This window comes from Podarcis cretensis (assembly GCF_951804945.1).
Source record: "Podarcis cretensis genome assembly, chromosome: 8".
NCBI classification, from domain to species: Eukaryota; Metazoa; Chordata; class Lepidosauria; order Squamata; family Lacertidae; genus Podarcis; species Podarcis cretensis.
Window position 1 is genome coordinate 19,394,338 of NC_137177.1, and position 70,420 is coordinate 19,464,757.

The 70,420-nt window shown below is 45.9% G+C and overlaps 3 protein-coding genes across 4 annotated transcripts; 1 reads left to right on the forward strand and 2 right to left on the reverse strand.

Moving 5' to 3' along the window:
- Positions 1–2,994: 2,994 nt before the first annotated feature.
- Positions 2,995–34,591, forward strand: ATP4A (ATPase H+/K+ transporting subunit alpha). The gene is made up of 23 exons (XM_079985956.1): positions 2,995–3,134; positions 10,001–10,132; positions 10,905–10,964; positions 12,958–13,161; positions 13,525–13,638; positions 15,001–15,135; positions 16,287–16,404; positions 16,887–17,155; positions 17,673–17,871; positions 19,585–19,694; positions 20,526–20,660; positions 21,553–21,745; positions 22,760–22,935; positions 25,343–25,479; positions 26,778–26,928; positions 27,609–27,777; positions 28,417–28,571; positions 28,677–28,800; positions 29,924–30,069; positions 31,346–31,479; positions 31,689–31,790; positions 32,605–32,696; positions 33,473–34,591. The coding sequence occupies exons 1-23, from the start codon at positions 3,123–3,125 to the stop codon at positions 33,499–33,501; spliced, it is 3,096 nt and encodes a 1,031-aa protein (XP_079842082.1). The 5' UTR covers positions 2,995–3,122; the 3' UTR covers positions 33,502–34,591.
- Positions 34,592–36,699: 2,108 nt separating this feature from the next.
- Positions 36,700–44,188, reverse strand: TMEM147 (transmembrane protein 147). Its single transcript, XM_079986398.1, has 7 exons — positions 44,063–44,188; positions 42,658–42,727; positions 41,332–41,397; positions 40,986–41,122; positions 39,330–39,414; positions 37,964–38,085; positions 36,700–37,016 (listed from the first exon to the last, which is right to left on the reverse strand). Exons 1-7 carry the CDS (start codon positions 44,137–44,139, stop codon positions 36,896–36,898), a joined length of 678 nt encoding a protein of 225 aa, XP_079842524.1. The 5' UTR covers positions 44,140–44,188; the 3' UTR covers positions 36,700–36,895.
- An 8,776-nt stretch (positions 44,189–52,964) lies between these two features.
- On the reverse strand, positions 52,965–68,948 carry GAPDHS (glyceraldehyde-3-phosphate dehydrogenase, spermatogenic). Of its 2 annotated transcripts, XM_079989072.1 has the most exons (12): positions 68,809–68,948; positions 63,383–63,488; positions 60,587–60,775; positions 58,677–58,773; positions 58,090–58,196; positions 57,126–57,216; positions 56,773–56,891; positions 56,162–56,243; positions 55,380–55,531; positions 54,611–54,773; positions 54,054–54,151; positions 52,965–53,390 (listed from the first exon to the last, which is right to left on the reverse strand). In XM_079989072.1, exons 2-12 carry the CDS (start codon positions 63,445–63,447, stop codon positions 53,315–53,317), a joined length of 1,239 nt encoding a protein of 412 aa, XP_079845198.1. In that variant the 5' UTR covers positions 63,448–63,488; positions 68,809–68,948; the 3' UTR covers positions 52,965–53,314. The 2 variants fall into 2 exon arrangements, with proteins under 2 accessions (XP_079845198.1, XP_079845199.1); XM_079989073.1 differs by lacking the exon at positions 63,383–63,488.
- Positions 68,949–70,420: the final 1,472 nt, after the last annotated feature.

The following is a 70,420-nucleotide window of genomic DNA, read 5'->3' on the forward strand; positions in this document are numbered from 1 at the left end:
AATAAAAGCCACAATCACACCACCCTTCCAACTCTGCAATTCTATGAGCGCAAATCCTAAAAAGAGGATGTGGTGTGGGCCTTCTGCTTATGTTTTTAAATATGCTGTAAATTGCTTGGAGATTTCTTTTTTTGCGTAAAAAGCAACTGTAAAAGGAAAATTCCTGGGTCCCTTGGATTCCCAAACAAACACACCAGCCAAGAAAATAGGAGCAAAACAGCAGCCTGTAGGCCTGATCTTTATTTAAAAGACTGTTGCAACAGAACTTCTAGCCACCTCATAGAAGAAGCAGGGAGAAGCCCCGAACAAAGGGATGCATCCTCTTTTATCAGTTTCCCCTTTTCCCATAAACACCTCACGTGAAGCATCATACATACATCCCAGATACATCATGCATACATTACAAACAGGGACGGGTTTTCTGGTAGAAACCAGTTCCTCAGGTTTGCCCCCAATCTCCCTTGCCCACCACTGTAAACCCATCAAGTGATACAATAGGGATATTTACATGTTCCTGGTTCCCCATCAGGTAATCACACTCCTTTGTCCTGACCCAGGACCTAATCCATTCCTGGCTGGTTTGCCATTGTCCATGAGACGACTGCCCGTCTGGCACCCATTTGCCAGGGTGCCAGTGATTATCTCTTGTGCAAGAGGCTGCTATATATGTGATTCCATGTTTCAGGGATTGTGGCTGCCCACATCCCAGACTCCCTCCTTGGTAGCCATTCCTTTCCTGAACAGAACAAAGTTGGAATGGCGCAAATCCATACTGGAGCAATTTTATATGACTTTCTAAAGTTTTCCCAGTGAGCCAGTACATAGATACAGAGGTACCTCGGGTTACATACAATTCAGGTTACACACTCCGCTAACCCAGAAATAGTGCTTCAGGTTAAGAACTTTGCTTCAGGATGAGAACAGAAATTGTGCTCCGGTGGCGCGGCAGCAGCAGGAGGCCCCATTAGCTAAAGTGGTGCTTCAGGTTAAGAACAGTTTCAGGTTAAGAATGGACCTCCGGAACTAATTAAGTACTTAACCTGAGGTACCACTGTACATTTATCAGTGAATTGTTGTATTTGTTGAATAGAGATAGGGAAAAACTGTGATGAAGTGTTTTGTGGGGACATATGCAGGAGTGATTGTGTTGAGTTTGGTAGTCAGGGGGGTCTATATTGTCTGCTGGAGGGGCAACTCCCCACCCCAACCTTTACATAAATTCCTGTAACACAACTAACATGTTTTAATTATATTATTGTTATATTTCTATCAACATTGGTAGCTTATTAGTAGCTGCAAGACAAACTATCCCTGGAAGGATGAGGAGAGTTGTACAATGCAAGAATGGTCTAAGTGAGGGCCAGCCCAACCTTGAGGCAAATTGGGGCAACGGCCTTCGGGCAGCAGGATCAATAGGGGCAGCAGATCTGGCCTCCAAGGAATTTCCTCTCTTTCAAATAGGGAAGTATAACCTGATGCACTGTGGGAGTATTTTGGGGTTTTTGTGCTTTTTGTTTGTCGGTTAAATAAAGTGTTTAACAAAGGGAGGGGAATGAGAAATCTCTTCAGATGCTAGCAGAAGTCGCTTGCCCTCAAACCTCTCCTGTTCTCCTACTCAAGAACCACAAACTGAAAGCTCAAAGTTGAGAGGCATGAACAACGCCAAATCCCACAGAAAGGCTGACCACGTAGGATGCTTGCTGCGAGGCTATAGCAGTTTCCACTTGATGTGGCTACCACAGCTGTGGTTCTTTCGCAAAGCTTCGTGCCAGAGGAAGGGGGACGAAATTTGATTCATTTCCCATTTAGGTCACATTCACACCATGCCGCAAAACCACTATTAAAAGCACTTTAAACAACCGCAGCTCCCCTCCCCGCCCCCCAAGAATTCTGGGAGCTGATGTTTGTTAAGGGTGCTGAGAGTTACCTTGTATTTTTATCTTGTAAACCACCTTGAGATCTTGTGATGAAGGATGCTATGTGAATCTGATAAATAAAATAAATAAGGCAACCGCTAGTCCCCTCATAGAACTACAGTTTCCAAAGTCATTTCTCAACCATTGTCTCTTCCTGAGGAACTCTGGGAACCGCAGCTCTGTGAGGGGAATCAGAGTCTCCCAACAACTCTCAGCACTCTTAACAAATATTGTAATTGCCATACTTCCATCGCCTTCTTTTTATGTGTCATTGCCACGGTGGCATCACCAAGGGATTTTTTTTTGCGGGGGGTCGCTGTTGACGGTCCTTCATGGGCCAGTTACACAGCTCATAACTAGTGGCCTACCAACCAGACCTTACTATTCCTGTCTCCCCTCTTGGGGTATCTGTTGCAGTGATCAAGGGTGCTTACATGTAGAAATAATAATAAACTGCACCCCACAGCTTGAAATCAAATCCATTAATCATAACACATTGAGGGGCCTGCAATAAAATGTCACAGTGTGATGTGCTCATGTTGCGGCCAAAATGGCACAAGGGGGAGGAAATATAAACAAGGTTTGCAGAAATATAATCTAATCTTGGGGAGGGGGAGACCCAAAAACAGCCTGGTGAGAACTGAGTATGCTCAGTGGCCACTAATACTGGGGGGAAATCAAGAGGTCTCTTCCAGCCACACAGGGAGATGGCAGGGATCGAACCTGGAACCGTTCAGCATGCAAAGTAGATTTTTTACCACTGAGCCACAGCCGTGCCACCGCTTTCCCCCAGAGCCTTGTATTTAATGGCACCAGCTCCATCCTTTTATATGGCCTGTTCCTTCATCCCCCTCACCTTCAAGGTCTTTGCCTTCGACGCCTGGATGTGTTTGCTCCAGAGGGAGTTGCCATGGGTGGAAAGGGGAGTCCAAGGTGAAACCTGCTCCCCTGGGTGTTTGTTTTCTCCCTTCCGAGGCTGTCACCTCCTGGTGCGTGACTTCAAAAAAGCACGCAAGAGGGCTTGGCATCCCCTCTCCTTCCTGGGACAAGGTGGCACCCAGAGGAATTGATAAAAGGGGGACACCCAAGAGGGGTCACCGTTTACCCTCCCTGAGCCACAGAGCACCTGCAGCAGCCTCAGACACTCGAGACCCACCCAGGTCTGTCTTGTTGGCCTTAGAGAAGACCAGACCCAAAGGAATCAAAATGGGGAAGGCGGTAAGGAGCTTCTGCTTTCATCTAGACACCACCGTTTTACAGAGGTTTCAGGTTTCCATCTCTGGCCTCCTTTTTCTTGTGAATTCTTGATGATCTGTGACCGTGGTGGGACCAGGGACGCTATACGTGATCCCACTTCCAATACTAATTGTGGCTGCAGATGTTTCAGGGCAGATATACAACTTGGTTTCCAAACTCTGAATCCCTGTAGTTTCCAGTTGAAGTCTGGTAATTTTTCATACCACAAATGTTCTGTTGTGTAGGGGGGTGTTGTTCCACTTTTGTTGCACTGTTACAGCGCAAGAACTGCCCTCCTGGTGGCAGTGACATTGGAGAGGTGTTGCAGAACAGCTAATAAAGCAGAATGGTTTGTGGATGGCCCAGCCTGAACCCACCACTAATTCACTATTATTGCATAAATATCACAGGGCAGGCAAAATAGACCAGCAAAGATGGTGCAGAATCTGGAAAATCAAGTTCTATGAAGAACAGTTGAGTTGACTGCTTTTAATTCGGAGAAGATGAAAAGGAGACAGGATAACTGCCTTCAAATATCTGAAATTCTGCCATGCAAAAGGGGGGGGGTGACTTGTTTATTGCTACTTCAAGGGACAGGAATAGACTGAATGTATGGGGAAGGCAAGAGAGCAGGTTTCTGCTATACTTTAAGAGAAACTTCCTAATGGAATGAGTTGTGTGCCAGTAGAACAGACTGCCTTGCAAGATGGCAGGGTCTCCTTCACTGGAAGTATTGAAGCACTGGAAGTATCATCAGTCAGGGATGCTGCAATTGCAAGATCCCTGCATTGATCAGGAGTTGGACTAAATGTCCTATGTGGTCCTTCCAGTTCTGCATTTCTTGGTGTCACAGTCTTCTGGAGAACTCTACCCACTCGATTCATGCACAAATCTGCAGAAAAGCAACAGTGCCAGAGTTAAACCTGCACTCTGCTATGATGGTTTCCAAAGGTCCCCCTTGACAAGAGATGAGGGAGAAATTCTACCCAGTTCATATTTAAAGGGAAATCCGCCTAACATTCAACACCATGAAAACAAAAATACAGCAATTACTTTGAAATTCTTGTTGCTCTGATTTTTTCAATGCAGTTCTCCAGCCAAGTGATGTGTACAGAATTGCATTTACAGTCAAACCTCGGATCCCGAACACCTCCATTTTGGAATGTTTCGGCTCCCAAATGCCGGAAGTAAATACTCCGGTTTTCTAATGTTTTTCAGAAGCCAAACATCCAACGCGGCTTCCGCTTGAGTGCAAGAAGCTTCTGCAGCCAATCGGAAGCCACACCTCAGTTCTCGAACATTTCAGAAGCCGAAAGGGCTTCCGGAATGGTTTACGTTCAACAACCGAGGTTTGACTGTACTAGGGTATAGTTTGTATTAAAATGCATACAGGCAAAGTGATGTGGGAATGTGGAGAGCTGAAAAGAAGAGTGGAAAATGAGAAGGTGAAATTGGCAGGTTTACTTCTTCCTGCCCTTGGCATCTTATAAATCACCATGTCATGTGCGACATCTAGCTAGTGAAAGAGAGCCAACAGGGCAAGGTGTTGCCACCTTTCAATGCATGTTTTTAGGCAAAGTGAGGGTTCTAGTGCTTCTTGTTAATTGTGAATGCACCACCCATATAGAAGATTAGATGTTGCATAAATTGAATTAAGTGGCAGCCGACAGACATAGCAAGGCTGAGAACAATCATGACAATTTGTAATACAGTTTCCGTCATTCTGGGTTTAGGAAGTTGAGCCAGTTGTTGAGTCTTGCACAGATGTAAGATTTCATAAGTTGGCTTCATTTCACATATCCTGGGGTTATCCAGGCAGTGAACTCACAGCAGAACATAGAACAGGGTAGAAATAGGAATCCAACCATCTGAGCAGAATCTCAGCTTCTGGCAGGGGTGTTTAAAAAATTTCTAAACCTCATAACTATTAATTAATTAATCTTTTTATTTGTATGCCACCTTTCCATAGTTAAAACCATGCTCAAGGTGGCTTACAACATGAAAAAATGTGCATAATTTTTTTTAAAAAAAAAACATAACAAAAGTAGTCATAAACAATAAATAAAACTCACCAAAAAGGAAACAACCAAATGGAACATTTCCCACATAACTCTAAAAAGATATACAGTGGTACCTCAGGTTACATACGCTTCAGGTTACAGACTCCGCTAAACCAGAAATAGTGCTTCAGGTTAAGAACTTTGCTTCAGGATGAGAACAGAAATTGTGCTCCAGCGGTGCGGCAGCAGCAGGAGGCCCCATTAGCTAAAGTGGTGCTTCAGGTTAAGAACAGTTTCTTTTTTTTTTTTTAATAATTTTTATTCATTTTTCAGATAGATAACAAAAACAATACAAAACAGTATAATTTCAATCTCATCATTTCATACCCTTCTTTCTTTTGACTTCCCCATACCTCCCCATCCCTGCATCCTTGTTTAATAGTTCTTTAGCAACCCTTAGGTCCATTATCTTAATTCCCTTTCATAAAGATTCCTTTAGTTTTTTTGATTACTGCTGCAATTCTTTACCTCTTACCCCCTGACATCTTAACATTCCTCAATTTTACAATTATTTTTAAGATATATTTTAAATTTCTTCCAGTCCTCTTCCACTGTCTCTTTCCCCTGGTCACGGATTCTGCCCGTCATCTCGGCCAGTCCCATAAAGTCAATCACCTTTGTTTGCCATTCTTCCAGAGTAGGTAGTTCTTGCGTCTTCCAATACTTTGCCAGTAGAATTCTTGCTGCTGTAGTGGCATACATAAAAAAATTCCTGTCCTTCCTTAACACCACTTGGCCAACCATGCCCAAGAGGAAAGCCTCTGGTTTCTTAGGAAAAGTCCACTTAAGGACCTTCTTAATTTCATTATAGATCATTTCCCAGAAAGCTTTAACCTTTGGGCAGGTCCACCAAAGGTGGTAGAAAGTGCCTTCAGTCTCATTACATTTCCAACACTTATTATTAGGCAAGTGGTAAATTTTTGCAAGCTTGACTGGGGTCATGTACCACCGATAGATCATTTTCATAATATTTTCTTTTAAAGCATTACATGCAGTAAATTTAATACCGGTGGTCCATAACTGTTCCCAGTCAGCAAACATAATATCATGACCAATATCTTGTGCCCATTTAATCATTGCTGATTTCACCGTTTCATCCTGTGTATTCCATTTCAACAGCAAGTTATACATTTTTGATAAGTTCTTAGTATTGGTTTCCAACAGTTCTGTTTCTAGTTTTGACTTCTCTTTCTGAAATCCTATTTTTCTGTCCTGTTTAAATGTCTCATTTATCTGATGGTAATGCAACCAATCTCGAACCTTAGGCTTTAGTTTCTCATAACTCTGAAGTTTCACCCTTTCACCATCATATTCTAAAATTTCATGATATTTTGGCCATTTAGAGTCCATATTAAGCTTTTTTACTTCCCTAGCTTCCATTGGTGACACCCACCTAGGGGTTTTACTTTCCAGCAGATCTTTATATCTAATCCAAACATTATACAATGCTTTCCTCACAATATGGTTTTTAAAACTTTTGTATACCTTTACCTTGTCATACCATAAGTATGCATGCCAACCAAAGCTATTGTCGTACCCTTCCAGGTCCAAAATGTCAGTGTTCTCAAGAAGTAGCCAGTGTTTCAACCAGCAGAAAGCTGCCGATTCATAATAAAGTCTTAAGTCCGGCAGGGCAAACCCCCCTCTATCCTTTGCATCAGTTAAAATCTTAAATTTAATTCTGGGCTTTTTGCCCTGCCAGACAAATTTTGATATGTCTTTCTGCCACTTCTTGAAACAATCCATCTTGTCCAAAATCTGCAACGTCTGGAATAAAAACAGCATTCTAGGCAATACATTCATCTTAATAGTAGCAATTCGGCCTAACAAGGAAAGTTTCAACCTTGACCATATTTCCAGATCCTTCTTTACCTCTGCCCAACTTTTTTCATAATTATCCTTAAATAAATTCACATTCTTGGATGTTAAGTTTAACCCCAGGTATTTTACCCTTTTTGTTATTTCCAGGCCTGTTTCATTCTGAAAACTCTCTCTTTCTTCCATTGTTAAGTTTTTTTCCAACACTTTCGTTTTTTGTTTGTTCAATTTAAAACCTGCTACTCGACCAAATATTTCAATCAGTTCTAATACTCTTTTAGTACTAGTGTCTGGCTGTTGCAAGGTCAATACTAGGTCATCTGCAAATGCTCTTAACTTGTAATGTCTAACTCCGACCTGAACTCCTTTAACCAACTGGTCCTTTCTAATCATGTTTAACAAAATCTTCCGCCCATTCCTCTTGCCAAAAAGCTATAAAGTTCTCTGTAAGGAATTCCACAAGGTTGTCCCCTTCCCCTTCAGGAACCAGTCTAAGTTTTAAATTCTTCTCTTTCCTCTGAAGTTCCAATAAAGAGAGGGCTGCATCATGCTCATTCACTTTTTTAATAATAGGCCCAACCTTTTCCCTTGTCTCCTCAGCCGTATTTTTTGCACTTTCTGCAATCTTTCGTGTTTCAGAGCTCTCCTGGATTAATCTATTTATAGAATCTGTGTTAGACTTTACACTGGCTGTATTAACATCTAGTCTTGTTGTCAACTCTGTTAATTTTTTGGAGTTCTCTGTCGATAGCTTTGTCAGTGCTTCCAGAGATTGATTTATTTTAAGGAGTGCCTGTGTCATAGGATCCATAGAAGCTACTGTTTTTTCCTGTGCAGCTGGTGCAGTTCCTGATATGGAGCCCCTTTTCTTCTGGGATTGTTTTGCTTTAAGCCTTGTTACTATCTCTTCTGTAGGGCCACTCATATCCTCAAGGTCGTTTTCACAGAGTTAGTTTCCAAGTGGAAAATCCCACTGTTACTTTTCCAAATGCAACACTTTCACTTAAGACCCTCTAGAGGGAGCATTCAATTGTATCCAAATGGCAAGGAGAAAAGACAAAGAAGCAAGAAAGTATAACAGTAGCCAGTAATTTCCAGAGTCCAAACCAAAAAGTCTCTGTCTTCTATGTAACCAAAATGCAACAGGGTAAATCTAAGGTCCAGTAACTTTGTTACAAGCAAGCCCCCACTTTAAAAAGTTTGACAGTTCATGTCCCGGTGTCTTGTTTGGGCAGCCCGTCCTGGGGGGGGGGGGTTTGACAGTGGAAGGTCTTATTTTCCCAATCGTTTTCCAGCAGATTAACAATGTCCCAATCCCTTCCCCCCTTCTCCTGCCTTTCGGGGGGGAAATTTAGTCCGATGTCAGTTTGACAGCTTAAAAAAAAAAAGAAAGGTTCCCTTCAAATGCAGCTTGATTTTTCGTTGCTTTGTTTCTCCTGCAGCTCCGGGGAGGCAGACTTCCTTAATTTATGCCTTTCCCGTTTTCAGCCAAATTTCTTATTTTGGAGTCCCGTCAATTTCCAGTCTTACTCACGGGTGTTGTAGTCAATTTCCAGTTACAGGAAGGAATCGGCGCTCTCCGTTCATGGCGACGCGGCTTCACTCCGCTAGCTGGGTGACGACTCTCAGCACCGCGCTTACCCCGATGCCGCTCAGAAGCCTTTAAAAAGGCTCCTTCACAGTGCCGGGGGGCGCAAAAGGTGCCCACCGAATCTCCTTTGTTCACAGGCTCCGCGCCTGTGATTTTAGGGGTCCCCCGCTCGCCGTAGCGGGTAAGACCCGAACTAGCGAAGCAGTCCTGCCTCGGAGCTCGAGGCTCGGACCGCCATTAAACGCTGGCGTCGACCGGAAGTCCAGGTTAAGAACAGTTTCAGGTTAAGAATGGTACCTCCGGAACGAATTAAGTGCTTAACCTGAGGTACCACTGTAAAAATAAAGATACAGTACAAAAAATTAATATCAATGAACAACCCCTCTCCCAACTAGAGAGAAGAATATGAGGAGAAATCTTGAGAGAATTGCTATGTGTAGGGAGAGAGGAGAGAGAGAAAGAGAGATGTCCCACATGTTAAATGGGCGGGGGGGTCAAGTACATTATCCCACTGAAATCAGCAGGGTTTAAAAATCCTCGATCCTGAACCAATCAAACTGATTTGGGCTGACCTGTGGTTTGGCCATGGTTCAATTAATTTTGGTTGCAATCTTAAATCCACTTATCCCTGGAGTAAACTGGATCCAACCCACAGAAAGGATGCCCCCCTCCCCCGCTTAGAACTACTGATTTTGTTCTCCTACACAAATGCAGGCAGATTAATCCACTCGAGTTGTGGTTGTTTTTTCTTATGCTGAGGAACAGATCCAGCCAAGCTCGTGACCACCACCACCCAGTTCCTCAGGCACAAAGAAAGGGTGCCCTAACAAGAACCCTCACTTTGAGAAAATCTCCTATCTTGTCGAATTTGAATTCAGTCTCTACTGCAAGGGAGATTGTTGGGTTTGAGCTCCGAAATACGATAAAGGACAGGGCCTCCGAACATGTGTGAAGTGCCTTTCCTTCCCATTAATAGTGCCTTTCAGCCTGTGCCACCTGCATTCCCCCATTCATGAAAGGCAGTGCCTCTGAACATGTGTGAAGTGCCTTTCCTTCTCATTAATAGTGCCTCTCAGCCTGTGCCACCTGCATTCTCCCATTCATGAAAGGCAATGCCTCTGCACATGTGCAAAGTACCCTTCCCCCAGCAATTAATGAAAGACAGCACCTCTGAGCATGTATGAAGTGCCTTTCCCAGCAGTTAATAGATGATAATGCCTCTATTCATAAGTCCCTTCCCCTTGCGGTTAATAAAAGGATGTGCTTCTGAGCATGTGCAGAGTGCCTTTCCCCAAAACTAAAGTTTCAGCTGATTACATTGCCATGGCGCATCAGTTCAAGTTCACAAATCTCTATTTTCCCCTCACTCTTGGCTTCAGGACAAGTACGAGATGTACTCGGTGGAAATGGAGAAACATCCTGGTGGGGAAATGGATGTCAAGATCAAGAAGAAGAAGAAAGGGGAAAAGAAGAAAGAGAAATTGGAGAGTATGAAGAAAGAGATGGATGTGGTAAGTCAGCTGAATGCTGATTTGGACGTTCTCAAAGGGACTCTTATTCCGTGAGACAGAGAGGCAACTGAGGAAAGGCCCTTGCTTGCAGTCACACTTCCATAATATTTATTTATCATATTTACCATCCTAGCTATTGCTGCCGGTGTTACTTGTTATCTGGAAAGGCAACATGGTGACTTGGCAAAGGGCGCAGGTTTAAATCTCTGCTCAGCCACCAAGCTCATTGGGTGACCTTGGCAGGGATGGCGGCTGCTTTAAGATGGGGTCCCTTCTGCTCTGAGGGGCCCCTGTAGGCTTACCACTGAGCCTCTTGGGCCTGCCGATCGGAAGGTCGGCGGTTCGAATCCCCATGACAGGGTGAGCTGCCATTGCTCTGTCCCAGCTCCTGCCAACCTAGCAATTTGAAATCACACCAGTGCAAGTAAATAAATAGGGAAGGTAAACGGCGTTTCCATGCGCTCTGGTTTCCATCATGGTGTTCTGTTGCACCAGAAGCTGTTTAGTCATGCTGGCCACATGACCCGGAAAGCTGCCTGTGGACAAACGCCGTCTCCTTCAGCCTGAAAGCAAGATGAGCGCTGCAACCCCATAGTCACCTTTGACTGGACTTAACCATCCAGGGGCCCTTTACCTTTTCTCTCTTTTTTTACCTTTTATGTGGTAGTTGTGAGGCAGCGGCAGCTGCGGGCAGTCCCTGCCACCCAATATCCCTTTCCCTCCCCCCTCTGAAGCCACTCTCTCTTCATCTTGGGTCTGCTTTCCCTTTTAGGACGATCACCAGTTGTCCATAGAAGACCTGGAGCTCAAGCATCGGACCAGCGTCACCAAGGTGATGCCCACAGGTTTAAAGAGGGGATATGCAACAATCTGAGTGTGGTGTATTCTTGTCTGGGGTCCTCCCGATCTGAATGTTTGTGCGCCATCTAGTGTTGAAACAAAATATTACAGGGATTTTAAAAATGTGTCCAAAATGTCAAAATTCATACTCAAAGCACATATTACCTCACAACGTCAGTGGCATATTATGCTTTTTCTTTTTTTTTTCTTTTGACAAAGTAATAATAATAAATAAATAAGAATAAAAATGTGCACCCCCTACCCCCAACCATTCCAACCTCGCAAAATTTCAATAGCCCTTGTGATGGTTTGACCCCTTTCTGTTTAACAGTACAGATTCTACAAACACCTTCCATATTTCCTCGAAATCATTTCTCCTGTGTATTCCCCATCTTACCTTAATGCAGTGGTATAGTGTGGGTTGTCAGCACCCGGGGCAAGGCAAGTAATTTGCGCCCCCTAACCCGGTAGGGGCAGAGAGCTGCGAGTGCGAGCGCGCCCCCTCAGATGTTGCGCCCGGTGCGGCCGGCCCCCCCTGCACCCCCCACGCTATGCCACTGCCTTAATGGCACATGTTTATTGATCATTAATAGCTATATCCCCACACCTCTTTATAACATTCTCCTATTTTATATTCTGCTTGCCCCTTCCACTTCCTAGCTATCATAATTCATGTAGCAGTCAATAAATTAGTGAGCGAGTCCTTTATAGCCTGTGAACCTTCCACCCCACCTTAAATTGATAATAATGCTACCTCTGGACCTTATATTATGCTTCTTAGGTAAGAAGGAGTACTTAAACTATCCAACTAACTTTATTTCCAAGAGAATTCAATTGTTGTGGTTTTTTGTTTTGTTTTTTTAGCTAAAAGCCCCAGCTCTTCTGGCAAATATTGAGCTACTGTGTCAGAACTTTTAGAATCACAATCCGTTTGAAATCGGTTCTTTTGCCATATCAAGATTTGATCTCAAGGTGCATTTTTTTTCCAACCATGCATTTTTGTAAAAGAAAAGTTGAAGAAGCTTTCCCCCCACCACAACCCACATTTGCTTTCATGATCTCTTTGGAACGCGCTTCATAGTCTTGGGAGTAAACGAACATAAGAACAGCCTACTGGATCAGGCCAATGTAATCTTGCATCCTGTTCTCACAGCAGCCACTCAGATAGCTGTGGAAAAACCCTCCAGCAGGACCTGAGAACATGAGTCTTCTCCCCTCCTGTAGCTTCCAGAAACTGTTGATTGAGAAGCATTACTGCCTCCAGCTATAGCACAGCCACCAAATGGGCTTTGGGGAGTGTTGTGTTTTCAGTGGTCCGTGTCTGCCTGAGCTTGAGTCTGGACTAAGGATTCTGAGCGCCTGTGTTCTGATTCGATACATGTTGTCCAATCACAGAACATTTCAGGATTTGGGCCTCTGCCATTGGCCCTTGAACTCTGAGTCGTGATTCGCAGTCTGGAAGTTTAGACAGCCAATCAAGTTGGGAGTGGGAGTGGCCCAGGCTTACAGAAATATATACAGTGGTACCTCTGGTTACATACTTAATTCGTTCCGGAGGTCCATTCTTAACCTGAAACTGTTCTTAACCTGAAGCACCACTTTAGCTAATGGGGCCACCAGAGCACAATTTCTGTTCTCATCCTGAAGCAAAGTTCTTAACCCAAGGTACTATTTCTGGGTTAGCAGAGTCTGTAACCTGAAGCGAATGTAACCTGAAGCGTATGTAACCCAAGTTACCACTGTATAAGCAGTTGTTTTGACTCTGTTTCCCAGTGATGTAGTTCAATAAAAGTTCTTCCTGTTATCACTCTGTCTTGCCTCATGGGAACCCACCTACACTTCAAGGAGGTAGCCTTCTTGGACCCAAATATTTGGGACTGTCAAAGCAGAGGACAAGCTAGGGACTCAGAATTGTCTCTTCCCCAACTCCAGTCCTGGGGGGAAGTATTTCTAATGGTCCTGCCTCCCCTTCTCTCTACTTCCAGGGCCTGAGCAGCACTGTGGCAGGAGAGATCCTTCTTCGTGATGGCCCCAATGAGCTGAAGCCCCCCAAGGGCACTCCTGAGTATGTGAAGTTTGCCCGCCAGCTGGCCGGGGGGCTGCAGTGTCTCATGTGGGTGGCAGCAGCCATCTGCCTCATTGCCTTTGGCATCCAGCTCGGGCAAGGTGACCTCACCAGTGCAGACAACGTAAGTGCCGAAAGCAGGGCTGGGAGAAGCTGTAGTCCCTCCAGGTGTGACTGGACTACAACTCCCATCATCCCTGAGCTTTGGCCATCCTGGCTGGGGCTGATGGGAGCTGGAGTCCTATGACACCTGGAGGGTCCTGTTGTCCATTCCCCTCTGCATCCCTGACTTAAAAGATGCTATGAGGAGGACACAGTGGTGAGAAATAAAACTGGTGAGCGAAAGGTGGTGAGGTTCAGGTCACCCAGCAGTGATGCTCCAACAAATGCAGAATTTTAAAGTGGAAACTGAAGGCGTAACAGCTGCTGGAGTGACAAAATACTACACAAAGATCATAGGCTCTTTTTTGCTTTCTTCCCCATATAGCTATACTTGGCTATTGCTCTCATTGCTGTCGTGGTCGTGACCGGCTGCTTCGGCTACTACCAGGAATTCAAAAGCACCAACATCATTGCGAGCTTCAAGAATCTAGTGCCGCAGGTAAGGGGAAATTTCCTGGGTGACTGCTGTTGCAAATGTGGCTGAAGGCAGTGAAGGATCAGGCCAGGTTTACACGCAGGTGTGCACACACAACCACAGATCAGGCTCCTGTAATTTGTAGAAGTGAAACTGGCAATTCCAAGTTCTTTCTTTCTTTCTTTCTTTCTTTCTTTCTTTTAATGAAAAATAGCCCTAGGAGACTAAAGGAATATAAGAGGGAGAATTTGATCTTTTCTACTCCTGCTGCACCCAAATAGTTGAAGGAAAGAAATCATAGCTCAGCAGCAGACTTCATGCTTTGAGTGCTTTCTTCTGTGGTCAGTAACTTATTTTGTTAAGATCAATTAAATGAGGGAATTCAGAGTTCCCCTGACTTCTCTTTATCTTCTGGGGAAGAGTTTCTGTTAGCATATGGAAGGAAGAATTCATTGCACCAAGCAGGAACCTTAAACTTGTTTTTACCCTATATTTTATTCTGCGAACCACTCTGAAATCTTATGATGAAGGGCTGTATATAAATCTAATTAATAATAATTATTATTAATAAGGAGTAATAATAATAATAAGGAGTGCCTGGTGTGCTCTGGTCCATGGGGTCACAAAGAGTCGGACACGACTAAACGACTAAACAACAACAACAATAATAATAAGTTTGATCCCAAGCATCTTCAGTTAAAGGGATGAGGCAGAAGATGTTAATGGATAAACTGTGAGATAGCTACAAGACACCTATGGACTGTGGCTAATGTCATGACTATTCAGCTTCAAAAACACCAGCAGTGGGAGAACACTGGAACCAGAATAAGCAGTAATGTGTAGACAGCCATGGCTAGGCAGCAAATTACCAGCCAGTGCTGCTATTTCAGCAGAGGTGCTGCATGATCGTGGCAGCAGGCTCAAATACAGTGCATTGCAATAGGTAAAGGTAAAGGACCCCTGGATGCTTAAGTCCAGTGGGGTTGTGGCGCTCATCTCACTTTCAGGCCGAGGGAGCCGACGTTTGTCCACAGACAGCTTTCTAGGGCATGTGGCCAGCATGACCAAACTGCTTCTGGCGCAACGGAACACTGCGACAGAAACCAGAGTGCACGGAAATGCCATTTACCTTTCCGCCACAGCAGTACCTAATTATCTACTTGCACTGGCGTGCTTTCAAATTGCTAGGTTGGGACAGAGCAACGGGAGCTCGCCCCGTGGTGGGGATTCGAACAGCCAACCTTCTGATCGGCAAGCCCAAGAGGCACAGTGGTTTAGACCACAGCGCCACCCGCGCCCCGCATTACAATAGTCCCATCTGGAGGTGTGGTTTGATTTATAGGTTTCCAAGTTTTAACGTCTGACTCTTGTTCCTCCCGACCTCAGCAAGCCACAGTGATTCGAGATGGCGACAAGTTCCAGATCAACGCCAATCAGCTGGTGGTGGGTGACCTGGTGGAGATCAAAGGGGGAGACCGAGTCCCAGCAGACATCAGGATTATCACCTCGCAAGGCTGCAAGGTACACAAGACCTTTGTGGGAAGGGGAAAATTCTAAGCAAAACCTACCTTCTCGTAGCTTGTGCCTCTGCTGCCCTCTCCTGGATGAAGCAAACCATAAAGTCTGATTATTATTTTTTTGCCTGGGGAGAAGTAGATAAATTCATGGAAGACAAGGCTACCAATAGCTACAACGTATGATGGCTATGTACCACTTCCACTACCTGAGGCAGTATGCCTGTTGTTGGAGAAAGACAATGCAAGAAGGCTACAACCTTGCTTGGGCACTTCCCAGAAGCATCTGCTTGGCCACTGTGAGAAGAAAGTGCTGGACAAGATGGGACTGGGAAGGGAGCTGACGCATTACTTGGTCACTTGGAGCATGTGAATCCTGATAGCCACTTCTACGCAGTTGCAGCAGGGAAGCACAGGGCATCACCCTTCTCCTTCTCCTATGCAACTGCAGCACAGTGCTTCACCCTTCCCCCACCAGCCGCTTTTACCTAAACAAATCCCTCCCTGCCAACCTATCCAGGCGTCCATACTCACCTGTTCATTACATGCAAAGAGTTTGTATCCAACTCAATTTTGCTCAGAATACACCCACTGAAATTGATGGGCCTAAGGTGATGGTGTCCTTTAATTTCCAAGGGTCTACTCTGAGGCTAACAAACATTGGATAAAACCCACCTTTCTAGAATGCCGTCTTGGTGCAGGTGGGTAAATTTCAGGGAGGAAAGCGAGGGGTAGGCAAGGGCTTTTGATATTAATATCAATTTTCGTTAGTCCCTTTTCTCACAGAGTGGCACAAAACAAATTACATTTATAAAACCAAGGGGGAAAGCTAAAAACACAGTTATGCAGATATGCCCCTCTAATAGAGGCCACCATGCCACCCTTGAAATTAAGGAACAAAGCCCAGATAAAGAGAAAAATATTTGCCTGTAACATAAAAGTACATAAAGATGGTGTCAGGTATGCCTCCATGGGGAGAGCGTTCCACAAGCAGGGGGCCACCACTGAAAAGGCTCCTTCTTGTGTCCCATGGAGAGGGCACACAAAGAAGGGCCTCAGATGATTATCTCAGTGAGGACCATGTCAGTTCATGTGGGGAGAGGCAGTCCATGGCAAATAGCCACATGCATGAATCACGCTTCTCTCTCTCCCTTTCAGGTGGATAATTCCTCTCTGACTGGGGAATCAGAGCCTCAGACAAGAGCCCCCGAATGCACCCACGAGAGCCCCCTGGAAACTAGAAACATTGCCTTCTTCTCTACCATGTGCTTAGAAGGTAGGAAGGTGTCCAAGTGTGTGTGAATGGGTGGGCAGTGTGTGTGTGTGTGTGTGTGTGTGTGTGTGTGTGTGAGAGAGAGAGAGAGAGAGAGAGAGAGAGAGAGAGAGAGAGAGAATAGTGTGTGTGTGTGTGTGTGTGTGTGTGTGTGGAGTGCATATATCTATATTATGGTCCTGCTTTGGGATTTGGCCCTGCCCACTGCCAGTATGCAGTCCTTGACCACTTTTCTTGAGGGTCTTCATCCTGAGTGAGGCAGTGGGAGGACCATTAAAAGCTGCTCAACCATCACTGCTTCCCGTGATCTACAAAGCTGGCAGGGCCTGGCCCAAATCCACACAGAGTCCTTACGAATGGTTTCCCATCGTGAAGAATGCACCCTGGGGGGCCTGGCCATCTGGACATGCCCCTACCTAAAGAAGTTTGGGGGGTCACGTTTATGAACCCATACCAGCTCTGTTTATCTGCCTGTGTCCTCTCAGGCACAGCCACGGGTATCATCATTAACACTGGGGACCGTACCATCATTGGGCGCATTGCCAGCCTGGCTTCGGGCGTGGAGAATGAGAAGACACCCATCGCCATCGAGATAGAGCACTTTGTCGACATCATTGCCGGCTTGGCCATCTTCTTTGGGGCCACCTTCTTTGTGGTCGCCATGGTGATTGGATACCCCTTTCTTAAGGCCATGGTCTTCTTCATGGCCATTGTGGTGGCATACGTCCCCGAGGGCCTTCTGGCAACTGTCACTGTAAGTATCGCTCTCCCTCGGTTTTAGGGCAGGGGTGGGGATCATGTAGCCCTCGACATGTTTCTTTTGTCTGTCCCAAATCTTCCAACATTCAGCTTCAGTGGATGCCTCAGAGTTACAGATTTATGAGAAAGAGAGAAAACTAAATTCCCCTGTCAATTTCTTCATATTATGCATAATCTTCATAGATTTATCATGCCCCTCTTGCTCACTTTTAACAAACGTTGCGTACACGCTATTCCTCTGAAGCACATTCAAAACAAATTTTGCCCCTCAAGGATTTCTGGGCATTGTAGTTTGTACAGGGTTGCTGGGAATTGCAACTCTATGAGGGATAAACTACAATTCCCAGAATTCTTTGAGGGGAGAAATGTGTTTCAAATGTGATTTAGTGTTATAGTGTGTATGCAGCCCCAAATTCTAAAACATGGTAACCTTTCCTTCATTACATGTATTTTCAGCTGAAGTTTTCTACATTTCCATCTCTCTGTCTTTGTCTCTTTCTCTTTATTCATAGGTTTGTCTTTCCCTCACAGCCAAACGCCTGGCCCGGAAGAACTGTGTGGTGAAGAACTTGGAGGCCGTCGAGACGCTGGGCTCAACTTCTGTCATCTGCTCTGATAAAACAGGGACTCTCACTCAGAACCGCATGACCGTCTCCCACCTTTGGTTTGACAACCAGATCCATACAGCGGACACCACAGAAGATCAATCAGGTGCAGAAACTGGGCTTCACAAATGCTGGGCCAGAGGCACTTGTGTCCGAGAGACTAATGGATAGGGTTGGCCAGGAAAGGCAGGGTCAATTGATTTAAATCAGGGGTACGGAATATGTGTGTTGTTGGACTACAGTTCCCATCATCCATGGCTATTGGTGGAGGCTGGTCCATTAGAGCGAATAGGGCACTGTTCCACCATCTTCAGTCTTCTCCCAGTCAGCCCCCACCTGCCTGCCATCCTACTTAGAAGCAGTCCAGCAGGTGGCCATGGCTGTCAGCAACCTCCTCCTGCCACCCGGCATGACCAATCATATCCAAACACAGCCAGAAACTTGCTCCTTGATGTCAGAAACCACCATGCAGTGTCACCATGTCAATTGTTATTTTAATTTCAGGTAGGTAGCCATGTTGGTCTGACACAGTAGCACCTTAGAGACCAACTAAATTTGTTCTGGGTATAAGCTTTCATGTGCATGCACACTTCTTCAAATACTCTGAAACAGAAACCACCAGACCCTTATATAGAGAGGGAGGGTGGGGTGGGGTATTTCTCAGAAGGGTAGTAGGAGATGGGTGATTGACTCAATGGGTATGGTAAACCTGTTGACGACTGTTCATTACTGCTATTAGTCCTACAGGAAAAAGCAAGAGATAGTATGCAGATGACCAAAAATAGCTTTAGCATGTATAATGAGACAAGAATCCACTATCTCTATTCGGACCAGGTCTCTCCATTGTTTTCAGTTTAGTAATAAGTTGTAATTCAGCAACTTCTCTTTCAAGTCTGTTTCTGAAATTCTTTTGTAATAAGACAGCTGCTTTTATATCTTGTATTGAATGTCCTGTGAGATTGAAGTGTTCTCCTACTGGTTTCTCTGTCTTGTGATTCCTGATGTCAGATTTATGTCCTCCCTCTATATATAAGGGTCTGGTGACTTCTGTTGCAGAGTATCTGAAGAAGTGTGCATGCACACGAAAGCTTATACCTAGAAAAAAACTTGGTCTCTAAGGTGCTACTGGACAATTTTTTGTTATTTTAATGTAATGGTTGGCCTCCCTGGGGCTCCTGGGTAAAGGGTAGGGACCACAGGCACCTCAAATAAATCAATAATATCTGAACTATAATGGACACCAATATACCAGTTCATTAGAATCATTAAATGATGAGCAGTGAGCAAGGCCTCTGAGGCTAATGTCATAGAATCATAGAATCATAGAGTTGGAAGAGACCACAAGGGCCATTGAGTCCAACCCCCTGCCAAGCAGGAAACACCATCAGAGCACTCCTGACATATGGTTGTCAAGCCTCTGCTTAAAGACCTCCAAAGAAGGAGACTCCACCACACTCCTTGGCAGCAAATTCCACTGTTGAACAGCTCTTACTGTCAGGAAGTTCTTCCTAATGTTTAGGTGGAATCTTCTTTCTTGTAGTTTGGAACCATTGCTCCGTGTCCGCTTCTCTGGAGCAGCAGAAAACAACCTTTCTCCCTCCTCTATGTGACATCCTTTTATATATTTGAACATGGCTATCATATCACCCCTTAACCTCCTCTTCTCCAGGCTAAACATGCCCAGCTCCCTTAGTCATGGCCCAGGCTGGTTCATATGGGTGAAAGCAATCCTTTGGATAACTCGGTCCTAAGCCATCTGATACAGAAAAAAACTATTAGTGCCACCTCCCCTCACTCTGTCTCATTTTGTGCCTTCCAGGGCAAAGTTTTGATCAGTCCTCTGAGACGTGGAGAGCTCTCTGCAAAGTGGTGAGCCTCTGCAACCGAGCCTTTTTCAAATCAGGCCAGGATAGCGTCCCTGTCCCAAAGGTAAGGAAGAGCAACGGGATATGGCTGGAATACATTTCTGCTAGTAAATGTGCAGTCCAAAAGTACACAATGCAGCAATTTAGCTGAAGCTAATGTTTCAAATAGTAATTTAAAAAATATTTGCTTAAAATAATAATATACTTTTTAATTAAAGCAAGAAAAGCGAGTTAAAAAAAACACATTCTTGGGTTAACAGCAGCAACAACAACACCACAACTACACATCAGGCTGGTACAATAAAATAGAAGCCTTTAAACACAGAATAACATAAAAGCCATTACTCTCATGGGTGAAATGAATCTTAAGGAGTAATAATACCATATATTATTGAATCAACCAAATCCATCGATAAGCAGACAGAGGTACTGTTGAACTATTGTTCTTTGTTCTATTTGTGAATTGCTTCCCATAAAGCATCCTGAAGCGATTCACAATGTAATAACATATAGGGAAAACACTACAAAGCCCATCGTGCACAACCTGCTTGGCAAATGCTCAGGGATGATGGGAGGTGGTCCAACAGCATCTGAGGACCCAGGGTTGGGGGAAGACTGTATCTCTGGTGCTTGTTTGTGTCAAATCAAGCCTGGAGGAGCCTGCACCCTGCCCACCAATCCTACATGTGTGGCAATAGCCTTCTTCTTATGCTCAGAGACTCTTCCATCTCCAGCCAATCTGTAAGTAAACTTGTCAGTCCCTTTTGTGGAGACGGTGTCTCCAGATCATCAGGGCTGGTCCTAAAATGTGCCTTTTCTCTCCTCGCCCCCGAAATGGCGCTGCATTTCAGCTGTACTGACCTATGTCCATTTTCTCTCTGGCATCCGACCCCAGCGGATCGTCATCGGAGACGCCTCAGAGACAGCCTTGCTGAAGTTCTCAGAGATCACCCTGGGCAACGTGATGGAGTACCGGGACCGCTACAAGAAAGCCTGCGAGATCCCCTTCAACTCTACCAACAAGTTCCAGGTCAGCTGCTGACTCTGCTCCGAAGGGCTGAGTAGGCCTTTGCCAGCCTCAGCCACCCTTGTTCAGTTATCTCAGAATGAACTGCAGAAAACTCTGAGGCAGCCCATTGGCCCATAAAAGCCCAGTTCTCTTCTGTGCTCACCAACCCTGCCTGCAAAGCAAGCTGATAACGCCCCTTGCTGGCGTAGATGAAGGATACAGGAAACATTTACATGGGTTGCTGCTCCTGATTTTGCCCCCCCCCCCCAGCCACTGGCATGCGGCCTGCAGAAGGTTGCTTTGAAGGGAATGTGGCCCTCGGTCTAAAAATAAAAAGGTTCCCCACCCCTGTGCTAGAGTGCGAAGGTGGTGGAGTGGACTACATCGCTTCAGAATGCAAGGTCGCATTTTTGAATGCTGCTCTATGGGGGATGTTTGTCTTTTTTAAAAAGAAAAACTTCAGGCAAGTAGAAGTTTAGCACTGCAAGGAGTAGGTCGGGGATGAATCTTTCTCTCTAATTTGCTCGTTATTGTATTGAACTTGTGGGGAGATGTTGTTGTTGTTGTTTGTTTGTTTTTCACATGCTGCCCACATCCTAAAGCGGTGCAGTCTACCAGTTCTACTGTCAGTGTGTACCATTAGATCATTTTGGACTCTGGATTTTGAATAGCAGTGCCTATGACACCACTTACTTCAACATGTCGTAAGCCCACCCCTCTTTTGGGGGTGATGTTCTGCAGAATGCCCCCCCCCCAAAGTTCTGCCCTGATGGCACCATTGTCTGCCGTGTGCCTAGACTAGGCCTCAGTCCCGCTCTCCCCAACAAGAGGGCAAAAGAAAGGAGGCTAAAACGCAGGGCGTATTTTTATGAACGAGTCCTCCTGTGTCTCCTGCTTCCCTTCTTCGCTCCAGCTGTCCATCCATGAGCTCGATGACCCTCGAGACCAGCGCTACCTGATGGTGATGAAAGGAGCTCCCGAGCGCATCCTGGAACGCTGCTCCACTATCATGATCAAGGGTCAAGAGCTGCCCCTCGACGAACAGTGGAAGGAGGCTTTCCAAACAGCTTACATGGACCTTGGCGGGCTGGGCGAGCGTGTACTGGGTAAGGCGGGAGGGTGAGGGGTGGGTGTGGGTGCTGTTGGTAGAACTTGGGACCTGATAAAGGCCAGCTCTGTATTCTGAGGTACCATCAGAGCCAGCTGTATAGATTTGAGGGAACACTTAGCAAAACTCTCTCTCCCTCTCATGGATTTTCTGTGTCAAGTGTTCTCAGGAGTGACATGGAGCTCCCATTTCACTCTCCCACAATGGCTTGGGGTGTTGGAACGTCAAAGGGCATTGTGAGAAATGTCAATGACAGCTCCAAGCCGCCCAGCACTCATCCTGAGGATGCCTGGTACTTGTGCTGATCCTGGCAGCTGGCATGTCAACTGGCTGAAACACAAGGAGTTGCCTTGTACTGAGTTGGACCATTGGCCCATCTAAGTCAGTATCATCTACACTGGCTGGCAACTGCTGTCCAAGGTTTTAGATAAATAATCTCTCCCAGCCCTACCTGGAGATGCTGGGGATTGAACCTGATACCTTCTGCATGCAAGGCAAGTGCTCTGCCCCTGAGCTATGACCTTCCTAAGCAAGTGTCCAATGAGACCACAAGGGTAGGAGTCCAGGAGGCCAGCAGTAGGTGGAGCCAGAGCCAAATTCCCCGTGTTTGGTTGTTAAACCACTCTGGGAATTGTAGTTCTGTGGGGGAATATAGGGGTCTCCGAACGACTCTCAGCACGCTTAACAAACTACAGCTCCCAGAATTCTTTGGGGAAAAGCCATGACTCTTCAAAGTGCATAATGCTTTCAATGTATGGTGTGGATGTGGCCCAATTATTTCTAAATGCACATCTCTACACATTATTAATTGCATTTCTACCCTGCCCCTTCCTTCCAAAGGTGGCACACAACCTAGTAGTAAAACAATACTGAAAAGGAAAATATTACCATATGCAGATTATATGCAGATCCATGTCCTCTTCTTTGGTGATATGTTTCATCTTTTTCTGACGATGCCTCTAAGTGTCCACCCTTGGCAGAGGCCTCACCATGATTCTCTCTTTCCCCGCAGGCTTCTGCCACCTGTACCTTCCCCAGAGCGAGTTCCCACGTGGCTACAACTTCGACAGTGACGAGATGAACTTCCCCACCAGTGGGCTCTGCTTTGCAGGCCTCATCTCCATGATTGATCCGCCCAGAGCCACCGTGCCAGATGCCGTCATGAAATGCCGCACCGCTGGCATCCGGGTATGCTGCCAGCTGTTCCGGGGTGTTTCTGGCTCCGTCGGAAAAATTAACAGCAACCAAGAGGGCCGGCCCTATCGTTAGACAGAGTGAGGTCACTGCCTCAGGTGGCAGATGCTGGGAGGAGCGGCAGCATTTCTCCTTAAACTGTGTGCCATTCCCGTCTGTTGGAGGGCAGGACACAGTCTGTTCTGCACCCGCACTATTCTGTCACCAGTGTTAGGCAGCCTTTCCCAGCCATGGTCCCCCGAATGTTGTTGGACTACAACTCCGATCAGCCTCAGCCAGAATGGACCGATAGTCAGGGGTGATGGGAGTTGTAGTCCAACATCTGAGGATTCAAGACTAGGGAATACTGGAATAAGATTCACCTGCCAGTTCAGCCAGCTTCTGATTGTGGAAATGGGAGGCATGCAGGGCTGGGGGCACCATCTTGTTCTTCACTGCAGGCTGCAAAATGTCTTAAGTCATCCCTAGTAACAAGCATCTTGGCGAAAAATAATAATTTACATTTTGTATGGGCAACCGGGATGATATCTCTAGTGGCCGTTAGTCATATATAGAGTTGCAGTGGTATGTAGCCAGTGTGGGTTAGTGGTCAGAATGTCAGATTTGGACTTGGGAAGCCAGAGTTCAAATCCCCACTCAGTCATGATGAACATCACTGGGAGGACGAGGGACGGGACCGTGTGTGCCACCTTGGTGGGATATAAACTTAATAATAAAACAAACTAGTAAAGGTAAAGAGACCCCTGACCATTAGGTCCAGTCGTGGCCGACTCTGGGGTTGCGGCGCTCATATCGCTTTATTGGCCGAGGGAGCCGGCATACAGCTTCCGCATCATGTGGCCAGCATAGAATCATAGAATCATAGAATCATAGAGTTGGAAGAGACCACAAGGGCCATTGAGTCCAACCCCCCTGCCAAGCAGGAAACACCATCAGAGCACTCCTGACATATGGTTGTCAAGCCTCTGCTTAAAGACCTCCAAAGAAGGAGACTCCACCACACTCCTTGGCAGCAAATTCCACTGTCGAACAGCTCTTACTGTCAGGAAGTTCTTCCTAATGTTTAGGTGGAATCTTTTTTCTTGTAGTTTGGAACCATTGCTCCGTGTCCGCTTCTCTGGAGCAGCAGAAAACAACCTTTCTCCCTCCTCTATGTGACATCCTTTTATATATTTGAACATGGCTATCATATCACCCCTTAACCTCCTCTTCTCCAGGCTAAACATGCCCAGCTCCCTTAGCCGTTCCTCATTAGGCATCGTTTCCAGGCCTTTGACCATTTTGGTTGCCCTCCTCTGGACACGTTCCAGTTTGTCAGTGTCCTTCTTGAACTGTGGTGCCCAAAACTGGACACAGTACTCCAGGTGAGGTCTGACCAGAGCAGAATACAGTGGCACTATTACTTCCCTTGATCTAGATGCTATACTCCTATTGATGCAGCCCAGAATTGCATTGGCTTTTTTAGCTGCCGCGTCACACTGTTGGCTCATGTCAAGTTTGCGGTCAACCAAGACTCCTAGATCCTTTTCACATGTACTGCTCTCAAGCATGACTAAGCTGCTTCTGGCAAACCAGAGCAGTGCACGGAAATGTCGTTTATCTTCTCACCAGAGCGGTACCTATTTATCCACTTGCACTTTGATGTGCTTTCGAACTGTCGCAGAGATTCGAACCACCGACCTTCTGATCAGCAAGCCCTAGGCTCAGTGGTTTAACTCACAGCGCCACCCGCATCCCGTAATAAAACAAACCATCATGAAATAAATAATTAAATTAGAGGCAGGGACTGAGCGTTCCTAAATATAAAATGATGGAATTCTGATTCACTGGGAATGCTTTTTTTTTTTTTTTTTTTTAAGGTCAGCGGCCTGACATTAAAACTACATGTATTTCCTACCCTCCCTTGAGAAAAACTCAGGGACTATGACTGAGCCAAGGTCAGCTACCCAAGTAGCTTCATGGCTGAGCTAGGATTTGAATCCAGGACCCCCATCTGCACCATACAATATCATACCACTTTAAACACTCATTGGCTTCCCCCAAACAACCTTGGGAACTGTAGCTTGTTCAGGGCCTTGAGGGGTGCTAGGCGACCCCTATTTCCCTCACGGAACTGCAATTCCTACAATCCACTCTGTGAATTGTAGCTTTGTGGTGGGGAGGAGCATCTCCTTGCATCACCCATAACCAGCTACACTTCCCAGGACTCTTTTGGGGAAGCCGTGACAGTTTAAAGTGGTCTTATTGTGCTTTAAATGTAGAGTGCAGGTGCCTCCCCGAACCTAGACCAACATTCTCATCAGCATTTTCCAGTCAGGCTTATTTGATCTGTGCTGATACAACGACAACCAAAAATCACTTCAGGAACGGCCATTTTGAACCACTGCCCTGTCTTCTCCAGGTGATCATGGTGACAGGAGACCATCCCATCACCGCAAAGGCCATTGCTGCCAGTGTGGGCATCATCTCTGAGGGCAGTGAAACGGTCGAAGATATTGCCACCCGCCTGCGCATTCCTGTGGAGCAGGTCAACAAGCGGTGAGTATCTAAACACAGAGAGCTTTGCCTCAGAAACAGCGTGGCTTTGATTTAAATCGAGTCGATTCAAATCACGATTCAAATCACTAGTCAGTAAGACTTGGTTTAAATCTTTTTTTTTACAGAAACACTCATTGTTGCTGGTATAACTTTCATATTTACAACCAGATGAAGGTTTCATTTTTGGAATAATAAATTTTCAGAGTAGTTATATCAAAAATTACTGATTTGGTTGTACTATTAGAAATACATAAACAGAGAAAATTATGAAATTATTGTGAGGTTTAATAAGTTAACTGTTTATATTGGGACAACTTTTCTGCTGTACTTTAAAAAAATAATCATTTCCTTAATAACAATTTAAACAATTTATTTAACTCAAACAATAACATTATAGCATATGTATCCATGTTTGTTAACTGATGTGGTTAAACATTTTTTAAAAAAAGAACCAACAACTTAGACTGAGTTTTAGCACACATGAAAAACTTAAAACAAATTCTTATTTCCTAATGAATAGCCTTTGGACTATAATGTAACTTAAACAGAAAACTATCTTTAGAAAGATTTTTTCATCCAAGAGCATTTTATTTAAAAAATCCAATTTAAATTTTTAAAAATCCAATTTAAATTTTTAAAAATCTGATATTTTAAATTATTTTTTTTAATCTGATATTTTAAATTATTTTTTAAAAATCATTGCTTTTTATCCACCCTGCTCAGAAGCATCCCAAAGTGCAGTTAGGTGACTCTGGGTATAATAGTCACCACACAGGAGGAAGTTCTCCATCTACAGAGGGTCACTTCCTTCAAAATGTGGTAAGCCAGCCACACTGAAACAAAGGAAGGGCAGAGTTGTGTTTGTCCGGCATTGAAACCACCAACTCTACGTCTTGTTTGTCACTGAAGAGAGGCTCTCACTTGAAAACTTGAGGCTCTTTATTTATACAAAAAAACTTTTGTCTCACCCCTTCTAGTGCCCATGAATCACTCAGGGCAGATTTCAACAATGTAAAATTGCAGGACAATGTAAAATGGAAAGTGTTTTGCAACTATACAAATCCATAAAATACGCATTGAAAACCCAACTGATACAACAGTGGCATTGATCACACGTCAAAATGAACTTAGCAGGCAGAAGGCTGCTGAAATAAGAATGTCTTGACCAGCCAGCGAAAAGGCAATCAGAAAAGGGCCCATCCATGCCACTTTTCCCACAATTATTGGTGCAGCCACTACAAAGGCCCTGTCTATGTATGTGACCCTGGGGCTCTCCCTTTCTCTGCTTCGGCATCCAGAGACGCCCGAGCCTGTGTGGTCAACGGGGGCCAGCTGAAAGACATGGAAACCGAGGAGTTGGTGGAGATTCTCAAAATGCACCCAGAGATGGTCTTTGCTCGTACCTCCCCACAGCAGAAGCTCATCATTGTGGAAAGCTGTCAAAAATTGGTAAGGGTCACAAAACCCTAACTGCAGAAGGTATTGTGGGCGCAGTGAATTTGGATCACCTGCCTCATACGATTATCATTCCCTCCATTTCCAGTCTTCAGTCACACACAATCCCACTTTCAATACTGTTTGTGACTGCAAAAGTTTTGGGGGCGTTCACACTGCTTCATTGCCAATCACTGCGCATCCTGTAACTTCCTGCTGCAATCCTGTAACCTTTTACAGTGGTATCTTGGGTTATGAACTTAATTCGTTCTGGAGGTCCATTCTTAACCTGAACCTGTTCTTAACCTGAGGTACCACTTTAGCTAATGGGGCCTCCAGCTGCCGCCACGCGATTTCTATTCTCACCCTGAAGCAAAGTTCTTAACCCGAGGTACTATTTCTGGGTTAGCGGAGTCTGTAACCTGAAGCGTCTGTAACCCAAGGTACCACTGTATTTCAAAAATGTTCCAGTTTGTTTATCTCCCACTTTTGTTGCACTGTTCCTGCTCAGGACAGCAGTAAATGTGGGATCACTGGGGAAACATAAAACAACCAACATGAATGGGATAAATCCACCACGGATGCGCTAAGATTGTGTCATGGACGTATTAACAGCATGCACCTTCAATAAAACACCCATCTGCAGGAGGCCCATCTCTCTCTCTCTATCTCTCTCTCTCTCTCCTTGTTCGCAGGGTGCTATTGTGGCAGTAACAGGAGATGGGGTGAATGATTCCCCAGCGCTGAAGAAAGCTGACATCGGTGTGGCAATGGGCATTGCGGGATCCGACGCAGCCAAGAACGCTGCTGACATGATCCTGCTGGATGACAATTTCGCTTCCATCGTCACTGGCGTTGAGCAAGGTCTGTTCTCAGCAGGCTGTGGCACAAGGGGGAGGGTTAGTGCCCATCAGCATCTGATGGTGGCAACTTCGTGTGGGAAGGTAGGTGCCACCACCGAGAAGACCCGCTTCCTAAGTGTCAGAAGGTGGCATTCCACTAATCATGGAAAAGCCAGCAGTCCGTCCTTGGGAGATCTTAGCAATTAGCCAGGGATGTCTGAAGGGGACTGCTAGGTATGCATGAACCCTGACTGTGTGTCATGCAAGACAGCAGAAGATTTTACCATTTAGGGGCTGAGTGGTCACATAGCAAGTTGATACTGTGTTCTGGGAAGCTGATGAGAACACAGTGATGTATCTGCCCTCTTCCTGGACAGCATCAACCTCTTGCTATCACTATGGCAACAAGGCTCACTCTTTGAGATGCTGATGAGAGCATTGAATTGGCCAGATACGGCCATTTCCTTACAAAGAAGCTGGTCTGACTGGCTCAACAGCTTCGTCTATTAGATTCCAAACTTTGCTGGACACAGAATCGCAGGCCTGGAAGGGACTCACAGATAACCTCCAGAAAAGTTTGATGGAAGGAATCCCAGCTCAACAACAGGAGTCGTCCATTAAACCCACCGCCATCTTTCTTTCATTCTTTTCTTCCTTTCAGGGCGCCTGATCTTTGACAATCTCAAGAAATCCATCGCGTACACCCTAACCAAGAACATCCCAGAGCTGACGCCCTATCTGATCTACATCACTGTCAGTGTCCCACTCCCCCTGGGTTGTATCACTATCCTGTTTATCGAGCTGTGCACAGACATTGTGAGTGGCCAACACTAATCCAGCAGAGGCTCTTTCCCAGGGCTCCTCGGTCTTGTTTCCGACCCCCAACTCCAAAACCAAAACCTTTCTCATCTCTCTTCTCAGTTCCCCTCAGTTTCCCTGGCCTATGAAAGGGCTGAGAGCGACATCATGCACCTGAAACCACGCAACCCTCGACGGGACCGTCTGGTCAATGAAGCGCTAGCGGTCTATTCCTACTTCCAGATTGGTGCGTATTAGAACTGGAAGGGGGGAGCCTAGAGGTTGGAAAGTGGGGGAGAGCAAGCTATGTTGCAGGGAAGCCTAGGTAGGCTCCATGTGGAGTGGAGTTTCTATAGGGAGTGGCAGGAATTGGCTTAGATACCTGCCCCATCATGCCTTATCCCGTGAGGCCACCACATGGGGAGGAGAAAGGCACATCATCTGAGCAGTGATGGACGGTTGTGCAGTGGCAAATTCAGAAGTGCAGGATCTGTTCATGATGATCGCAGCCAGGCTCCCTCACAGCCACGGCCCTTCTGAGATTATACAACCTTCTAAGATCATAAATAAACATATAATTATGCAATAATAATTAGGGTTCCACTACAGATATCCATGCAGATCTCCGCAGGACACCTTTCATCTAGATCAGTTTCCCAAATTTGGGCCTCCAGCTGTTTTTGGACTACAATTCCTATCATCTCTGACCACTGGTCCTGCTAGCTAGGAGATGATGGGAATTGTAGTGCAAAAACAGCTAGAGACCCAAATTTGGGAAACCCTGATCTAGAGCTACTATTTTCTGTGCAACTGCATGCAGGGTAATGATCTGAAGCTGCTCCAGTTTCTTCTTTCGGAGTGACTAAAGTTGTTTCTTCCATAAAGGTCAACTGTACATTACAGAACTTGCACACTGTTCTCTTGAAACTGATGTGTCTTATTTTCAGTGCTCAGCTTTGGAGCAAAGGGAACTTCTCCTCCTTGGTGTTCTTCCCACACACCTTCTCTGGGTAGACCTGAGGAGCCAATCCTCTGTGGCCAACTCACCTCCTTTCACTCTGATTGGTTCCAATCAGCAAGAAAGGTGGCAACACTTCTTCCCAGTGGCTTAAAAGCTCCCCTTTCATGCTGATTTGGGTGGCTCTGGGACTCTGGAGAAAGGGATGCTGCCAAGACCCTGCGCTGCAGAAATGGTAGCAGGTCCACGGCCCTTCCCAAAACCCCAGGCCCACTACACCAGGCAGGCAGGTTGGGAATGTTTGGGGGCAGCTTGGGTCAGGGGGGGCAGTGGCTCCATGTGCTCTAATGGACCAGCCTTTGGGATTGGCTGCCCACTGACACAAACTCCCTTGTTCTTCCCTGCCATGCAGGAGCCATCCAGTCCTTTGCCGGCTTCACCGACTACTTCACCGCCATGGCCCAGGAAGGCTGGTACCCGCTGAAGTGTGTGGGCCTTCGGGCAGCCTGGGAGAACGACCATATCCAAGATGTTCAGGATAGCTACGGACAAGAGTGGGTGAGTGGAGGAGACATGCTGCTTCTGGCCTCCAGGCAGGATGGCCAGATGTCCTGCTTTGTTGGGAACAGTCCTGTCTCTGAAAGGCAGCCCATTTAAAGACAAAGAAATGTGAGCAGAACATGGGTCCTGAAGCACTTGGCCAGCTTACTGAGAAGGCAGAAAGAACACTGTTGATTTCCTATGATGCCTGTGTTCTACCTTGGGTTGGCCTATATCTTCCAATTCTAGAATTCTATGATTCTATGATTCTATACCTCCACTGTCAGAGGCAGTAAGCCTCTGAATGCCAGCTGCTGGAAATCACAAACTGTGTGATGAATGTGGCCCACAATGTTTAACTGAATTATCAGTTAAATTATTATTTAAAACAACAACTTTAAATTGCCCTAATCAGGCAGGAACTTTGCATCTGTGTATGGAGAGGTAGAGTAGGTTTAAAACATCAAGGTTTGCCCTAGATCCTGGACAGTGCAGCTAATCACTAAAATCATATACAGTGGACGCTTGGGTTGCGAACATAATCCGTGCGGGATGTACGTTTGCAACCTGCAGCGTTTGCAACCTGCAGTGGCGCGTCTGCGCATGCGCAGGTTGCGATTCAGCACTTCTGCGCATGCACAACCACCGAAACCCGGAAGTAACCCATTCCAGTACTTCTGGGTTTTGGCAAGTCCATAACCCGAAAAAACACAACCTGAAGCATCTGTAACCAGAGGTATGACTGTATAGTATTTTATCAGGGGTGGTTGGTGCCCTTGAGGACTGGTAGGGAGCGTAAGGCAGGAAGGCCAGCAGTAGGTGGAGCCAGAGATCCAATGGCAGGCAGAGCCAGCTCATTCTGGTTTTGTCCTCCTCCTCCTCCTTCTCCTCCTTGTTCAGTTCCACATGAGGCAGCACTGAGGCAGAGCAGGAGGCACACTAACACCCAGGGTGGGTTGCACATAAGATGGGAGGCAGGTGGGGCAGGCAGACTGAGGTTGATGGGGCAGCTTCCCGTCTGCCTGAATGGAAGTGCTCCCCGTCGTTTATTGGAATGACTCACAAGAGAGCCAGCATAGCCCATAGTAGGGAGTTGCAGCCCAACAGCACGTAGAAGGCAACAGGTTGTCCATCAGAGCCCAGATCCTGTGTAGGGAATTGGAAGCCCAGCTTTTCCCTTGCCGGAGGCGCCACTGGGCCCCCTAGGCTGGTGAGTGCAGCTGGTGCAGGGAGAGAGGGCAGAAGATAGCCAAGCATCACTCCGTCCTCACTGATCAATTCTTCCCCCTTGCAGACCTTTGGGCAGCGCCTGTACCAGGAGTACACCTGCTACACCGTCTTCTTCATCAGCATTGAAATGTGCCAGATCGCCGATGTGCTCATCCGCAAAACAAGACGCCTTTCTGTCTTCCAGCAGGGATTCTTCCGGTACGTGGGAGCCGAATGAATCTCCAAGCCAAACATGGTTCTGTTTTATACAATATGCTGCATTTTCCGTTCTTGTAACAGAAGTTATTGTGATAGAAGCACCCTGCCCCCATCTCCCCTCAATCATGCTACCTATTTTGCTGAAACCAAGAGCAGCCATATGCCTTCCTATTCGCCACCCACCCTGAAACACCCTCTTCCCTTTTCAGGAACAAAGTCTTGGTGATCGCCATCGTGTTCCAGCTCTGCCTGGGCTGCTTCCTCTGCTACTGCCCTGGGATGCCCAACATCTTCAACTTTATGCCTATAAGGTAAGACCTCACATGCCTCCATGGGGCAAATTTAGCCCTCCAGGCCACTCCAAAAAATGAACAACCAATGGAGGATACTCTGTAGAAGAGAGCAGGGCAGCTGGATCTAATAAAGCTAGTAGGCTTCTTTGAACTGATGTATCTCAAAAGGCAGTCAATGGAGGGCCATCCAGATGTTGTTGGTCAGCATCACCCCTGACCATTTTGCTCTGCCAACTGGAGCAGATGTCCATCAGTATACAAATGGCACCTCCAGATAGATGGAGCAAGGTAGCCTGACTTGGTATGACTTAGGATATCACCTTGTACAGAGTTGTGACGCCACCACTTAACTCACCCATCCAGCTCAGCTTCCTAATTCTCCATGCTAACCTGAAAGGGGGAAAGCAGATGAGCACAGCCACTGTATACAGTAGATAGGGCTCTCTTTCGCCCAGCACCATGGACAGCAGCCCAGCAGCTTTGTTCTGTTAGTGGAAGCATCTCCTAGGCCAGCAAAGGGCAAATTGAGATCTACTGGTAAATCTCTGGTTAATTTTTAGATTACAGAAGAGATTTCACTCTGCTTTTATTTTGCAACAGTTACCCTTTTTGCAAGGTTATTTGCATATCATTGAGAAAGGATTTCTGAAATGCATTGAAATAAACACTTATATGTAGCTCCTGGACTCCCCTCCCTTTGTTTGTCCTGCTAGTGATGCTACATTTTTGAGAATGGTTTTCTGTCTTGCCTTGGGCCAACTCAACGAAACAATAACTGAGCTCAGCTGGCTGGCTTAGCAACGTAGCACTGAATAGCCTTTTTCCTGCTTAGATTCCAGTGGTGGCTGGTGCCGCTACCCTATGGCCTTCTCATCTTTGTCTATGATGAAATCCGAAAGCTGGGAGTCCGGAGACACCCTGGAAGTAAGTAACTGGGGGAAGAGAATTCACCTGTTGCATCTGCCAATGTAGACATGACATGTGGGTCTTCAGGCACACTCTCCTGCCCTGTTGTGGCTACTGACCTTTGGGTCAACCTTCTGGTCTTGGTCCTGCATCTGGCAGCCAAAGCAGCACTCAGAACAGCAGGCAGGAATGTGATGCTCCAGCTCCCTGGGCTTTGTGAGGGAAGCCTGCAATGGTCTCTCCACGGTCGGAGGCAGCCTGCTTCTGAATTCCTGTTGTAGGACACAGAAGCCATTGGTAGCCTTGTCCTCCATGAATTTGCCCAATCCTCTTTTAAAGCCATCCAAGTTGGTGGCCATCACTGCCTCTTGTGGGAGTGAGTTCCATAGTTTAACTATGTGCTCCATGAAATATTTTCTTTTATTTGTCCCAAATCTTCATTGGATACCCACGAGTTTTAGTGTTAAACTTTTCTTTATCCACCTTCTGCATGGCATGTGTGATTTCATATACTAATCTACCCTTCTTATTCATTTTATCTGAACCAAGGGCAAGACAGCCAGAACCGACACTGACACTGGCTGTAATTTTTAAGGGCTTGTTTCTCGGCTTGCTTTCTCTCTCCTCCATCTTGTTACTTTTCCCCTCGTTTGTCTTGTTTTCTTAAATTATGAGCCTGTGGGCAGGGGACATCTTTGAAACTGATTTTTGTATGCAGCTGCAAGAGCTTTTTGGGGCCAAAGGATGGCATACAAATTCTGCAAATTAATCGTAAAAAATTTCCCTTCCTCCAGGTTGGTGGGACAAAGAGCTCTACTACTAAAAGGCAAAGCTTCTTTTGGGCGGAGCTTTTCCCCATTTTCCCTGCTTGTGCAACGCAGAAAAGGAAATCAAGGATTTGCTTCTGTCATCAACAACCGTACTGCTGAGCCAAGCCTGCCACGTTTCACACCACAGAATCATAGAATCGTAAGGTTGGAAGGGACCCCGAGGGTCATCCAGACCAACCCTCTGCAATACAAGAATCTCAGCTAAAGAATTCCTGACAAATGGCCACCCAACCTCTGATGAAAAGCCTCCAAGGAAGGAGGGCTCATCACCTTCCAAGGTTGTCTGCTCCACTGTTGATCAGCTCTTACTGGTAGAAAGTTCTTCCTAATTTTTAGTCAGAATCTCCTTTCTTGTAATTTGAATACATTGGTTCAGGCCCTACTTTCTAGAGCAGCAGAAAACAATCTTGCTCCATATTCCATGTGACAGCCCTTGAGATATTTGAAAGTGGCTGTCGTATCTCCTCTTAGTCTTCTCTTTTCCAGCCTAAACGTACACAACTCCCTCAACCACTCATCATAAGGCTTGGTTTCCAGACCCCTGGTCATCTTGGTTGCCCTCCTCCACACACGTTCCAGCTTGTCAATATTCTTCTTAAGATTGTGGTGCCCAGAATTGGACACAGTATTCCAGTTGTGGTCTGACCAAGGCAGAATAGAGTGGTACTATTACTTCCCTTGATCTGGACACAATACTTCTGTTGATGCAAACAACACCTTTAAGATAAAACTTAAACTTCAGGCTACCACAGTTCCCACTCAGCAACTTTGGGGGAAGATAGCTAGCCCTTCGTCAAGAAATGATTTAAGGGTGCTGATATGCAGAGTGGAGGGAAATTATATATGTATGATTGCAGGTGCTGAGATCACAGCCGTGTAACAAATTGGCACAGGATTCCTAGATCATGAGAGTTTTCATGTGCATTTTTTAAAAAATAAATACTAAGTTTATAACTCTGAAGGCTGTAAATATACATGTAAAAGCAGCATGCCAACAAAATCTCTATGTGACAGAGCAGAGGGGAGGAGGGCAAGCAAGACATGAGAAACAGAATTAAAATAAAATGACATAAGATAAGCCAATGAATGCAGATTGGCATTTCGTTTATATGGGAGCTGCATTCAAGTTTTTGGTGATGTTAGGTCAGCATTATTTACTGAGGCCAGGAGCCCATGGCCTTCCGGATTGTGCTGGACTACAACTCCCATCAACCCCAGCGAGCATGGCAGGCAGGCAGTGATGGTGTGTGCTGCAGTCCGTCATCATACAAAGCATTTCTGATTCAAGAAATTTGCACAGCTGTGTAGCCCACTGAGTGTCAATGGGCTTGTAGCTATCCATGCTGCTGCTCAACCATGGTGAAGCAGGGTCTACTCCAGCTGACCAGGCACCTATGCAGATGTTTTTCTTCTTCTTTGTCTTAAGGTACAATTGACTAAAATTGCTGTGTTGGCAAAGGCACCCTCTGAAGGATTCTCCCCTGCTCCTTTAAGCAAAGGGGCAGGTAGCAAGGCGGTGGGGTGGGGATAACTTCTTCACTGCTCCTTTGGAATAAGTCTGCACCCCAGCTTGGGAATCCCTGATATAGGAGTGGGTAGGCAGGAAGGGGGCTGAGCCGGGCCAAAAAGGGCTTCTGAAGCACCACCAACCAGCAGATCATTGGGCACTCCAGACTCCCTGCACGCCAGCCAACCAAACGTCAAAGCGAGCACTTGTGCAAATAGCTCTGAGCAGCACTTTGAAGCCCCAGCCACCAGCTGATCCTTGGGTCTTCAAAGCACCGCTTCATGATGGCACTGAGTGATCTGACACTTGTAAAACCTGGCCCATGGGAGAGATAAGGACCTGGCCCGTCAGCCAGATCCAGTCCCACCCCCACCCCCCGCCATAGCAGATCTCAACCATGAGCTGCACAATTATTTCTTCATACACCTTCGGTGGTGCGCATCGAAAATGTTTGCAACAGCATGCAGAACTGCAGGGTCTGCATGAATCAAAATATGGCAGTCGCCCTCAACAGGGAGCAGAGTCACCCACTGCCCTGTGCACCAGCTTATACGGAAAGTTAAAGGGTCCCTTTGCTATAGGTATGTACATTTTCAAGAACCTCCAATCAACTCACTAGGGAAAATATCACACTGTAGAGAGAGAGCTTGCTTGTTGTTGTTTAGTTGTGTCCGACTCTTCGTGACCCCATGGACCAGAGCACGCCAGGCACTCCTGTCTTCCACTGCCTCCTGCAGTTTGGTCAAACTCATGCTGGTAGCTTCAAGAACACTGTCCAACCATCTCATCCTCTGTCATCCCCTTCTCCTTGTGCCCTCCATCTTTCCCAGCATCAGGGTCTTTTCCAGGGAGTCTTCTCTTCTCATGAGGTGGCCAAAGTATTGGAGCCTCAGCTTCACGATCTGTCCTTCCAGTGAGCACTCAAGGCTGATTTCCTTCAGAATGGATAGGTTTGATCTTCTTGCAGTCCATGGGACTCTCAAGAGTCTCCTCCAGCACCATAATTCAAAAGCATCAATTCTTCGGCGATCAGCCTTCTTTATGGTCCAGCTCTCACCTCCATACATCACTAAGAGCTTGCTTAACTCCCTTCAACCTGATGGAAAGAACCCCACTTCCCCAGGAAGCTTTTGGGTGCACACACCCATGTAATTGTCACTTCCTGCTATTAGACTCTCCTATTATTCCACCCTTAATTTAGAGATGTGCAGGAAGCAATTATTTACACTTTTCACACAAAGCAAACCTATTCTGGGGTGGTGGGGCCCTCAAATTGACAAGGAGAAGGCAGATGGGAAGACACACTAGCAGGTATTTGGTTCCTGGGTCTAACACAGATGCTTTTCAGCAGCTACAATGCATTTACGCCTACCCTGCCTTACTCTGTGACAAGTCAAGTCACCTCCTTGCAAAGCCACCACTGACTTGACACTGATCACACCTACTTCAAGGAGAAAACAAAGACCCACGTTTGACGCCATTCCCATGCAGCGTAACAGGCCAGTTCAGACGACAGTCACAGAATCATAAAATTGTAGCACCGGAAGGGACCCCCAGGGGACATTTAGTCCAACCCCCCTGCAACGGAGGAATCGCAGCTAAGGAATCCCTGGGAAACGGCCACCCAACCTCCATTTAAAAACCTTCAATGAAGTCAAAAAGAACTTAACCACTGAAAACCACAGAAATACCCAAACCTGTTTATTATTATTATTATTATTATTATTATTCCCCTTGCCTGCAAGCAGAGGCCGCGCTGAGGTCGATCTCACCGCGGGCAGGATCAAACCGTGTCTCGACTTGGCGACAGTGACTTGGCCGGACAATCCCGCCGGGATGCAAAGGCAATGTCTCCTTCCCGAGTGGGAAGGAATGAAGTCTCAGTTGCTGTGTACCAGAGTGACAAAGAGAGTCAGGGAGCTGAGGGAAAGGAGACCGGTGATGACAGCCTTGACCAGGAGGGCTGTCCAGCTGCCCAGGAGAAAAACATGGACGAAAGACCTGGGAAGGGAAAGAAAAGGGAGAGGGTTGGTAAGGAGCAGAGGAACATAGAGAACTACCTTCTACCAAATCAAAGCACTGGTTCATCTAGAACAGTGCTGTCCACTCTGACTGGCAACAGCTCTCCAGGGTTTGAGACAGAAGCATTCCTCAGCCCTCCCTGGAGACACCAGGGATTGAACCTGCAACCTTCTGCATGCAAGGCAGATGCTCTACCACTGAACTACAGTCCTTCCGTGGCTGTAAGGATGATTTAGTGGGGCAGGAGAGCAGGAGGTCCAACTTAACTTCCATGCTTAAAACTTCCATGCTTAAAAGAAAACATCCTGCAATGTTTAATGCTTATATATTTAGGGAAGGGTCATAGCTCAGCAGCAGAGCACATGCTCCGCATGCAGAACGTCCCCAGATTTAATCGCTAGGCTCTCAAGGTAGGAATGGGAAAGACTCTCAGCTAAAACCCTGGAGAGCCTCTTCTAGTCAGTGCAGACCCCTCTTTCGACAATCCTGTGCATCCCTGACCACTGGGATGATATTGACCAAGGCTAACAGCGAGCCAGTGTGGTGCAGTGGTTAGAGTGTTGGACTAGGACCTGGGAGGCCCGGGTTCAAATCCCCGCTCGGCCATGAAAGCTCACTGAGTGAGCTTGGGCCAGTCCCTCAACTCTCAGCCTGACCTCCCTCGCAGGGTTGTTGTGAGGATAAAATGGGGACAAAGAGAACCACAACGCTGAACAATTTGGAGGAAAGATGGGATGTGCATGCAATGAATAAAATAACAGGAGTCACAGTCCAACATTATCTGGGAGGCTGGTGTAGAAAATACTGAACAAGGTATTGAAGGAATCGAAGAAGCTGCCTTATATTCAATCAGCTAATGGAAGTCACGGCCCGAAACGCACAAGCCCCAAGTCCCACCTCCAAGCTACAAGCACCCAGTGACTCACTCCATGAAGAAAGCCTTGTAGACACTGACTCCCAGCAGGAAAGTGAGGGGCAGTCGGTAGTGTTTGGGTAAATCGTAGCGTGTAAACATCCATACCAGGGCGGCCGTGGCAATATAGTGGACCTAGGAGAAGAAATATGGGGGGGGGGGGGAGCAAATAGAGAGAGGTATGATTCCAAATCCCTTCTGTGGCACATCCCGCGAGGCAGCGGAGGTTTAGGACCAGAGTTTTTCTTCTCCTAGACAGGCTACATCATACACCCTGTACACCACTGTTATCCATAGTTGTAACTTGTAACTAGCCTTTATTGGCGTAAGTTAAAACAGTAAAATCATACAAAGTCACCCAAATACTTTGATAATCCAAAACACATACAATATATAAAAGACTAGATAACCACCACTGAATAAATCAGGCAATGTTAGATTTAGATTTAAAGACCTCGACTAAGTACCGCAAAACAATATTGGTAGTTTCAGGAGTACCATCCCTCAACAAAGATTGGATTACAGACCCTTTGCAAATTGATACACTCAAACTTCGGCTCCCGAACACCTCCGTTTTGGAACGTTTCAGCTCCTGAATGCTGAAAACCCGGAAGTAAATGCTCCAGTTTTCGAACGTTTTTTGGAAGCTGAACATCCGACACGGCTTCCGCTTGAGTGCAGGAAGCTCCTGCAACCAATTGGAAGCTGCGCCTCAGTTGTTGAACATTTTGGAAGCCGAACAGGCTTCCAGAACCAATTACGTTCAACAACCAAGGTTTGACTGTATTGTGAGCTGTAAGGGAGTCACTAGGAGATCTCTGTGATGGGTGTCGAGAAGAGGGCAATCCAAAATTATGTGATGCAATACTTCCCTTTTGTATACAGACAGTGGTGTTTTGGTTGCCTATGGATCCACACTCAGATAGTGACTTCGCTATAAGTATACACCTGTAAAATTTCCAGGCTGCCTGCTATACAAGCCTCATAGCAGGTATGGATTTTATTAAAATGCATTCTTTTAAAATGCAACTAGTCCACTGTCACTTAAGAACAGCTCAGTTCAGAAGGAACATTAACACTGAGAGTTATAGTCTCTTTTGAACTATTATTCTCACGCGCATTCAGACCCATATACAAAGTTTTGCAGTTTTATTCAAACAGTTAATTGGATTGATTCATCGGAACACACAGGGACACACACACAAAAGTGTATTTCTTCTGTCAACTCTACTGCTGTGTTTATAAAAACACCACCACTAGAACAGCAGGGGAAGAAAATAAAACCAGGGAAGACTATCCAAATGTCATGCTTCCTCCCCGCCAGAAGGGGCACTGCTTTAGAGAAGCTCGCAACAGGCAACAGCAGAATCAGCACTTACCAGACTGATGTTAGAGTCGATGCTCATCTGGATGTATTTCCAGTCAAACTCAATTCCACGAGCTCCCACCCAGAGCGGGATGCATCTGTCAAAAGCACAGCGGCGTCAGACACAGTTCACACATTTATTTATTCATTTCTTCAGAGAATTTGGTACCCACTCTTCAGTCAAAAGGACCCCCAGAGTGCCCCGTGGGCAATCAATTAAAACAAGACAATCCCTACCCTCAGGCTTGCAATCTAAAAAAGCATGGTACTCAAAGGAAAAGGACAAGGAGGGAAGAGGAAAAAGTCAAACTCAGGCACCAATCTTTTAAACAGATGTTCTTACAATGACCAGCTGGTAAGGAGGTGACTGATGGAGCTGGGCTTTTGGCAAAGGGAATGGAATGAGCCTTCTGCTTCCTGTCTCTCCCTCAGAGGCAGCCTGATGGAATGGCTGCTCCAAGGTGACAGCAGGAGACCTGATGGAGCTGGTCTGTCACAGCAGTGCTGATTGCGTGCAGCTACATCCAAGCGTCTCGAAACCAAACATTACACATGCACACACAGACACGACACACACACTGGTTGCAAAAAGAAAAAGAAAAAAGAACAACCTTCCAAAAGCTCTTGCACAACCAGGGATCAGCCAGTAATTATGAGCCATGAAAGTCTTTCCAAATTCAAAATGAAACCTAGGGCTGCACACTCAGGATTGCTCATCACAAAGGCTCCCTAGAATGTAGCACCAGAGCCTAATATTCTGTGTAAAAATAAATTTTAAAAATTGTCCAGTAGCACCTTAGAGACCAACTAAATTTCAGATACCAAGGTATCTGAAGAAGTGTGAATGCATACGAAAGCTTATACCTAGAACAAACTTAGTTGGTCTCTAAGATGCTACTGGACAATTTTATTTATTTATTCTGTGTCAAAGTTCAGCATGGGGACATCCAACACAGTAAAGTTTCCACAGGCATGTGCAGAGTGTGTCTGCCTCAGTAACGAAGCAACAACAATCCAAGCTATGTGGCAGTGTAAGGATTAGCCCCTGCAGGCAGATTCAAGTCCCAGCGCCTATCATTTTAGAAACGAACCACACCTTCATGAGAAAGAATGCACATACCTTGACACCCTTTAAACAACTTAAAAGAGTTATTTAAATCATTGGGGGGAAGAGAAAGAAAAGAGAATATTTGTTCCAGCTGGTTGCTGAAACATATCAGGCTTGTGGGGAATTTTACAGAAAATTGAAAGTGCAAAGAATTGGGCTGAAAGGGAGGAGGAAGGCGGAGTTAAGCAATTGTAAGGTGATGATAAAAAAGGAAACAAAAATAGTTTTTTTTAACAAACCATGCAACTGATGGTCAAATAGGTACTATTCATTTTTAGTTGTTGGGGGCATTTTGTGGGTAAAGTCAGAATACGAGTGCCTGCTACGTTCATTTGAACAAGGGGTTTAATAGTTACTCCAGATGACTGAATGTGGATTAAAAGTACGTAAAAAAATAAAATAAAAGCACGCAACCTTGCTGATGGAGGAGGCAGAGGCATAAAAACCCACATCAGAACCTCACATTCACCTGGGATAAGTGGCTCCAACTGAGCTCCGCCCACACACCTCCCTGACTAGCTCTGGCTCCACCCCTTGAGGCGGGGCTAAGGCCCAACTCACCGGGACATGATGAGCTCCGCTGTGGCCCATCCCATGGCAGCCACCATGATCTTGTACTCCCCTTTCCCTGCGTTCCGCGACATGACCAGGTGCAAGCCTACCAGGTCGGCCAAGTCCACGGTGGCTTTCATGAATTCCTGGTACAAGAGGAAAGGTTTCAGAGCAGCAGACAGGAAAACCCTGATTCCCCCCCCCCCCCCCGTCTTCCCGAATCCACATCCCTCAAGTTATGCAAGCATGGATGTTCCCAATTATGTAGGACAGTCAGTAGTATGTGATGTGGGTAGTTGTACCTCCATCCTTGTAGGCTCCCACCCTGACCTGCTTGCCCATCTGCTAGACTTACTCCAATGAAGTCGTAAGCGCCTGCGCCGCCCTCCCAAGTCGGGAAGAAGGTGGCTAAGAACAGCATCTGTAAGAGAGAGAAGGCAGCAACCAACATTGAGGAATGAAAACGTTTATAAAAACAGGGAGGGAAATGTACAGTGGACAAGTGGACATAGTTATGTTCTACCAGAATCCTGAAAATATAGAACACTCTCCGATTCGAGCCTTCACTACAGCCCATGAGAATGAGCAGCAAAATTTCACGATTAACATTTTAAGGATTGTGGTGAAAGGCAACAGTTGGGGGGGGCACTATTCCCAGGGATGGCACTTCACAACAAGCTCAGGGGCCACCACTAAAAAGGCCCTGTCTCTTTGGGGAAGAGCGAAAAAGTTAGCACAGCACAGCATTATTATTTTTTAGAAAGGCTACTGAAATCACAGCTACAGGACTGTCCATTGAGTACCCATTGTTAGCTGGCTTCATATGCCCAGATTCTAATATACAAAGAGCCCTGCTGGATCAGGCCAGTGGTCACCGTGTTCTCACGGTGGCCAACCAAGTTCCTGTGACAAGCCCCCAAAGCAAGACCGGAGCATGAAAACACTCTGCCCCACTGCTTTTCCCAGTAACTGGCATTCAGAAGTGCATGTTGGTTAGTAGCCATTGATACTCTTATCTTCCATGGATTTGTCTAATCTTCTTTTAAGGCCATCCAAATTGGTGGCCATTCCTGCCTCCTGTGGAAGAGAGTTCCACAGTTTAACTCTGTGCTGTGTGAAGAAGCTTTTTTCTTCTGTCTGCCCTGAATCTTCTAACATCCAGCTTCACTGACAGACTCAGGGAGTTCTAGCGCTTTGAGAGAGGGAAATCACAATTTCTCTGTTCACTTTCTGAGCTTCTGCTGGTGATCATCAGAATCAAGCTCTTAACACATATATAGGATTGCCCAGTTTAGAGGGAAGTCCAACAGACTACAATGGCACTTACTCCCAGCTTAGTGGATACAGAATTATGGCCCAAACAAGAACAAATATTATCACCGCTGCAGTGACAGGCCTCCTAAATGTTGCTGAACTTCATCTCCCATCACCCTCCACCATTTGCCATGCTGCCTGGTGCTAATGGGAGTTAAGAGTACAGCAACAGTCCTGCCTTGCTGGACACCAGACTGGGATCAAACTCAGAAAGTCCATGGCACAACCCATCCAACTATGCACCAGCGTAAGGGTGTTGCCAAGAGAGCTGTGTGCCTCCTTTGTAATGGACTTCACATTCTCAGCATCCAGATTCTCATGCGCTACTTCCTCATAACTTCAAGAGAGCGAAGGGGTCGGGCAGTACCTTGCAAAGCTGGACAAAGAGGTAGGTAGCTCCGGCTTGGACACACCTCCAGAAGGCATTATACTCTGACCTGAAAGGGGGAGAAATAAAAAAGACAGTCCTTTGTGGGATGGGATACTGCTAAAGCAGAAGGAGCTCTCTTGTTAATGGCTGTTTTCCCTCGTCAGAGGTTTTATTTCTTGGTCCCTAGCCCCACCGAATGAGATGAAAGGACAGTACTATATCCCATCAGTCCTGGCCAGCATGGCCAATGATAGGGGATGAGGGGGGTTGTAATCCGAAACAGCTGGAGGGCATCAGAGTGGGGACGGTTCCCATAACTGCATGCAGCCCATAATAGGCTAAGCCCTGCTCCAAACTGAAATCAATGAATCTGTTAGCCATGTCTATTAGCTTCAGTAGGCGTAATTTGAGTCAGACCAGCACTTTATTTACCACCCTTTATATTCTGGAAATTTGGTTTGTTTACTTGCTACGCATTTAGGCACCTCTGAAGGTATCATAACCAAATTTCGCATGCAGCGCCGGAGAACAAGCACCAAATGCTCAACTGCGTTTGGACGCTCTCTCGAAGCCTTTGGAATGGCACTGATATTTCTGCTTCTTAGAATTCCCAAGCAACAGCAAGCTTGAGGCTGCCAGTGGTTTACAAAAGGAGCACATGCAGAAGATCCCAAGTTCAATCCCTGGAATCTCCAGGTAAGAACAGGAAAGAGAGAGAGAACCCTTCCCGAAACACTGGAGAGCTGCTGCCAGTCAGTGTGGGCAATACTGAAATGGATGGACATATAAGGCAGCTTCCTGTGTTCCTACACATTAAAAGGCACCAGTCTCTGTTTTGTATACCCCACACCATCCCATGCAAAGCATGCTCCCATTCTAGCTTTCCATCCGTTATGTGCCCCTCAAAATGCACTGCTCATAAAGGTAAAGGTAAAGGTAAACGGACCCCTGACCATTAGGTCCAGTCGTGACTGACTCTGGGGTTGCGGCGCTCATCTCGCTTTATTGGCCGAGGGAGCCGGCGTACAGCTTCCGGGTCATGTGGCCAGCATGACTAAGCTGCTTCTGGTGAACCAGAGCAGCGCACGGAAACGCCGTTTACCTTCCCGCCAGAGCGGTACCTATTTATCTACTTGCACTTTGACGTGCTTTTGAACTGCTAGGTTGGCAGGAGCAGGGACCGAGCAACAGGAGCTCACCCCGTCACCGGGATTCGAACCGCCAACCTTCTGATCGGCAAGTCCTAGGCTCTGCGGTTTAACCCACAGCGCCACCCGTCTCCCACACTGCTCATAAAGGGTGAAGCAAATCCCTCCCAGCTCAGCCAGAGCCTCCCCACATCACCCCCAACAGTGCACCTCACATTGCCGCCACCCCTCAGACACACACACCCAACACTTACAGGCCGCTGCACTTGTAGGTGATGAAATAGGGGAAATAGGCGAGGGCAAAGCAATTCCCAAAGTGGAAGAGGGTCATCTCGCAGCCAGCCTGGCGGGTCGAGACTCGAGGTCGTCCCACCTGCCACCTCCGGAAGGAAGGAAAGGGGAGGATGAGAAGCACAGCAAAGAACCAGGCGCAGCCTCCCCCACATCCTGACCCACAGCACGGAGCCACTCCACTTCCCCACCCGCGAAACCCATCTGGGGGTTGCTGGGCTTCAGCTCCCTCCCACCTCCTGCCCAGGGATAATGATGGGAGCTGCGAGTCCAGCGAGCTCCGGAGAGCCGCAGGTTCCCCTGCCAGGATTGCAAGTAACCTCGGGGTCGGGGAAAGGGGGACCTGTCACAGAATTGTCGGGTTGGAAGGGACTCTGACGGTGATCTAGTCCAGGGATCCCAGCGAGATCACCCATGACAGGCGGCCATTCAGCCTCTGCTTCAAAGCCTACAAGGAAGCCTCTGCTTCTGCTGCGGGAAAGCGAGCATTTACCCGGGAGCAAGCCCCATGGAACTGAGCGGGACTTACTCTTGAGTAGACGGGTCTCTAGGCTTGAACCGCCCTCCACTCCCGTTGGTACTTACTGATTTCACGTCTTCCCGGCTGTCACCCTCTGCATCTGCGCATGCGTGCAGCTTCGCGCCCCTCTCCCTCCCTCCCTAGAACTTCCTTTGCATCATGGGGTTTGTAGTTCTGTCGAGTGCCTGTCTATCCTGCGTTCGGAACGGGCGCAATACAACTCCCAAGGTGCACCGCGCGAGCGGCGCCCCAAGGACATGGCGGGCGTCGTAGTTCTTAATTCGCAAGGCGATTGCACGCCTTTAAAAGCGTGTTGTTGCGCAAAGAAGGGCGGCGAGCGGCGCCTTCCGGCGACATCCGTGAACTGTCGCTGGAATCAACATTGCGGCGACAGTTGCGTGGTGGGAATCGTAGTTCGCCGCCCTTTTCCTCCCCTCTCATCTGCACAGCACCCGTAACAATGACCTCCTCTTTGCTCATAAAAGCGTTTGTGAACCGTCCTGAGACCGGGTATAGGGGGGTATATAAATTCAACAACAACAATAATAATAATTTGCTGCAATAAATATCCACTGGGCCATGAAGGTCACTGGGTGACCTTGGGCCAGCCTCTCTCAGCCTAACCTCCTACCTCTTGGGGTTGCTGTGGAAATTAAATGAGGAGGAAATTCAAGAGTCAAGCCTACGAATTTATGATGGCAAGGAACGAAACTTGCCAGGTCTGTGGCTGCTGCATTCCCCATTTCCTCTTGCCCTCAGCCCTTCCAAAGACAACTAAATCCATCCCTGCGTGGCCAGATGTTCCCTGCTGATGCCGCAGGAGCTGTGTGGGATTCTCTTCCTTATGCCTAATCCCCTTGCATAAACAGAGATTATCTCTGACCCTTTTATTAAGGCGGAGATGGAAGGATCGGAAGGGTGGGGTCAGAGAATAGACTGGCGCAAAGACGGACCCTTCTCTTTCTGCTTTTACAAGATAGTTTTGCCGTGTAACAGCCATAAACGTGTCCATGGTGGGATCCCTTCATCTCCTTGGAACAGATTTCTTGATTTCCTGTTGAACTAAACCACTAGCCACCCAACACCAACAAAAGTGTCCTTTGAGGGCAAGGTCTGCTTTGTTTGCAAAACATCCGGAAAGGAGATTCAATTCAACCCTCCTAAACTGCAAATCAGCTGACTGATTGATAATAATAATAATAATAATAATAATATTGTACCCCAGCCAGCTTCCAACAAAGATTAAAAATACATTAAAATGTCACACATTAAAAACTTCCCTCAGATGTCTTCTAAATGTCAGGTAGTTGTTTATCTCTTTGACATCTGATGGGAGGGTATTCCACAGGACAGGCGCCACTACCGAAAAGGCCCTCTGCCCGGTTCCCTGTAGCTTTGCTTCTTGCAGTGAGGGAACTACCAGAAGGCCCTCGGCGCTGGACCTCAGCGTCCGGGCAGAACAATGGGGGTGGAGACGCTCCTTCAGGTATACTGGGCCGAGGCCATTTAGGGCTTTAGTGGTCAGCACCAACACTTTAAATTGTGCTCGGAAACATACTGGGAGCCAATGTAGGTCTTTCAGGACTGGTGTTATACGGTCTCAGCGGCCGCCCCCAGTCACCAGTCTAGCTGCCGCATTCTGGATTAGTTATAGAGCAAACATTAGTTGATGAAGGGCTGGGCCTGTAGCTGTTTCGAAGGTTACCGCTGAGGGATGGCCAAACGAGAGGAAATGTATCACACACACAAAAGTGTGTCCAGATTGCATATTCTAATCTAATCTGGGCTGATGCAGGTTTAAATATAATTGTTGTAATTCAGGCAGACATTTTTTAAAATTATTTACTGCATTTATGTGCCACCTTTTGCACCAAGGAGTTCAAGATAGCATAACATGGTCCTCCCCTTCCTCACAACAACCCTGTGAGGTAGGTTAGGCTAAGAGGCAGTGAATGGCCCAAAGTCGCCCAGTGAGCTTCATGGCTGAGTCAGGCTTTGAACCCTGGTCTCTCAGGTCATAATAACCCACACTTTAACTGCTACACCACACTGGCTCTCAAGGTTTCTGCTAGAGTTTCAGTTAGAGTTATTTCCATTACCTGTTGGTGCTTTTAACTGAGCTAGAATTCCCATCACCTGTGACCAATGACCAAGGTGGCTGGGGCAGATAGGAGTCAGGCTCCAACAGCATCTGGAAGTTAGAAACGTAGGACACTTCCTTAGAGTTAGCCCATTGCTCTATCCAGCTCCGCAGCAGTTGTGCTGACTGGCAGTAGATCTCCAGGATTTTAAAGATGTCTTTTCCCAGTCCCACCTGGCAATGCTGGGGATTGAACTCAGGGCCTTCTGAATGCAAAGCAGATGCTCTGCCACAGAGCTACAGCCTTTCCCCAAATGTGATGCATTTCAAACTACTGGCAACCCTGTTGGTTAATAAAATCTCCCAGTATACAGAAAGGTGGGATATAAACTTAATAATAAAACAATCTATCATTAAATAAATAATTAAATTAGAGGCAGGGACTGAGCATTCCTGAATATAAAATGATGCAATTCTGATTCACTGGGAAAGCTTTTTCTTTCTTTTTTTTAAAGGTCCGGGGCCTGACATTAAAACTACAATGGTACCTCAGGTTAAGTACTTAATTTGTTCTGGAGGTCTGTTCTTAACCTGAAACTGTTCTTAACCTGAAGCACCACTTTAGCTAATGGGGCCTCCTGCTGCCGCTGTGCCGCCAGAGCACGATTTCTGTTCTCATCCTGAAGCAAAGTTCTTAACCTGAGGTACTATTTCTGGGTTAGCAGAGTCTGTAACCTGAAGCGTATGTAACCTGAAGCGTATGTAACCCGAGGTACCACTGTATCCTCGAAGAACAAATACCTTCTTTGCTCCTAAAATTTGTGCAGAACAAACTTACAGGCTTCACTAATTTGTGATAGTGGAAGCAGTAGGACATGCTTGGAGAAGGACAAGAATTAAGGGCACTGCAAGCATCTCCCCGTTATCATTTGTGAAATGTTGGCAGGTATGTGATCTCAAGCACAACAGGCCTCTGCTTACCAACAGGGTAGGAAAATGCAGTTTAATTAGGTTGTTAATCCTCTAATCTGCTCCATGAGCCCAACTGGAGGCAATTTTGGTCAATGGGGATGTAGCAAGAGATTTGCTGTTGTGATCGTGGATCAGGAGCACGTTCAGCTCCTAAATCAGCTGCTCCACTTTCGTGATTTTATCTCTCTGCTAAAGGACCTCATCATCATCCTCCTGCTGACGTGATCTCGTAAGTGGATGAGGCACCGCCCTCCTCCTCCTCCCGCTCCTAGGCAGCGGCACCCAATGATACAGGATGACCTTGAACAGAACAGAAAGGGTTGGCTTGGGTGCAGTGAGAGGAGATGCCTCCAGGTGGCGCTATGGATGAAGAGTTTCGGGATCCACATTTGGGCGATATGATTCCATCACAAATATTAGACTGTATACTAAATCATACTGAGGAGCCCATGTTTTCCAACTGCAAAGAGGGCACCTGGGCAGGGATTTCAACCTTGATCGCCAGTTTTCACCAGGAGCTCAGGAGCCTGGAAGACCACAAACCCTGTCCGGGGAAAAGATACAGTGCTGGGATTTCTTCCAGCCTACTGTTTGCATTTGTTCTGCAAATTCAAGAATGGATCACATGAAAACACAGGCATTCACCTGCACATTAAGAGATCTTGCATTATGGCAAAGAGGAGGAGGAGTTGCAACAGGTCTGTGGGTTTCTCTAGAAAAGAAAAGAGGGAAGCATGTTCCTTGCAAGGACGTTGTTGCCTATGGCTTAATCCAAACACATTTGCATGAAATGCATGCAAGAGCGGGGATTGTGCAGTTGGGGAGACCTGGCTTTGCAGGCATTCTGGACAGGTCTCTGGCTCCATCCTCCAGCAATTCCCTCAATCACAACAAGGTAGCCATAGAATCCTGCCTTTGATCTGTCACAGCAGTTTTCAGCCACAATTGACTGAGCAAGAGCAAACAACTCAAAAGGGAACATCAGATCTGTGAGCATTCCACACAAGTTCAAATGAATCGTGAAGCCTAATGAGAAGCGCTCAAGCAGGATAAGATCAGAACAAGATGATACAAGCACCATCTTCTGCCCTTGGTTGATCAACGCAGCATATAGGTTTGCCCCTCTGACCACAGTGAAAACTAGAAGCCACTGGACCGGGATATAAAAGTATATTCCTTCGGTTGTGGCAAATCTTTGACTCCCTACTTGAAGAATATCAAGGAGAAACGGAAGTCTCCTACTTGGTTCACAGCTAGTTATCCTTTGTGTAAGCTGAAAGGTGCCCAACAAAATCACAAAAATGAAGATAATAAAAGCAAACAAGCATCAGACAAAATAGTGAAAACAAGGCAGCAACTAGAAATCATACAACAGGTATGCTTCCCAAGCTGGGTAGGAGTGGGGGTCAGATATCATACAAACAGCCAAATACTTTTAAAAGCCAACGAGAATAGGACAGATTTTGTCTCCCATCTGGATAGGGACATAGGCAGTGACCTTACATTTAAATCAGACTACTGGTCCATCTGCCTTAGTGTTATCTGTTATCAGCCTCCCACAACCTGTAGGGAACCTCCAGCCCAGGGACTTTGCCCTCACGGGACTTGCTTTACGCTCTGCCCCAAGTGTTTTTGCCTAGCTGGAAGGTGTCCTTGAATTCTGGCAATGCCTCTTGCTCCCCTGGGCGGAGGGTAGTGTGTGTTCATGTAGAAACAAGCCCACAGTACAAAGTAAAATCTACAGCTGCTGCTTTGCCCATTGCTGCCTCTGGCCCCACTCACCGTTAGATTGTGTCCCTCAGAAGGTTGCTGAGAAGAGTATGACGCCCTCAGGCTGGAAGGCAGATACCTATTCCTGTTGTAGTGCAAAATATCTGGAGGGCAATATCTCCCGTCAGCTTTGGGAGGAAGCATCACCTGAGAATAAGAAATGCTGATGACAGGGGGTGCCCAAACTTTTTTCAAAGAGGGCCAGATTTGATGAAGTGGAGATAAACTGCCACAGGGGCCAGATTAGACATGCCTGACATACATCAAGGGGAGGCCATGGCCCTCAGGCCCTAAGCTCTAAGTGCTTCTCCCTAAAAGGTAAAAGTAAAGGGACCCCTGACCATTAGGTCCAGTCGTGGCCGACTCTGGAGTTGCGGCGCTCATCTCGCTTTATTGGCCGAGGGAGCCGGCGTACAACTTCCGGGTCATGTAACCAGTATGACTAAGCCGCTTCTGGCGAACCAGAGCAGCGCACGGAAATGCCGTTTACCTTCCCGCCAGAGCGGTATCTATTTATCTACTTGCACTTCATGCTTTCGAACTGTTAGGTTGGCAGGAGCAGGGACTGCAGAACAGGAGCACACCCCGTCACGGGGATTCGAACCGCCAACCTTCTGATTGGCAAGTCCTAGGCTCTGTGGTTTAACCCACAGCGCCACCCGCGTCTTCTCCCTGCTATCACTTTATTCCATTCTGGTCTTATTTTTACTGCAGGGATAGGGAACTTGTGGCCTTGCTGCTGATGTTGGACTTCAGCTGCCATCAGCCCCAGCCAGCATGACCTTTGGTCAGGGATTATGGGTGCTGTAGTCCAACAACATATGGAGGGCCATCCATGCAAAATCTTCCAGGAGCACAAGAGCATCAACCCCCCCCAAAAGCCCAGACGTGATCTTATCCTTCTTACCCTTACCACCAATTTTGGTTTGGATGCTGAAACTCAAATGCAAGCGAGTTCACACAAGATGTACAATAGAGAAAACTGTCTGCTCTCACTTTCGCATTGGACTGTGCAAGCTGCACAATGTGTTAATAAGGCTACAGTTTTCAGAGAATTCCATCCCATGCTGGAGGCAGGAAATATTTGCCAGAACTGCCAGCTCACAAAGACAGAGCTGTAACAGTGGGCTGCGTTGAGGCATTTGACTTGGGAATGAGCTGCTTGCCAAGCCTAAAACTGAGAGCCTCTGTCATTGACATGACTTTGCATTTGGAGGCAAGCTCTCCGCAGACACTGGATAGCTCTGTTCAGAAAACTGACTTGCAGCAGGCAGGACAATTTCATCTGAAACCAGACAAGGTTGTTTAGGACGCCAATGCTTGCATAGCTAGTTAGCAACCTTTAAAAGGTTACAAAACTAGAACTAGATGTATGTCCATTCATATACACAATAAGTGCAGCATGAGTCTTTGCCTGCCATGCAGAAAATACCTGAAGGCAGCTGCTCAACATATTTGAAAGTGTTCCTCTAGTCCAGGTGTCAGGTATCTTTTTCAGCATTCCTTTGTGGGAAACCTTCCATGGGTCACATACAAGACTTTCCCCTTTGTACCACAGGCTACATTACAGTTCTGCAAAAGCCAGGCTGCACCCCTCACTAGCTCACATACACATCCCTAACTCTCCATCCAGGCAGGCAAGAAGCTTCATCACAGCTCAAGAACTCATCTCAGCAAGGCAAAAATACTTGGGAAATGCAAAGTAGAACCAGTGAGGGGTGGGGCTTGGGGAGAGTCTCATGGGCGATGTAAGGAACTTGGAGGAGAGAAGCTCCCTACCTGCTTGCTCTCAACACTGGGTGGAATCCAAGGGTTGTTCCCACTAACACAAAATCCCAGTCCTCTTGAGGAACTTTTCAGAAGGCTACAATGGGCAATATGGATTAGCAGAGGGTCAGGGTCCTCCCTTGCGGAAGAGGAAGCACTTTTTGCTAGAGTGAAACGCAGCCCTGAATACAACAGTGACCAGCCAGCTGCCTTTGGAAGATTATAAGCTCTGCACTTGCCTGTTTCCCTGCTTTGTGGCTAGCCAGAGTGCCCTCTGGATGTTGTTGGGCTAGAGTCCAACATCAGGAGGATCATATTGCTGGCTATTCCTGTTCCACAGCTCTGCATCCTGTGGACGTTCATGCATCTGTTGCCTGGTCAGAAGCACCCAAATCTCATGACATCTGTTGCAGGCAATCTATGCACCCAGGACATGCTGAAATTGTCCCCGAGTGAGCTTTTCTGAAATGGCAACTGTCCCTAGTCACTCTTCCCTTTTTTTGCTGCTGCCATGTTATATTGGGAATCCATCTTGGCTCTTTAGATGTTGGGGGAAGACAACTGAATGCTATCGGTAGGCCCCACACCAAAGACTTCTCCCCGCCCCCCTGCAGAAACAATGGCAGCAGTTTTTACAATATGGAATAATGGAATCCCCCTTATGTAGAGCCAGGGAGTGATTACCTCCATAAGCCATGCAGCCTTCCAAATAAACTTGGCATACTTTGAAATCTGGTGCAGCTATGAGCTAGGTTCAAATTCTAGCTCTCTAGGGCTAGCCTGGGTGCACTCTTTTGGTCTAGCTGCTCTCCTGCAATATCTACATTGTGGGGTTATAAGGATTGATGGGTGTATTGCAAAATGGTATGAACTATCAAAAGTGTTATAGCATTCTGAAAGGCTTGTGATTCTTATGCTAGGAAAAGATCGTAAGTTATGGCTACAGAGGTTTATACAACAGCCCAAGTTAGGAGTTTGACAGCCTCCTTGTGAGCTGGACTTTCTACCAGACAGATACTCTGAACAGCAGTACCTTTTACATTCTCATGGTGGTAGTGAAAAAAGTTAAAAAGCTTGTGCTTGCATGCAGAAAGGTCCCACGATCAGTTTGTAGCATCACCAGAGAGCCACTGCCACTAAACAGAATGCACCAGGCTACAACAGAGGCAGGCAGCAGGTAGACCTGGCTCTGCTTAAAAGATTGCTGGATGATTTGCAGATCAGCTCCTGTTCAACCACAGTAATGGAACATTTTTTCCCCTCCCAATTGGTAGCAATTCAGATGAGTGTGTGTGCATATATAATCTCACAGCTCTTTCCAGCAGTCACTGGTTCCACTGCCACCATCATTTGCACTTGGGCTGTCCTCCAACCATCCAGCCACTATTTTGCACTTGGCTCTGATTGGTGGACCTCAGGATTTGAATAGAGATCAAGTAGATCCCACAAGCTTTAAGTCTGCCCATGTTTGAGCTTGAGGGACTAATATAAAAGCTCGATATAAAGGGCAGCTTCCTGTCTTCCCTAGGTTTCTCAGCAAACTATAGCTGAGGAGACAGATCTTACACAAGTCTTGCACATAGATTAATGGCAACCAGGATTCTGATCTTCACAAAAAATGAGCATTTTAATCAGAATGCTCCTTCGATAGAGACATTTAGGAATGCTCAAAAGGTGTCCAGTTGATACACAGGTGTGGCCAAAATGCGCATTTTAGCAGACCCACAGGGAGCTAAAATAAAAGCCCATGAAAACATTTCCAGGTTCACATAACTTCAGTGGTTTTATTTCAATGCTTACAAGATCTCAAGGACACTACAGCCACACAAACCAATGTGTAACCCCAAAAGCTAGACTCTTTCTCCAGGGGGAAATTCGGTGCATTTGTCTTCACTACGTTTTTAAAGCTCATACAAGCTGCTGTGGAAAGCAGGATTCACACTCACATGTACACACATACACACAAAGCTTTACACAGTGACAAAAGGTGCAGTGTTCAGGGTTCTGTGGTCGAAGCGAAGAACTGGCCAGGAGATCAAACCTATTGACTAAAGGGGTGAGAGGCCACTCTGTTGGATAGCCTGGAATGCAGAGTGTGGGCAGTGCTCATTCGTGCTCCTTGCTGTACATGTGCTTCAGGAGATCTACTACACGGCAGCTGTAGCCATATTCGTTATCATACCTACAGAACGGAAAGAAAACTGCATCTAAGTAATGCTCATAGCCCAAATGACTCAATCACACAAATCCACAGTTCCCAGGTGCCTCTGACAGTGAGCCAGGAGAAGATAATCAGTACCCCAGTTTTCAATTATAGAAGCACCTACTAGGGCTGGGCAATATAGTGTCCCAAACCGGTTTGAAGCCCATATTGTGGTACTAGTTTCATAGTTTTTGATCTGGTAATATATCATGAATCATGATATGTGGGTGGGTGGGTTTGCTTTGCAAAAATCACATTGTGGGCAAAACGTCAGCCTCTACATAGCTCTATTCTTATTTCAGACATTGTGGCATATCAGTATATTCTGATGTTGAAAACCAGCCCTAATGCCTACAACATATACAACTCCCTCTCTCATGTAGACACAATAGAACTCTGGTTATACAAATATTGAGCCTAGTTGGTAAGTTGTTCACAGCAGAGGACAAAACCAAAATGTTCCAATTGCTTCAAGTCATCCCTGCTTGGTCAAAATCGGGTGTTCCTTGCTAGCTTTCGAAGGAAGCAGCATTGCTACCTGAGCAAGGCCAAGTCAGGGTAGCAAATTCTCCTTCTGAGAAGGTATTATCAGGCAATGCAACAACTATGCTCCAGTGTGGAAAAACGCCTGCTCATTCTTACCAGGAGATGAGCTTCACAAAGTTATCATTGAGGGCAATCCCTGCTCCAGCATCAAAGATAGAGGAACGATTATCACCAATGAAATCAGTAGAAACAACCTGCAAAAGAAGTGTGAGAATTAAATTATATGCAAAAGAAAAACAAAAAAGACTGGTTCATCACAGATGTCAACGTGGTACCCTGGGATTCCAGCATTGTGAGATGCTGGTAAGATGCTCCAGCAGGTAAAGACTGTTTGCCAAGTCCCTCAAGTTATGCTTTACTTATACTTTACTAGTGAATGAATGGCAGCGACATTTGGCTAAGTGATTAAAAGTTTGGATGTTGTATTCCACAGTCAAAAATATACTACAGCTTTAAATGCCACACCTGGTATAGAATAAAACAGCTTTTTGCTAAAAACAAACTTAGAATGTAACCGCATCCCCCAGCAGCATAAATCAAAGCAGGAATTATTAGTTCTGATGAACTGTATTGCCTCTAAGTGGCTTAATGGTGTGCCTTGGGATTTCTCTCCCTACAGAGCTTGTTCAACTGAGAAAACTATCCATACTCACCTCATCTTCTGTATACCCCAGGATTCCTGCCATTGGCCCTTTAGCTGCCTTCTTGACAGCTTCTTTGATCTGAGCATAGGAGGCTGGCTTGGAAAGGCGGCAGGTCAGGTCAACAACTGAGACATCACATACTGGCACACGGAACGCCATGCCAGTGAGCTTCCTGTTAAAAGAGGAGGTTAGTTATTAACGGGGGGCGGGGATTATTCTGGAGGATTACTATAAATAGGAGCCAAAATTATATACACTTTAGGAGAGTGTGTCTGCACATTAAATTCTTAGCACCACCTGGACTCTATGCACTTCTTTTGCGAAACATGGCAGAGGGCCTTCTCGGAAGGCGCCCGCCCTGTGGAACGCCTTCCCATCAGATCTTAAGGAAATAAGCAACTATCTGACTTCTGGAAGACATCTGAAAGCAGCTCTGTTTAGGGAAGTTTTTAATGTTTGATCTTTTATCATGTTTTTAATATTCTGTTGGGAGCTGCCCAAAGTGGCTGGGGAAACCCAGCCAGATAGGCAGGGTATAAATAATAATTAAAAATTTTTATTATTATCATTGTAAGTCGAAATGTTGAGAGACCTCAAGCAACTACCCTAAGATAGTAACGCTGGTCAATGCCATGTTTCTCTCTTCTGCATGAGCACAATTAACATACCTTGCCAATACTGCTTAACCTGTTTTGTAGTCAACGAACAGCTACAATAACTACAAAGACACAGGAACTAGTTTCTACAGAGGCCTCTGAGAATAAGATATATTCCATACCCATTAAGCTCTGGAATGACCTTGCCCACAGCTTTTGCAGCACCAGTAGAAGCTGGAATGATATTTTGGTGGGCACCCCTGCCATCACGCCAAGCCTTGGATGAGGGACCATCCACAGTCTTCTGAGTGGCAGTATAAGCATGAACTGTGGTCTGCAAACAGAAGAAGCCACTTAAGGAGACATGCAAGACATTTTAGAGTAGATTCTGGTCTAACAAGCAATATCTGAGGTTTTCTTGGAAACCTAAACTTTTGCTTTACCTATAAAAACATGGGATTGACTCACACAGGATGCACATTTGTTAACGTTATGGGAGAGCAACTCTAATCTTGACTGGTGACAGGATTCAGAGACCTAAAAACTAAGCTGCATGCTTGTAGTAAAAATGCCCTTTTTGCCTCTCAGCAGGCAGTTTGTGAAAGCAAAAGTGATTCACAAGAGTGCCAACACTTCTATAAGCCACAAAGAATCAATACATGATCACACAACAGCTGCAGACAGGATTCAACTTCCCAATCATTTTATCTGGAAGCCTGGCCTCTAAGGACTGGATGGCACTGTTAGAATATTGTTTTGAATCCTCAAACAGCCACCAATTTAGATAAATGCTTTTTTATAGTCTGTAACTGAAAGCTATAGGAGTTGTGAACTGCGTAGGAAGTTCAGTTTCTTCTAGAGCACACTATCTATAGGAAGACACCAGGGTGATAAAAGGTTTTGTCAGAAGTCCTGCTCTTGAATGCAAGCTCCATTCTCAAAGGCAATCCTGTGTTGGTCTTACCATAAGGCCCTCCAAAATGCCAAAGTTGTCGTTAATGACCTTGGCCAAAGGTGCCAGGCAGTTGGTGGTGCAGGAAGCATTGCTGAAAAGCAAGAGGGATACATTAAGCTGACCTGACAACCGGCCAAGGGAAAAAGCACAACCTTTTTGTCTGTAACACACCCAGGAGCCTGCATTGCAAGCAAAAACCAGTGGGTTGTCTCCAAAGCTAGGTAAAGTTCATGCCCCAAAGCTTTGATTGTAGTGTCCCATTTTCTAGGCTTTTCTCTTAATCTGGGCATCTTGAACAAGTTTGTGTAAATCATCAGCTTTCCAGGTAGGCTAGAAGCTCCCGCAACCATCAAGGGATATGCTATGAATTACTACACCTCCCCCATTAGCACCTTGCTTTGCAACACAAGCTCAGCTATTCTGCAGAAAAAGAGAGAAAGCAAGGCCTTCTTGTCACCACCCTGCCAACCCAAACTCCTCTACCCCCAGGGAGGACCTGAGCCCCCTTCCTAAATTATTGTTCTTTCGCTGGAAAGCATCCACAGAAACCCATCCCTAGGGTGGCCATGCAGCAAACTACTTCTCAGAAGACGAAACGCTGGGGTGGAGAGGAGCCTTACCTCACAATCTTCATGCTGGAGGGATCGTACTTCTCATGGTTGACTCCCATAACAAACATTGGCGCATCAGGAGACGGCGCACTCACCACTACTCGCTTGGCTCCACCATGGAGATGAGCCTGTGGAAAGCGGCAGGGGTTTTTTTTGGTCAGTCACTGAAGATCAAACTCAGGCCATGCAGAAAGCATTGTAAGTAGGATGGAAACACAGCACACAAAGGGGAGCGTGTTCCAGCACAGAGATCTGCCCCTGTGCATTTAGAAACCAAGCATCCATGGAGGGAGTCCAGCGTAGAGTCACGGAAAGGCCCAAGAATTGCTACCCTTTTCCAAGCAAGCTACACAGGTACTTACCGAAGCTTTCTCAACGGAGAGGAAGACTCCAGTGGATTCTACTACATACAAAGCTCCTGCCTCGCCCCATGGGATTTCATTTGGTTTCATGCTGCAAAATACAAGATTGCAAGGCCTTTTTGTTAGTAGCTGTTTTAGTATGTGGAGGTGCGAAGGAATCTCTCACAAAAGTATTAGCTGCCAGAGGACACAGGCAGGTTAGCAGTCATGTACCTGCGGAACTGGGCTGCTGATTAACCATCTTTAAAACTATTCATCAAGAGCTTAGTAAAATTGAGGTATGAATAAACTGATACTCTCTGCACTGACGAAATGGTTTTAGAGTCTATATATAACTGTAAAGTGTAACGAATATTAAAATATTCCAGTGAGGACTAAATGGTAGAGTGTTGCTTTTTACAATCCCTGGTACAATCAACCGGCTAATGGCAAAGTCAGTCCCAGACAGGTTCACATCTATGTACGTAGGAGGACCCAAGGGGGGGGGGAACCAAAACAGGATATCCGTAACATTTTATCCTGGCCTTCTCCAAAGAGGTCAGGGCATTGTATGTGGTTTTCCACCCCCAAGTTTTTCTAACAACCCCGTGAGGTGGGTTAGGTTTCAAAAATAGTGACTAGTTCAGTATCATGTGGCCACAAGGTTGATTTGAATCTGGTTTTCTCCAGTCCATCTGTTACAGCACACTGGCTCTCTGCATTCAACTCTATCACAGCCTGCTGTAGGATGATATGCATTTTATCAACGTGCCAGTGAGAAAGAGATGTAGTCTTCTGCGAGAATATGGATGGTGCACTGGTGCACGCACAATCCTTTAAAATGCATCTGTCACATGTTTGGTGCAGTCTTTGGGCCAGTCATCAGTTACACAAACCTCGGAGAAAAATCTCAGAAGCCTGCTGCAGATTATTGCCAAGAGTGGGTACGCCTCTAGTCAAGACCCTGACTTTTATTCCCACTTACCTCTGGAATACAGAGATTTTTGAGCCATTCACTACCAGCTTGCCATCCTCAGCCTTCACTTCTCCCTTGAAGCGCCCATGTGTAGAATCATACTTGAACATGTAGACCTAAAGGAGGAAAAGAAGCGTCAACCGCAACCATATTGTGCCAGACAGAGGGCACTGGATTTATTTACTTATTTTTGCTTTCTTGGCTAGAAATAAAAGCTTCTGCAGAAAGCATGAGGATGGTACAGATCACCCCAACCCAATACCCCGTATGGTATCCATATGTTAATATCATGCTTGAACAGGGCCTTACATAAAGTGCAGAAATCTGTACATTTCCAATTTTCTGATTGCAGTTTCACACACTTCACCTCTATGTGCACTGAGATTTACTTCTGTAAACTAACATGCAAATGGGGTATAAATGTGTCTGTGTACATTTCACTTGAGATGGTGCCAGGATGCCAAGGACCAACCAGCATAATCTTGACCATTCACTACCACCACCACTCCCTAAAACCTTCCTTTTCAGTCTACCAAGGAAACAGACTAAGGGCCACTGTACATTTGGAGTTCAGTCGGACACCATTAAGCCATTACCATGTATTTGACGTCAATGAAAGGATCATTGATAGCCACAACTTTGACCCCCTTCTCCACACAGGCTCGGAGGACCAAGCGCCCGATACGCCCGAATCTGCAAAAAGACAAAAGCCAATCCATTAGAGTTGCAAATGCCCTCAGCCCTTTCTACATAACTAAAGCAAGCAGAATATGTTACTAAAATAGGCCTTCTTATAGGCAGCAATTAAAGCTTCCACAACATTAAAAAGCCTTTTTCCACGGAGACCCATAGTTGACATCAGGACGCAGAGCATGAGCAATTAAGCTCAAAACCTTGCTAGAAGCCCATTGGTTTAGGAGTAGCCAACCTGGTTCCTTCCAGATATTGTGTTTTGCAACTCCCATCATCCCCGATTACTGGCAATAATCGGCTGAAGAGAGTTGTACTCCACAACATCAAGAGGGCACCATGTTGGCTATCGCTGAAATGAGCATTCGGAGACAAGATATTCCTGCTCTGCATTTTGCTTTCTTCAACAAGAAGCCACCTTTTGGTTAACCAATCTAGAAACTGTGTTCCAGAGGGTTGCTTGGAACCTTATCAGAAAGCTCTCCAATGACAATGATCAGTAAAGATGATCAGAAGTTTGCTGCAAAATGTTGCTCATCAAAAGCTCTATTTCTCTGCAAGATTCGGAAGAGGAGAACATTGGGTTTGTTGTAGCATGCATGCATGCTCTATACATTGAGTGACTGTGAGGCTCAAAAGACCTGTGAAACGTGAGTCAAGCATGTTGCCTGGAACAGGGGTCGTCAGAAGGTAGATCTGGATCTACTGGCAGATTACTGGAAGATTTACAATGGAGTGGTGAGAATTCCAGATGCCCCCATTGTTTCACTACAACAATGAACACCCACACAAATTAAGCTGTTAAGAAACCCTAATCTGTAGTAACTCAAATACAGACTAGTAGTTTTATGTGCTAGTCCATCCTAGAGTTTTGCTCATGGGGCACGACAGGGAGTTGGCTCTGCTTTAAAGCCACCATTTTGCACATGGTTCTGCACAGTGAACCTCATCATTGTAGTGGGTCCAACAAGTCTGATGTTTGATCACACTTGTCCAAGAGCAGGCCCAAAAATCCTCTGCAACATGCAAGGGTTCTGTGGTGGACATATACGAAGCTCCTCAAGCAGAAAACTAGTGTAGAAAAAAGATTCCTTAAAAACACAAAGTTTGGAAATCATAATTATGATCCAATCCTTCTAACTCCCTGAAAATGGTATTCAGAGACCTATCACCTTTAATATTGGAGGTAATGCACTGCACCACTGTGACTAATAGCCACTGATAGCTTTCTATCCCATGAATTAAGTCTAAACCCCATTGAAATTGGTGGCCATTATTACATTTTTGTGGCAGCAAGGTTCATAATTTATAACTATGCATTGACACCTATTGTACTGTGTGAAGGACTTCCTTTGGTCTGTCCTGAATCATCAAACATTCAGGCTCATTAAATGTTTCTGGGTTTGGTTATTATGAGGCAGGGTTTAAAAAAAAAAAAAAAAAAACCTTCTCTCTATCCACTTTCCCCACACCAGGAATAATTTTATAATTTCCATCATGTCCCTCTGCTTACTTGCCTTTTCTCTACACTGAAAAACCACTCCAGATTTTGTAACCTTTCCTCACAGGGGAGTTGTTCCAGCCTATATTATTTTGGTGGCACTTTTCCATCTCTACAATATCCTTTTTGAGGTACACCGTACACAGTACAGTGTTCCAAGTGCAGCCTCATCACAGTTTTATCTTCAATCCCTTTCCTAACTATCCCTGGTAAGGAACTCCTGCCAGTTTCTTCACTGAGCTAGCTGCCCACTGTATTATACTGTGTTACAACAAACAAACCAGCAAGCAAATACTTCTTTTGAAAAATCCTTACCCATTGATCCCAACATGAAATTCAGCCATGCGTTTCGGAGGTGGTGGAGGTGGAGGAGGAGGAGGTGGTGGAGCTTCTGGTTCTGGCTCTGGGGTAGGCGGTTCTGCCTCGGGGGTAGGTGGTTCTGCCTCGGGGGTACGTGCCGGCTCTGGAGAGATTTTTGGAGGAGACCCTTCACTTATCTCGAGCCTGGAAGCATCAGAAAGGAGTAAGCATGCTGGCTTGGACAGAGGCAACTAAAGATCATATTGGCTAAACAGATTTTAATGGGTTTAAGTCATTCTCACTCCCCAGAACTAGAAGTCTACAGTAGGGGATGCCAGTAATAATCAGCCCCCTCCCTAGACTACCATTTCCAAGATTCTTTAAGGGGCCATCACACTCCCACGTGGGTTAACCCAAGGATATTCATTATTCCTGCTCCCCCGCCTCCCAACATTCTTTATTCAACGGTTAGATCATTTATACAAGCCACGAAGATTTAACTTCAGGACTTTTCTAACAAGGATGGACTTCATATTGTCCTATGTATCTCTCTCCTTCCCAGCAACCTTGGTTTACAATGATCTACACTGTGACATGTGACTCAAATCCATTTGCAACAAAAGAAGGAAGAGACCCGCTACTTACTCAAAGAGAATTTCCTGATACCGTACTGGTCTACATACAAACTCTAGGCTTGTGCACATTTCTACTCGTCCTGTGCCGGGGGGTCTGAGTGGTCTTCCACTTGTCCCACACTTTCCAGACATGGGTCTGAGTGGTTTTGCCTTGCCCCACCAGTTTCCCCCAGAAAATTCGCTCTTCAGCAATACAGTGGAACAAATGGCAATCTGCAGAAACCTCAATTGCCAATTGTTTCATTTCACCACTAAAGACTGAGTTTCCCAAGGGGAAAGGCAGTGGGGCAAACGGAGTATGTCACAAGCATTTTGTTCTATGGTAATTTCTGCTCCAGGGTTGAGTTCAGGAATTTGAGCTTCAACTTTGGACCAGAGGCTGACTGTATACAGCAATGCTTTGATGGCTCCTGTGACATCATGAACCCCCTTCACTTTCATTAATTCTACAGTCAGCTTAGCAGTTGCTCATATTGATATTTTTTAAGCCCTACATGTGATGCTTCAAAAAGATAGCCACCCAAAGCACAGGGGGAAGACTCATGGCTAATCAACATTCACACTACTAGTATTCCTTTATTACAAAGATAGGAGAAAGCTTGGCTTACCACGCAGGAAAAATGAGCTCCTATCACTTCCATTATATTTATTCAGACCCTAACTTTGCAGATCCAATCCCTTCACTTGACTGTAAGAACTAATGTGTTGTCTTTCAATGGGTCTAACTCTGGATAAAATGCACAGCTACAACACACATTACAGGAATTATTTCTGGTGAGCAATGCATATTACATGGTTTGCATTGGGCCAGGCAACTTGAGTTTCAAAATGGGATTTACTGTGTAATTAGGAAGCTTGTTTGCTCATTCCAGGGCAAAACAACGAAATTAATGTAAACTTCCGATTTAGTATATAGTCATACCTTGGTTGTCGAACAGAATCCATTCTGGAAGTCCGTTTGATTTACGAAAATGTTCGACAACCAAGGTGCGGCTTCTGATTGGCTGCAGGAGCTTCCTGCACTCAATCGGAAGCCGCGGAAGTTGCCTCAGACGTTTGGCTTCCAAAAAACGTTTGCAAACAGGAACACTCACTTTCGGTTTGCGGCATTTGGGAGCCAAAATGTTTGAGTCGCAAGGCGTTCAAGATCCAATGTATGACTGTACATATCTCTGAGAGACTGTCCACTCCTTAATTTGCCAGTAGCTTTGTTTTGTTCTTGGATTAAACCAAGCATCCCGGAATAAGATCTTAAAATTGCTGCCTGCTAAGCTACTTCTGACAGGCCACATGCCCCAAAGGCTTGGAAATGGCAAACAGCTTCACTAATTGTGTCATGACGCAGCTCCTGTAAGACCACATTACACAGGACAGCCAAGTGGGGAACCCCAGTAAGTAACAATACATACCGTCACAAGGCAAAATAGCCTTGTAGACTGAAAACCTGGAGGGAGGCCAAATATTTTAAGACTGAAGGGAGCCTCCAAGTCAAGGTTAACCAGAACACACAGTTTTCTCCGGAGTGAGATTCACTTTGCTATGCTTCTATGTAAAGTAGATGAATCCATGCCATAGCAAAAGCCAGGATACATGAGAGGATAGTTGTTTTCTGTAGTCTCATCCAAGAGTTGAAGACTCCATCACACAATACACTGAGGCAAGCAAGGATAAATGGCAATTCCAAAACATTCCAGTATTCCTGGCCACACTAAAGATCACTAGGATCACTAACCCAAACAACAACTTTGGGTGCTTCTGAACATGTAAACAAGCCTTCAATATGGAGAACAGTGAAAAGGTTTAATAAAAATTATTTTCATATCCAGATAGAACATGCTTGCTTAACCAAATTTCAGTAAGCACACACTACAAGCTAAAGGAAGTTCCTAAATAACTTACATCTGCTTGGGAGAATCTCACTTGGAGAAAAGTTCTCTTAAATGGGTTTCAATGAGGTTCTGGAGTTTGCCTTACCCACTGTTGAACCTCATTTACAAATGAAGTTTAACAGACCTAGAACAGCGTGGCTTTCAAACCATATATTGTGAACCTGCAGGCTTTACTGTTATTTTTACCACTATATATCTTACCTCTAGTTACATTGGCTTTACCAACTCACGGAGAAGGCTGCCGGTATTTAAACGTTCATCAGAATTCCCTCAAGAAATTTGCTTACCTGAAAACTTTGACACTAACTGATGTGCCGCCACAATCCGGTGGCGGTGAGCAACTGCGATTCATTCTGCTGGCTGACCTATCTACCGTTTCTCTACCTAGAAATACTGAAAGAGGATTTCAGGAGGCTGGTTAACTTCTGCGCGGCTAAGCTTGCTGCACCTATTATCAAAGATTCCTTTGCTCCCCAGCATTTCTGTTTTTTCACCACCCATTCAAAACTGTGTTCTTAATAAGAATCAGGGACCACTGGCCCAAAAGTGGTTATAAGAACAAAGAGCATTTGGGTAGTGCGGAGATAAGAAGGTCTGGCAATTTTTAGAAGTGCACCTCCAAATGTTCTCCAAGTAACTTGCTTTCCTGGAAATGTTATTCTGAAAGACTAGTTCCCACACTGGTAGCAAAAAAAAATGTTATTTAGAGGGATTACCAAAATTCAGATTGAAACAATAGATTTCTGGAGCCATCTTCAGAAGAACCACAGTCCAGTTCTACCCTACTGAGCAGATATTAGGAAAACATTGTCAAACACATCCCTGAAGATGAAGAGTAACAATGGAAAAATGCCTTATTACAGCAGCTCACTGATAGTTCCAAAGATTGTGAAATGGCTCTTTTTGTTATAACTTCAACAATGCAACATATATATTGTTATGTATATACTGCTTGTATGCCAAAATGGCAATAGCAGTACGACACAGAGGTGATTTTATCAGTTGCCTATCAAGGTCTTCTCAGCTTTCAGTCTACTTTTTTGCTGCAGCAGCCTGTGCAGAACCCAAGAATAAGTGGAGAAACTTTTGCCCTGGAGGGCATAGCAGAATGCTAGACAAACAAGGACAGCTATTTGCACAGTGCTCCTGCCCAGACCAGAAAGCAGATGATAGCCAAGGTTATATATGAATCAAGAGAGCACAGCTTCACATTTGAAGACAGTTACATAAGCATGACTATCTACATTTGTGTTCCTGAGCCCCTTCGTTTGCATTCAGCAGGATGACTCTGCAAGTTTGCTTTATGTCCTGTTGGCCCCATTTGTATTGAGTCTAAGCTACAGGTTTATATAACCATGATTATATGGTTTGCTACAAGCAGAACAAGTTGCTTCCCCTGGTCATTTTAACCTAGGCTTCTGCCAACGGCAAGTAGTAAAATACTCATAAAATACAAAAAGGCAGAGAAATGAATAAATGCATTCTCTTACCATCCTGAGGTTCCAGTATTAATTTCTCCCGCTGAGTTATAGTGGCTTTGCAATACAAAACCAGTATCACATTTGTGTATCTCACCACTTCAACCTTGAGCAGGATCACCTTAGTCATATATTATCTCTCATTTGTATAAAGATGGAAACTGGATGACTTTTCAAAACTGCAGATGATGCCAGTAACACGTTAAGGAGGGGGTTTTCCAACCTTCCCTGCTCCAGCCACCATCAATTATTTCTAGTGATACTAGTGATACTAGTGGAGCCATGCTTTGGAAATGGTACCTGTTTTGCCAACCAAGTGCTCCCATACAAGGAGATATTAAAATGAATCAAACCAAGGAATGAAAGAAGCAAAGATCTTAGTCAATTGATCTTTTATTTAGAAATCCTGCATTTTCCCTGATTTTGTTAAAATGTTGCATGCCAAACAATAAATATCTTGGCAACCGCAACTGGAAGAACAGAAGCCATTTTGTTTCAGAACAGCTCAGGTCTGCAACCTCTCAAGCATATTATTTCTAAATTGCTCGGTACAGAAACACCTTTCAATTCCTTGGCAGACAGCCCCATGGAATTTTGCAACCCACTGCAGATTTGCCAACACATTTTCACAACAGTGTACGGTAAAATGGGGAACTTAGCAATAGCAATTTTGCAGCATTGCTGTGAAAACGACATTGGCCAAAGCTTCAATAATTTTACCATCGTTATTTGGTGTTCTTGGATCTTCCAGTTTACGCAGCTTCCATGAATGTAACAGCTTGGAACTGTATGACAGCCACAGAAGTTTGACAAAATGAGTATTAATCAGATATATTTTCTTCTATTGCTTCATTACCATTTTGGCCTTCCATACATGTACCTAGTACATCATGACAGAAGCAACAGTCCGTCACAGGAGTACATTCCCATCCTTCTGCAGGCATCTAAATGCTGCAGTGACGCTCTGTGGCCAACAGCAGAGTCCCAAACCCATCCAAGAGTACATTAAGCAGCAACCACAGCCCAGACACGAGCAGCCTCGGCAGGCGCATACTCACAGCCCCAGAGCATTTTACAACCATCACGTCCTGGCTGCAGATGCTGTGACCTTGAGACTGTATTGGTGCAGCAGAAAAGTCTGCCCACACCCCTACTCCTATGCAGTTAGATGTGCCAAAGCTCATAGATGCCAATGGTCTTAGTCAGACCTTGAGCTACCTGCACAGTTCTAATCATGCTAAACATTTCTCAGTATAAACCTATGGCACCCATTGCAGTGTACCCTTGCTAACAACCGGGATCCATATTTTCAGTTAGAAAATGGGCTCTTATCTCCCTCCTGCATTCCTGGAACAAACAGTTTGCATTTGACCACCATTGACCAGAGACAGGAAGTCTGTTTTATTTAGCCTTTAGTCTAAGGCATGTTTCCCTCCTTATTGTTTGTGGGGAGCCTGAAGCAAGATAACAGTTAGCTGTCTGCTCATATTAGCAACTGAGACTTACAACCTCCTTCACAGAAAGACTATATACTTGATCTGTAGATCACCTCTACCGAAGGTCCATCTATTCTCCTGCTGTAGTCAATAATGCAGGCTTGCAGCATATTCATGGTCTCATTTCCAATGTCTCAATATTTCATTATGATTGCAGTTTTAAGTAGACATTGTGTGCACTTAAATTTTGAGCTACAGCTCCAAGAAAGTAATTTTTTCAAACAGGCTATCAACGTATAAAAAGTGCAGAATTAAAAAAAAATGCTTTATATTCTGCCAACAGATCACTGGATGAATTTATAATGGTGCAGCATATTTGCAGAGTCTCGTTCCTGCAATGAGCACACGGTTCTGCAGCCTAGTTTCTACCAAAAATAAGAGTCAGATTAATTTCCCTTCTAACAATGGCATTATTTGTGAGGAAGTAGCTTTTCAGTTTCTGAAATCCCTGAGGGAGAATCCTGGCCATCTTTCAACTGCTGCTCTTTGGAGCGTGCCTGGCTGCACGCAGACATCACTGCTTCCTAATCTCACCGATGTGATGCGACAGTCACATGAACAGGACGGATCCATACAATTAGCAGTTGATCTGGAAGAAACCAACTCGATCGCTAGGTAACAGGGGTCTTTGCTTCCCTACCTCTGCAAAAATCCCTAGGTATTGAAAACTACCCAGCCAGGGTAAAGGCAACGTATATAAACACCAGCCAGTTCCTTCTCTCACCTGGAACTGATACAGAACAAATCTTTACAACTTCTTATATTTTGATTTATGCAAAATATATACAATAAAAATGATGTGATATTATTCCTCAAAGGGGATGAGCAGTTAAAAAAAAAGATAGAAACCTGGGCTTATTTCTACAGAAGGGAGTAGGTGGGACAGAATCTTTCATTAAATTCCTGTTTTTTTAAAAAAAACAAAACAAAACACAGTAATGGAGATTCTTCTTCCATTGATGAAGAAAAGTAAAAAGGCAGGAACTGCTTATCTAACAGTCCTCAAAATGGAATGGTCCAGGCTTGACTCTTCAGGTTTTTCTGACGCAGTTGCATTTCTAGAGAGATCCATGGTACAGAGGCAGAGCACTACCAGATGAATCTGCATCATCATCTCCTACTCTCAGTTGTTTAGTGCCTTCTCTAGCAGTAGCTGAAGCTTCCCCCCCCCCCCGGCCCCTCACTATGGGGGAAGCTTCCTTGGTATCCAGCATTCGTGTCACTGCAAATATTTTCAAAGCAAGCCCTAAAGCTTCCTTACAGAACTCTTGCCATGCACCCATCAAGGGCAACATTCTCTCTCCAAACTGCTGCATTGTAGCATCAAGCAAACCTGCAATCCCGTAATTTATTCCCCTTTACACCCCAACCTTTCCTCCAAGGAGATCAAAGTGGCACACATGGCTCCCCTTCTCCTCCCACTCTGTCCAAATTTAAGCCCTGAAACCACCTTGTGGGGTAGGTGTGTTTGTGTTTATTATGTTTATATACTACTGTTTCTTCCAAGGAGCTCAAGGTGGTGTGCATGGTCCTCCTTCCCCATTTCATCCTCACAACAACCCTGTGAGCTAGGCTTAGCCTGAGAAGTGGTGACTGGCCCAAGGTCACCCAATACAGTGAACTGAGTGCGGGTTTGAACCTGGTTCCTGCCACTCTCACCGCTACAGCACACTAGCTGAGCTTCCCCTTGCCCCACACCTCCTATCCTCCAAGTCCCCAAACCAGTCCACTACAACAGCACCCTCCACCATCTATTCCCTAAAGCCATTTAGGGACTGTTCCTGTCCACAGGCCTGCCCCCCCCACCACAAGCCACCTGCTATCTGCTTCATAGCACTGTAGAAAGAAGACCATGTTGCTAGGTGGTTGACTCATGCTTCTGAGCTCTCCTAATGCTCTAGCTCTTGAAGGCTACTCCCTGCGACAACCACTCGTACAATCCACTGCTCCCCAAAACATCACCCATTCTCTGAAGACGACACACATCCACTTTGCCCCATGCCTCTCTTGCCCCCTAATGCATCCCTTCTCAAAACTGTACAGAGCCAAGCTCACGGTGGTCTTCTGGGGTCAACCCCCAACACAGCGCAGTCCTCTCAGACATCTTCTCTCCTTCCGCCTCCATTTTAGTTACCCAGCCACAACCTATTTCTTTACTGGGAAGATCCCTAAGCCACCTTTTCAATACCTCAGCCCACTAGTGTGGTTTTCAGGGGTTAGAGTGCCAGATTAGGGACCTAAGAGAGCAGGTGTCCCAGTGGCGGTTCAGCTGCTCACTTTAGGGGGGGGGACTCTCCCCCCCCCCCAGCAACCTACCTCACAGAGTTGTTTGTGAGGCGCCAAAGAAGAACCACGTGCACCTTGAGGAAGAAATAGGAGTGCAAAAAACCCACACACGTAAGTAAAGAAAGAATAAAAGTCATCAGAAGGCAACGAGCAATTTAAAAGCACTGAATACGGAGGATATAAATGCATTAACAGACAAATAGGTATAAAGAGCATCGATTTTTAAATTAAACAATAATCCCCATTCGCCCAGGCTTGCAGCCCCCGCCCACCCAGCTAGCATCCTCTATAGGGCGCCCCTTCCCCCCTCCCAGCAACCTCTATACGACACCCCCCCCACCTTACCCCACCCCACCGTGGTCGCCTAGACAACCCAGACCACCCCCCAGACCCTCTAGGCCCACCCTAAAGCTCCCTCTCCAGCCGCAGCATCCCCCGCCCCGCCCCACTCACAAGTCTATCCAAGCGACAGACCAGATGGCGTCGAACAAGCGAGAGCAACGGCCGGGTTGCAGCTTATATACCCTCCGCTGCCAGGCAACGCCTAAGCTCCCGCCCCCGCCTCCTCCTCCCCCCTCCCCGAACGCGCTCTTGCGGCACCTGCGCGCACGCGCCTGCGCTTGTTCTACTTAGCAAGTCAGCCAGAGGCGGCGCGTGCGCTCGCGCGCCCTCTCGCTCGAAGCCCATTGGTACCCGGCCCCATCCGCGCACAACGGCCGCGGCGCGCGCTTCCCTCCTTCCCGCATGCGTAGTTCTGCCCTCTTGGGCATCTTTCGCGGCTCGGGGGTTTTTTTGCTGCCCAGGTGAGGGGAAGAGAGAGCAGGGAGGTAGGAAGGAAACCAGGGCCGCTGGGCATTCTTTGTTTTCTGTGGCCTCCTCGCCTTGCGCATCTTTGAGGCGCTTTTAAACGTGACGTGTTTCCTTTTTTAAAAGGAAAAGCTACCCTTTACCTGTAGGAATGCAGCAGGTGTGCTCTGTCGCGTGGAAGAAAAATATGTGGGCACCTTGAAGGCTTAGCAACGAATATATTGCATATTATTAAATTTATAACCCCGCCTTTCCAGCCAGAGGAGCGCAAACACGCAAGTGATAAAGGAATTAAAACGTCTAAAAACAATTCCTATGCAGTTCCAAACTTTTTTGTGGGGTGAAGATAAGAAAATCAAAGGGCGTGGTCAATGAAAGATGTTTGGAAAGGGTGGGGTGGAACTGGCTGGCATCTGGAAGCCTTGTGTTTGTGTCTTCTTTCAAAACGTACCTCAGGGCAGAAGTTTCTGAGAATGTTATAAAGTCAGGAGCATCACAATCATAGCTGTTTGAAATATTTGCTTGCCAAATCCTCAAGGAAGATGATTTAGCAGCAGTTATATGTGGCTTGATTGCAAATTATTATGGCATGGGCTTTTGTGGCCTATAGCCTGTGTTAAAGTCTTGGCCTGGATTATAGTATACACAGATGCTCTGTGTGTGCATTGTTAAAACCGTGTTTATGGAAGACAATCTTACTCGGCTACGAGTGATTGCCAAAGAAGAAAGAAGCAGACAATGAGGTCAGAAGGAAAGGCAATGCAGAAGCACAGGTGGTGATAATTATTGCACTGATGCGTTCTGAAGTGCAGGTGTTCCTCATCAACACTTTCATTATTAACCCTTCGCTTAACAGCTAGCCTCAAGAAAAGTTCTGATGAACTCAAAAGCTTGCTTTGCAACACTTTGATCATAATAAAGGAACTTGGGAGATATTGCATAATAAAAGTAGCAATTTAACCCTTAGCCATGTGTGCTAATGTAAACTCTCCCTTCCTCTGCTTAGCTTAATTGGTGGGTTTTTCTCTGAGAAAAGCTTACTGGCATGCAGAGGATTGGCAAAAAGTGTCCCAGGAGATGACATCACCCCTGCTGTGAAATAAATCAAGTACTTAGAACCTGGCCTGCTGCTCCACTACCTGATTACATTATTAACAGTAGTCATGCAGAATAAACATTCTTGTTTAAGCAGTAGTCTGATAGCTATAGTCAACCAGGAATTGCATGTAGGCAAATACATGGAATGCCAGAAAGGTGC

What these genes read in the sequence shown, in the direction of transcription:
- ATP4A (XM_079985956.1), top strand. An exon ending in CTCTACCATGTGCTTAGAAG is followed by an intron (nt 16,405 to 16,886) that starts GTAGGAAGGTGT and finishes GTGTCCTCTCAG; the next exon opens with GCACAGCCACGGGTATCATC. An exon ending in TCGAGCTGTGCACAGACATT is followed by an intron (nt 28,572 to 28,676) that starts GTGAGTGGCCAA and finishes CTCTCTTCTCAG; the next exon opens with TTCCCCTCAGTTTCCCTGGC.
- TMEM147 (XM_079986398.1), bottom strand. Translation starts at nt 44,139, where the DNA reads ATGACCCTCTTCCACTTTGGGAATTGCTTTGCCCTCGCCTATTTCCCC. An exon ending in ACCTACAAGTGCAGCGGCCT is followed by an intron (nt 42,728 to 44,062) that starts GTAAGTGTTGGG and finishes TCCCCCTTTCAG; the next exon opens with GTCAGAGTATAATGCCTTCT. An exon ending in TACAAGGCTTTCTTCATGGA is followed by an intron (nt 37,017 to 37,963) that starts GTGAGTCACTGG and finishes TTCCCTTCCCAG; the next exon opens with GTCTTTCGTCCATGTTTTTC.
- GAPDHS (XM_079989072.1), bottom strand. Translation starts at nt 63,447, where the DNA reads ATGAATCGCAGTTGCTCACCGCCACCGGATTGTGGCGGCACATCAGTT. An exon ending in AAAATCTCTGTATTCCAGAG is followed by an intron (nt 57,217 to 58,089) that starts GTAAGTGGGAAT and finishes TGTATTTTGCAG; the next exon opens with CATGAAACCAAATGAAATCC. An exon ending in GCATTTTGGAGGGCCTTATG is followed by an intron (nt 55,532 to 56,161) that starts GTAAGACCAACA and finishes TTCTGTTTGCAG; the next exon opens with ACCACAGTTCATGCTTATAC.